Source organism: Cricetulus griseus (genome assembly GCF_003668045.3).
Source record: "Cricetulus griseus strain 17A/GY chromosome 1 unlocalized genomic scaffold, alternate assembly CriGri-PICRH-1.0 chr1_0, whole genome shotgun sequence".
Taxonomy (NCBI): Eukaryota; Metazoa; Chordata; class Mammalia; order Rodentia; family Cricetidae; genus Cricetulus; species Cricetulus griseus.
Genome location: NW_023276806.1, coordinates 233,889,028 through 233,956,640, shown reverse-complemented (window position 1 = coordinate 233,956,640; position 67,613 = coordinate 233,889,028). Strand labels below are relative to the sequence as shown.

The 67,613-nt window shown below is 49.9% G+C and overlaps 2 protein-coding genes across 6 annotated transcripts; one reads left to right on the top strand and one right to left on the bottom strand.

Moving 5' to 3' along the window:
- Positions 1-22,155: 22,155 nt before the first annotated feature.
- Brpf3 (bromodomain and PHD finger containing 3) lies at positions 22,156-56,822 on the bottom strand. 5 transcript variants are annotated; one of them, XM_027389055.2, is made up of 13 exons: positions 56,698-56,822; positions 51,385-52,855; positions 48,072-48,228; positions 45,775-45,906; positions 44,008-44,136; positions 43,462-43,774; positions 42,590-42,892; positions 40,138-40,644; positions 37,683-37,776; positions 32,074-32,171; positions 28,771-28,868; positions 25,052-25,206; positions 22,156-24,301 (listed from the first exon to the last, which is right to left on the bottom strand). In XM_027389055.2, exons 2-13 carry the CDS (start codon positions 52,827-52,829, stop codon positions 24,118-24,120), a joined length of 3,615 nt encoding a protein of 1,204 aa, XP_027244856.1. In that variant the 5' UTR covers positions 52,830-52,855; positions 56,698-56,822; the 3' UTR covers positions 22,156-24,117. The 5 variants fall into 5 exon arrangements, with proteins under 5 accessions (XP_027244856.1, XP_027244857.1, XP_027244858.1 ...); XM_027389056.2 differs by lacking the exon at positions 56,698-56,822 and adding an exon at positions 56,237-56,256; XM_027389057.2 differs by lacking the exon at positions 56,698-56,822 and adding an exon at positions 56,036-56,189.
- On the top strand, positions 56,780-60,723 carry LOC118239460 (basic proline-rich protein-like). Its single transcript, XM_035450615.1, has 2 exons — positions 56,780-57,561; positions 60,499-60,723. The coding sequence occupies exon 1, from the start codon at positions 56,810-56,812 to the stop codon at positions 57,491-57,493; it is 684 nt and encodes a 227-aa protein (XP_035306506.1). The 5' UTR covers positions 56,780-56,809; the 3' UTR covers positions 57,494-57,561; positions 60,499-60,723.
- Positions 60,724-67,613: the final 6,890 nt, after the last annotated feature.

The following is a 67,613-nucleotide window of genomic DNA, read 5'->3' as shown; positions in this document are numbered from 1 at the left end:
TGAAAGCAAGCCCACATTTCCCAGCCTCCTTTGCTAGCAGGCAAGGCTATGTGACTAAGTTCTGACCCATAGATGAAGGCTAAGGAGATATGTGTCACCCCCAAGTCCCACTCCAGAGTGAAGGGGTGTGCCTGGCTCCTCTTCTGACTAGATGCAGTGTGGACATGGCCATGGCAGGAGATGACACCTGCGTGTACCTTGATGGTGCTTTTGGACTCTTGGGAACGGGCTTGGGGTTTATTGAGAATGCCACACAGACCTTCGGGGACTTAGAACCCGAGCTGTAGAGCAGGCCTCTTGTGCCACCTCCAATCAGTACAGTTCTCCCAACATCCTCCTGGGTTTCCAGATGGCTCAAGAGCTCTGACTCCAAGAGGGCACCATGCCAACAGGGAGGCTGAGTCTCTTCCACTCTCTCACAGAAAGATGACATCTGGGACCAGAGTGGAGCGGGATGGAGAGTGAGTGGATCTTGGGGTTACACCAGCTTTGGCCTGAAGCCTTTTCCCTTCTTGCTAAACTCCACGTAGAAAAGCCACATGAAAGCGAGCCCTGGAGTGAGTCCCCCAACTGCAGGGACTTCTGCAGCTCCTGTTCTCGGGGCTGGCAAACTGCTGTGACCCTGATCAGCATTCCATGGGGATTCTCGGCTCTGCTGTCACCTATCTGAGAGCAGGCCAGGGGCAGCAAGAACTGAGTGCCTGGTCATGCTGTGCTGGGGATCGAACTCACCTCCTGCCTGTGGGGTAAGCAGTCTACTGCCTGAGCCGCATCTCCAGCCCTAAAAGCCTTCAACAGTAACAAAGCAATGTGAGGGCTGAGGCCATGCCCTTGGCCATTGCTGCAATTAAATAGCGAGGATTTGGGGGTTTGTAACATCATCCTATATAAGGAGCTCAATCTTCCATGTTAAAACTCTTCTTTAAATGGACAGGAATGTTCACAGATGTGCTCTTCACCATAGTCAAAGTAAAAACAATCCATATGGCCGTCATCAAGTGAATGGCTAAGTAGAAATGCTAGCTATATCTACTCAGTAGAATACTATGCAACCATTAAAACACACACACACACCACACACACACACCACACACACACCACAGACACACACACACCACACACACACACCACACACACACACCACACACACACACCACACACACATACACAACACACACACACCAACACAACCACACCACACACACACACCACAACACACACACCACACACCACACACACACCACACACACACCACACACACACACACACACACACACAGCACACATACAGCACACACACACCACACACACACACACACACACACACACACACACCACACACACACACACACACACACACAACTGGTCATGTCACACCATGCTGAGGGAAAGACGCTGGATGTAAATTAGTACATACATTTGCATGTCTCCTTTCATGTTAAATGTGAACAATCATATTATGTTAAATGTGCTCATTTGAAGACATGAAAGTGGTAACAGCGATCTCTGGGGTCTTGGGGGAACAGAGGGATTGAGGAGAAGCTTCCTTTGGGGGGTAATTAAATGTTCTGACATTGACTGTGGGGCTTGTCGAATAACTGATTAACCAAACAAATGTTCAGTGCAGTGAGCTGCACAGTAAGTAAACTACATGTCAATAAAGCTGAAGGCTTTGTTTGTTATTGGTGTGGGGAAGGTAAAAGGAGAAAAAACAAACAAACAAACAAACAAACAAACAAAAAACCTGCTGGAGGCTTTGGGCCACACAGGCAGCTTCTCAAAGCGGGGTGGCCTGAGTCTGGGCTAAAGAAAAGTGCCTTAGCCCTGAACAGCCTTCTGTATTGTGGCTCACAGATGGGGAGAGAGAGAGAGAGAGAGAGAGAGATGAGACGAGAAGAGAGAAGAGAGAGAGAGAGAGAGAGAGAGAGAGAGAGAGAGAGGTGTGAATACAGCCTGTGCTACTGCAGGGATTTTTTTTTTTTTTTTGAGACTGATGTAACAGGGTACCAGACCTTAGCACAACTGACTTTATGATATTAGTATCATTCATGCTGTCAAACTCCATACTTAGAGCAACCATCGGCCAAAACTAAAACAAAAGCCTAATCCATCAAAGTCCAGAGTTCTGGGAAAAATCTTTAAATGCACTAGCCTTGCTTTTTAGCTTCTGCTTTCTGGCTAACTGTTCTTGTTAACTGAAGTATTTCAACCCAGGACATGGTTTTTGTGCTTAGAAGCTGACCCTGAGAAAGGCCCAGGGCTACACTGGGATCCCAAACACCCAGTGTAGTCCCCAGCTAGCTTCTGTTATTGGCCTAAACCCATGTCCGAGCAGTCTTCTCTGGTGAACACCCCACAACAGTCCCCCAAAGCCAGGCTGGCTTCAAATGCACTAGGGAGCAGAGGCTACCCTTGAGCTCCCGATGCTCCTGCCTCCAATCCTGGGACTATAGGTGTGCCACACCATGCCAAGCTTTTCTCTTACTTTTTCTTTGCAGAAACTGGGTCAGAACACCAACACGCCTTTCTTCCTTTTACAAAGTTGGCGGGGGAGGGTCACTGGACTCCTCCTCGGGGTCTCTCCTTCTACCGCGTCCTTCTGGAGGTAGAACTCTGGTCATCAGGGCACACCTTACCGCCTGAGTCACCTCTCCAGCCCATCTCATCTTTCTTACTGTGGTTTTGACCCATGTCAGTCATAGGTCACCTCAGTCCACGTGCTCAGTAACTCGGGGGACACCAGCTGGGTGGCCCCTGCTTGGGCCTCCCCCTCAGCCGACTTTCCTCAGCTTGACTGTTCCCGCCTGAAAGGCCCCTGTGAAGTGAAGCTGTGATGTCAGGTGGCCTGTGACACCCATCTTCTGGACACACAGGTTCCTCCACTTTGTCACTCTGTCCTGCCCAGCCTGTCTCTGCTGGCCTGCTCCCACTCACCTCGGAAGCACCGGCTGCTCCCTCAGGCAGTCCTGACTGGAAGAGCTGGCCTCACTGTCTTTCTAGGACCCAGGTGCCATTTCCTTTCATGTTAGAACTACAAAGAGGAAAGCCAGGCGTGGTGAAACTGTGGTCTCAGAACTTGGAGGTGCAGACAGGAGGAACATGAGTTCAAGGCTAGCCTTGGCTACATGGAGGCCAGACTGGAGAGTGAGAAAGACAGAAAAGAAGCTCAGACAGTAGGAGGGAGGCTGGCCACGGCCTTTCGGGTGGAGATTTCTCTCTGTTGTAGCAGCTGGAGGGGCTGGGGCTGCCAGACCACTAAATCTTTATACTTTGATAAGAAAAAGAAATTATTTGCAGGGAGAGTGGGGGCTGGAGAGAGCAATGCCTGCTCTTCCAGAGGACCCAGGTTCAATTCCCAGCACCCACATGGTGGCTCACTATTGTGTGGAACTCCTGTTCCAGGGGATCCAACACCCTCACGCAGACACACTCACGCAGGCAAAACACCAATGTACATAAAATACAAATAAACTTTTAAAAATAAATTTTTGGGGGGTTGGCGAGATGGGATTCCATGAGTGAAGGTGCTTGGGGCTAAGCCTGAAGACCTGAGTTTGATCCCTGGAACCCACGTGGCTGTCCTCTGACCTCCACAGGATGCCATGGTGCACCTCCAACCCCCTACCTCCCGCCACACACCCACACGCCACACACCCACGCATGCACACACACACACACACACACACACACACACACACACACACACATAAAGGGATGAATAAATGAAATTTAAAATACACTATAAAGAAACTATTTTCAAAATACAGGGAATTCGGCTCTGTGAGAATATGCCCCACTTCTGGCCACATCAGAAAATCTGGAACCCCACTGGTTGTCATGGAGACTGCCTCTCCTCAAATAAACTGAATCGTGAATGGTGATGTCATCTCCGATGACAACCAGGCAGGGTGTTAAGTGCTTTTGCGATCTCTTCATACAGGGTGAGGCAAACCCCCATCATAGGGTGGACCTCTGCAACCCCACTTTCCCTGTCATGAAGCGGTGTCTGGTCAGAGAAGCCCTGGATGGAAGCAACTATGAGGAGAGAAGTGTGGCTGGGCTTAAGAATTTGCTTTAAAAAAAAAAAAAAAAAAAAAAAAAAAAAAAAAAGGCAGGGCACCAATGGGCTGGCTCAGCAGGTAAGGGCGCTTGCTGCCAAGCCTGATGGCCCAAGTTTGATCCCCAAGACTGTGGGGAGCAGAGGAAGCACTAAGGGAATAGAGCACTAAATGTGTGCTGTTGGCCTGGGAACCGCCATGTCAAGGACCCAATGCCTCAGCCTCACAGGAGATGCAAAGCCTTCTCTAGTCTGTTTGTGGATGTCACTAGTGTGTGCAAAAAATGTCCACCATGGCCTTCTCCCCCTGGCATTTCCAGCCTGAAGACTGCCTCCTTGCAGAGACACAATTAACCTAACTTGCCTCTCTGCCCCTCTGTATATAACAACATGCCTCCTGGTTTATCTGTATGTAATAACCCACCTCCTGGTTTATCTATCTGTATGTAATAACCTGTCTCCTAGTTTATCTGTATGTAATAACCCTGCCTCCTGATTTATCTATCTGTATGTAATAACCTGTCTCCTGGTTTATCTGTATGTAATAACCCGCCTCCTGGTTCATCTGTATGCAATTACCCTGCCTCCTGGTTTATCTGTATGCAATTACCCTGGCTCCATGTTCAACTTTATATAACAAACACTCTGAGCTTCCAAGGTGCTGCTGTTTCTGCATCAGAAAGCCAGCCACCACCACCCTAGCCTCTTCTGTCTTTGAATGTCTGTCATTTCTTCATTCCCTTGATGCCCCTAGTTAGGGCTCCAAGGCCCAAGCTATTAAGGACATGGCATAGGACCTACATGACATAGGAGAGAACCGACCCCTGAGAGCTGTCCTCTGACCACATGCCCAGCCTGGCACTTGGGCACGTGCACATGGACACACACTCATTTAGGCAGGCACATATATGCTACGCACAATAAATAAATGTAATAAAAGTAATTTCAAGCTAGATGGTGGTGGCGCACGCCTTTAATCCCAGCACTTGGGAGGCAGAGGCAGGCGGATCTCTGTGAGTTTGAACCCAGCTTAGTTTAAAGAGTGAGTTCCAGAACAGCCAGGGCTACACAGAGAAACCCTGTCTCAGAAAACAAACAAACAAAAAAAGTAATTTCAAAAAGCGACAGGTCTCCAGTTGTATACACAGAGTGATCACACATAAAATACGAGATAATAAATGCACTTTTATAGCTACTAAGGATGCCTGCCAAATCCCTGAGATCAAGAGCAGCAGGGAAAACACTCAGACCCTCCGATGTCACTGCTGAGTCACCGGGAAATGCCGTGGGAAAGGGAATCCCCTCCCAGCAGTAAAAACCATAGGAACCTTAGAAATAAATCTAGTACAGGAGGCTGAGGCAGGAGAATCACCATGAGCTCCAGGCTAGCCTGGTCTACAGGGTGAGACAAAGTCAAAACAAAGCTCTTAAATCAATAAAGCTGATAAATGACACTGGGTGTCTTTATTGCAGGGCATAATGAGCACAGAGATGGGTTGTATTTATCAAGGGAAGGTATAGTTTTAGATGAAATCTCCTCTTTTCATGTTGGATTGAGGAAAGAGGTTGAGAATAACTGAGGCACAGTTTGAAGGAAAAAGGAGGAGGAGGGGAGAGGAAGGGAGGAGGAGGAGGAGGAGGAGGAGGAGGAGGAGAGAAGGGAGAAGGAGAAGAGAGAAGAGGAGGAGGAGGAGGAGGAGGAGGAGAGGAGGAGGAGGGGAGGAGAAGGAGGAGAGGAGGAAGAGGAGGAGGAGGAGGAGGAGGAGGAGGAGGAGGAGGGAAGCAACTCCATGGGCAACAGACAGGCACATGGAGCACAGACATACATGCAGGCCAAACTCTCACACACATAAAAATAAAAATAAATACATCACTTTAAAAGATGTCTTGAAAATGCAGGCCATGTTGGCACATGTGTGAGCGCGTGTGTGTGTGTGTGTGTGTGTGTGTGTGTGTGTGTATGCTTGAAATTCATGACTGGAGAGGCAGAGGCAGGAGGATTCCTGGTACTCCTTGGCCAGGCAGTCTAGGCTAATTGGTGAGTTCCAGGCCACTGAGAGACTAACTCAGTGGAGGAAGACAATGTTTCTGAGTGTAGCACCCAAGGCTGTTCTCTGGCCTCCACATGTGGGAGCAGACAGACAGACAGACAGACTCTCTCTCTCTCTCTCTCTCTCTCTCTCTCTCTCTCTCTCTCTCTCTCTGTCTCTCTCTCCTGTATGTTTCTAGGGATTAGACTATACAGTCACTCAAGCGAATCCTCTAGCACGGCACGTAAGAGCCCATGACAGGCTCATCTTGAGCCTAGAAGGGCTTGCAGGCATTATGGGCATGCCAGACACAGCCAGCCTGCTCACTGCGGCACTGCTGACAACCGCAGGACTTGGGGAGTCCGTCAGCAAAGCAATGAGCAGGGGTCTGGCATCCATGGCACATGGGGTCTGGCGTCCATGGCACATGGGGACTGGGGTCCAGGCCCCCACTGAGCTTCCGATAACGGGTCAGCACCCTAATCACTCACTTGTCCTTCTGCACATAAAATGCTCTTCTTTCTTTACAAAATTTTGTTTTTGGTGCTTTGCTCGTTTTGTTTTAATACATGGTCTCTCTACATTGGCCAAGCTGGTCCTAGAACTCTACATAGATCTGCCTGCCTCTGCCTCCCATGTGCTAGGATTAAAGCTGGGTGCCATTATGCCCAGGCCCAGGATATTTTCTAGACCATCCTCTCACAGCATCAGGAGGTCTGTGTAAAAGCTCTCCTCCCCTCATTGTTAACCCTCAGTCACAGAGACAGCACCCACAGGAGCAGCACACACTGGCACACATCCACGGGAGCAGCGTCTGCGGGAACAGCATTCCACCACGGGAGCAGCGTCTGCGGGAACAGCATGCCACCACAGGAGCAGCGTCTGCAGGAACAGCATGCCACCACAGGAGCAGCGTCTGCAGGAACAGCATGCCACCATGGGAGCAGCGTCCAGGGGAGTCCACTCTACTCAGCAGTGACATGGTTTAAAGCATTAAAGTGCCCACTCTGGCCAGACTAGGTTCAGGTTGCACCTTCCCAAGCACTGTTTGTATTACTTCAGGCAAGCTGTCTAAGTGTCCTGTGACTCAGTTTCCTCCTTTGTGTCTTGAGAGATAATAGTTTTCACCTCAGCAGGGGTTGTGAGGTCTGGATGAGTTAATATGTTAACACTCAGAATGGAGTCTGGTACAAAGGACATTCTGCTTATCAGGAAATCACAGAGCTGAGCTGGATTGGTGGGCACGCCTGACCCCCGCTTACACCCTGCCTTGATCCCTCACAGAGGCTTCTTCACTACCTCCTTCCATTCCCGGTGGCCTCAGGCTGGCTAAGCAGACTTCTTATTTCCCCAACTGAATAAACTGAATTGATTCTATAGTCTCGCCATAAACTCACTGGGATGATATCTTTCGAGAACATGCTATAAAGGCAGCAGGGACTGAGGCTGGCTTGTGGCTCACTGAATAGAGTGCTTGCCTAGCATGTGCAAAACCCTGGGTTCAATTCCCAGCACTACAAAATGGGCATGGTAATGCATGCCTGTAACCCCTGGGGGAGAAGGCAGGGATCAGCAGAAGTTAGGGTCATCCTCGGCTGCACAGAGTCCAAGGCCAGCCTGTGCTACGTAATACCCGGTCTAAAATAAACCAAAGGGAGGGGGGTATGGAGACCAGTTAAAAAAACAAACGGGGCCGCCTCCTCCCAGGGAGCACTGTCTCCAGGGCAGGGAGTCTGCAACGCTTGGAGAACCCAACTCTGACCCCAGGCCCCTTTCTGAAGGTCTGACATCCTCCTCCCTAGGTGGGAAGGCATTGAGAGTATACCCACAGGGGGCCCCGTGCCTAAGATCTTTGCTCTTCTCTTTGCCCCGGCTTGGGGAGGAAGAGAGTGGATGGGGACTGGCTGCAGATGGGTAAGACTTTTAACTCTATTTTCCCACTGTTTCTTACAAACTCTTAGAAAGAAAGAAGCGCCTTGTACACACGGGGCTTAGTGAGCTATGCCCTCAGAGCCCCTCCCCTCCCCTCCTGGGCAGAGGCCCAGGCAGCAGGGCACTGGGTGCTGCCTCCCCAGAAGTCTAATGCTGACACCAGCTGGTCTCATCAGCTCTACCTTCCAGCACATTCTAAACCCAGTCTCTCACCCTTACACTCATCCCCTACCTGGTTTCTATCTCCAACCCAAGCTGCCCAGCAGCTGGGGATGATTGAAATCCCCAGGCTAGATAGCTGGCAGTTTCCAGCATTTCCAGGCCCCAATCACCAAGCAGTTCACTCCTGTCAGCACAGTTGCTCCCTTGACAACCCCAGGTCAGGGCATCACGGTGATTACGTTGATGGAGGAAACAGAGGCGTAGGATGCTCAGCAACTGGCTATTTTCCTACAGAATGGAGCGCCAGGGCTAGGACTCACACATGTGAGCACCAAGTGGAGCTGGCCACTGAAGTCTCAGGTCACCTGACCGCTCAACCGCTGCCTCTGACCTCCCCTCACTGGGTTCACCTCAGATCCATCACCCCGACGCCCAGAAAGGTTTTTTCTCTCATGTCACTTTACTTTAGGCAACCCCCACTTGGACGCCACCTCCTCAGCATGGCCTCCCTGAACATCTTTTGAACACAGTCCCCTTTTTTCCTTTCACCCCCAGCCGGCTGCTTTGTTCACAGACCCCTGTCCCTTCCCATCACGACAGGAGAGACATCCCTATCTTTCCTTTGTAAAATGTCCTAGAAGTTCAGCTCCACAAGGGCCTGCATCTCAGCCTGGCACTGAGCAGACAGGGGCGGTCCAGCCAGTGCGCTACACTGGTGACCCTGTTGCTCATAGCAGCATAGCACTGAAGCCCCTGACAAAAGCAGGGCAGAGGTGAAACTGCGTCCGGCTTCTGTCCCTGGCTTCTCCAGCCGCTCTTCAAACCTCAGGACTTTCATCTTTCTGGTGGGAATCCCTCCACACTAGGAAGATGAGAAGAACTGCCCTCCCCTGGGTGTTTGCGTTTTAAAACAAGCCTCACCCATGGCAGGACTGAGGGAGGAGAAGGAGGAATGTGTGTGTGAGAGTGTGTGCGCGTGTGAGTACGTGTATGTGTGTGTGAGTCTGTTTGAGAGTGTGAGTGTGAGTGTGAGTGTGTGAGTGTGTTCTGGCTTGGGGCACAGGGCAGCTCACAGGTGAGGGCACCCTGGAAGGTCTCTGCTCACCACTGGGTTCTCTGGTATGCCTCGAGGCCGACCACAATCTACTGAACATCTCATGTCCTATCTGATAGACCTGGCTTTGTCTCCCAAAGCCATTCCAAGGTCGGAAAGTTCTGTTCAGAGGAGTCCCTCCAGCAGCCCCCGTCAGAGGCCCCAGACTTACCCATTTCAATCCCACAGGTGACCAAGGCTGCGATCACTGCGCCAGCTGAAGTCCCTGCAAAGCGATGGGCTGTGTCCAGCATCCTCGGGGCCAGGTCTCGCAGAGCATCCACGACCCCAGCCTGGTAGTAGGAAAGGAACCCGCTCCCAGAGAAGGAGATGGAATGAGGGGTGTCTGGGTCCCCCTTGAACACCTGCTCTTCCATCTTCGGGTCCTCTGGCCTCCCAGAGGGGGAGGCACCCGCACTGGTCTGCCTTGGCTCAGTGTCTCCTTCCCTGCCAGCCGAGAACCTGGAATGAGGCGACTCCACTGGCCCAGCCAGGCACCCACGGGTGGTTCGCCTGGCCACTGCCTGGGCCTGTTTAGCTTGGCTATGAGGCACCCTGAAAGACTGATAAGGGACTCCGGGCCTGAGTAAAAGGTACAGGGCCCTCAGAGTTATGAACAGGGTCCTGGTCCTACAGACCCCATGCTGGCTTCAACGCCTAATTAACTCATGTCGGGCACAGGTTCCTCAGCTCTCTCCACCCATCCTGAGTGCAACAGGAGGGGTGCCTTCCCTGCTCCCTACGGAGGCGGAGGCGGTGCCTCTCAGCCCTCAGCATCCAGTTGCAAAATCTCTGCCAGGGCCTCGCCCTGTGCCTCTCTCACTGACAGGCTGCTGCCGAGACAGAGTTACAAGCCAAACCCCCCGGGGGCCCCTGTGTCCCCCTAAACCCCGACTTTCAAAGGGGAGGAGTAACTTCCACCTGTGCCCCACCCCCCTCCCCAGACTGGAAATATTCTTACATAAGCGCCTCTCTGTTTATACTTACGTTAGGATTGGCTCTGGGCAAAACTGTAGCAGAGGAGAAGTTTGGCTCTGGGGGTTTGCCCTAGTTTGCTTTCTATTGCTGTGATAACACCATGACCTAAAGCAACTGCGGCTGGCGAGGGGCGGGGGGCGTATTTCAGTTTCCAGCTTATGGAGCATTGTGAAGGAAAGTCATCGCGTCTGACTGAAACAGACAGCGTGGAGAGCTGCTGACTGGCTTGCTTCCTATGTAACCCATGACCAAGCTCCCAGGGGTGGGACTCTGCACAGTGGGCTGGGCTCCCTCTTCCCCACGTGTGTCAAGTTGAGGAAATACAAAGCAGCCATGTAGGTGCTGGGACCTGAATCCGGGTCCTCCCGGAGAGCATCAAGCACTGAGCCATCTCTCCAGTCAGTGTGTCCTCTCTTAAGTGTATAGGAAGTGTAAGAACAATACACCTGGATGACCCTGACCCTGACCCCGCCCCCTAACAACGGGGCACTCACCCGCCATGCATTGCAACCTGTGAGGTGCAAAACCCCAGTGTGCATACCAACCTCCCCTTTAAAAGGTCCTGCCGCCCATCCCTCTCTCTCTTCCTTTTGGCTCCTCTTGGGTTGGCTGACTACCCATCCCCCTCTCCCCCCTTTTCTGGTAAATAAACTCCACGTGGGTTGTTTATCCATTGTTCCTTTCTTTATATCAGCAGCTGCAGCTTAAACAAAAGAATAACAGGAAGGAGGGGAGCAGAAAGCTGGGTCATCCCAAGATGATCACATAGATAAGCAGGTTGGGGGGGGGTCATGGGGTCCACCATGGACAGAGAGATGGTGTGAGAGGTGGGCAGGAGGCTGGAAATGGCTGCTTAGTATTTTGTCAACTTGACACCCAGTGTCTGAGGGTTAGCCTCCATCAGATTGGCCTGTGAGCAAGTCCTTGGGGCATTTTCTTGGTTAATGATTGATGTGAGAGGGGCTTGGGGGCCAGGATTAGCTCTAGGGCTACCCAGCCTGTCTCCTGGGAAGGGGCAATTTTCCTCACAGCCCCAAAATGGCGCTGCAGATCACTAAGGCAACAAAAGCTTCCCCTACTCCCCTTCTCCCTCCTCCCTCATCCTCCTCCTCATCTCCCTCCTTCCCCTCCTCCTCATCTCCATCCTCCCCATCCTCCTCCTCATCTCCCTCCTCCCCATCCTCCTCATCTCCCTCCTCCCCCAGCCTCCTCCTCATCTCCCTCCTCCCCCATCCTCCTCATCTCCCTCCTCCCCATCCTCCTCCTCATCTCCCTCCTCCCCCTCCCTCCTCATCTCCCTCCTCCCCATCCTCCTCATCTCCGTCCTCCCCATCCTCCTCCTCATCTCCCTCCTCCCCATCCTCCTCATCTCCCTCCTCCCCCAGCCTCCTCCTCATCTCCCTCCTCCCCCATCCTCCTCATCTCCCTCCTCCCCATCCTCCTCCTCATCTCCCTCCTTTCTCCTCATCTCCCTCCTCCCCCCTCCTCCTCCTCATCCCCCTCCTCCCCATCCTCCTCCCCATCTCCCTCCTCCCCAGCCTCTCTGGAGGTGGTGACATCAGGTCTTCCCTGGTCCTAGGAGCTCCATCATCCAAGCTGGAATGACACAGGAAGGGTAATGTCCACTAAGGAGGGAGTGGTCTGGTGTCTGATCTTAAACAGATGTCTTCAGACATCCAATTGTCAGATTTGGGGGGCAGCTTTGATTAGGTGTGTGCGCTCACATGCATTGGAGGATGCAACCACTGGAACAAGCTAGAGAGGCTGGGGTGGGGGTGTGACGGGACAGAGTCAATGACTTTTGGCAAAGGGGATAAGGAGAATTGCCCTCCCCCCAACTTCCCCAAACCAGACACTAACAGGTTTCCTGGGAGTCTGACAGGCAAATGTGAAATAACCAGAGACCCATCCAAGACACAGTAATTAACAACTAAATTGTGCAAGGCTAGATGGCCTCCGGGGGAGCTAAGAGGGAGGGGAGCAGTGTGAGCCGGAGTCAGAGAAGCTGGAGATGGTGTGGGGAGACGGGGAGGATGCAGGGCAGGGGACAGCTATGGCTTCCTTGGGAAGGGAGGCCTGATGGGCTCAGAGGCACAGGAGGGGGTCTTGGAATCACACCGACCAGTTGACTCTCAGCTCTGCTATTTACACAGTGTGATCCACACAAAGCATTTGCTATTTTCCCTGTTTGCAAAACAAGCAGTGATTGCCCGGCTGAAGGGAGTTATAAAGGCCACAGATAATGGCTGTGAGTGCCTGGCAGGTGGCATTCCTGTCATTATGAGAAGGCAATAAAGTCCAAGGCAGATGTAGCCTGGAGTCTGAGGAAGAGAGAGCCAAGGGCAGAAGCGAAACACGTGACCTCGTGTGGACGAGAAACACGTGACCTGACCTCCGTGTGCACCAGGAAGCACGTGACCTGGGGCGCGCACAGCAGGGCTTGGAGGGCCCTGCAGCTGGCGAGCTGCGGAAGGGAGGTGAGGTCAAGGCTGGTGATCCAGGCAGACAGGGTGGCCAGGCTGAGTGACAACTAGTCAGCAAAGCTATTGCCACAGAGAGCCCTGGGCGTGGGACCGGTTGGATGAGCGAAGTGATTCACAGGTAGACAATGCCTGGTTCTCAGCTTGAGGGTAGGGAGAGGCAGGGTACCTTTGGCAAACCAAGAAACTGGGGCACAGCTGAGAAAACTGGATGAAGGAAGACTTGTTCATTTTAATATCTGGGGGCTAGAAAGACAGCTCAGCAGTTTAAAAAAAAAAATCACTGGCTTCTCTCGCAGAGGACCTGGGTTTGAGTTCCAGCACCAACATGGGCACTTAAACCGGCTGCAACTCCAGTTTCAAGGGATCTGGTGGCCTCTTCTGGCCTCTAGGGGTACTGCATGCACATCTTACAAGCCATACATGCCGGCAAAACAGCCATACTCATAAAATAAAAGTGAATTAAAAATAAAATATTTTTAGCTGGGTGGTAGTGGCACAGGCCTGTTAATCCCATCACTTTGGAGGCAGAGGCAGGTGAATCTCTGAGTTCGAGGCCAGCTTGGTCTACAGAGCAAGTTCCAAGACAGGACTGCACAGAGAAACCCTGTCTTGGGGGGGGAAAGTTTTTTTTTAACTGGACATGGTGGTGCAACGCCTTTAGTGCCAGCATCAGGAGACAGAAGCAAACAGATCTCTAGGAGTTTGAGGCCAGCCTGATCTACAAGCAGGTTCCAAGACAGCCTGGACTGTGACAAGGGAAACCCTGTCATGAAAAACAAAACAAAAGCTACGTTTATTTACTTATTCATTTTGTGTAGGGTGGGGACACACATGCCACCTTGCCTTCGAAGGTCTGAGGACAACCTGAAGGCGCTGGTCCTTCCCTTCCACCATGTGGGTTCCAGGATTGAACTCAGGTTCTCAGGCTTGATGGAAAATGTGTTTACCCTCTGAGCCATCTCGATGGCTCTCAAAAAGCCGGTAATTTAAAGCTGGGTATAACAGAACACACCTCTAATCCCAGCACTCAGAAGGCAGAGGCAATCAGAGTTCTGTGAGTTCCAGGATAACCTCATCTATAGAGCATGGTCCAGGATAGTCAAGGCTACATAATGAAACCCTATCTCAAAAAAAATTTTTTACATAATTTTAAACAATTTTTTATTTTAGATTTTGAAATTTTTATGTGTGTGAGCATCTCACCTGAGTGTAGTTTGTGCACTATATGTGTGTCTGCTGGCTGTGGCGGTGGGAAAAAGGCATCAGATCCCTAGCACTGGAGTTATGGTGGTTGTGAGCCACCACAAGGATGCTGGGAACTGAACATCCGTCCTCTGAAAGACTAGCACATGAACTATTCTTAACCAATGAACCGTCTCTCCACCCCCACTCCCACCCCCACCCCCACCCCACCCCAATTTTTGGTTTTAAAACAAATATACCTGCCTCTCAAAATCTGAAAGGCCCTAGGTTCAATATGCAATACCACACACGGTATTCTAACGGCAAACGCCCTGTGCCTCTAAGATGGCTCAGCTGGAGACATCTTCAACACCATAGTTCCAGTTTACATTTGGGGAGAGTCTTATAAGAACAACACCATGGGGTCAGGGCACTGAAGAGATGGCTTGGGGGTCTCTTGATCTTGCAGAGAAGTTGGGTTTGGCTCCCAGCGCAAACTCGGCAGCTCACAATCATCTGAACTCCCGCTCCAAGGGATCTGCCGCCCTCTTCTGGCTTCTGTGAGCAGCAGGCACACATGTGGTGCACAGATGTCCCCACAGACAAAACACCACACACATAATAAAAATGCAAATAAAAGAAAAAGATCACAAGGGCAGAGAGCCATTGTCGTGAAGAGTAGACTTGATCGTTATAAGGCTGGAGTGTTGGGATCGTCTTCCTTTCCCACAGGCCTCAAAGCTGCCACCCAAGGCACTGAGCTGGCAAGGGACAGCTGGCTTTTTATGAGAGAGGACCTCCTGCCATCTCTGAAGCATTCAACTAGATAGTCCTGCCAGGAGAGCCTGAGCCACAGAAGGCCACAGGCACCTCGTGAAGCCAGGGGTGGTGGCTTCTGCCTGCTGGCTTCTGAGAAACAGATGAGCTCAGACAACTGCAGGGGTGATCCCTCCAGACCCTAGCCTCTGTCTTCTCAGCTTTCTGGTCTTTGCAAGCAAACAAACAACCCTTGGCGTATCTGTGTGTGGAATTACCCTCCCTCGCCTAGCTGCCTTTAGGCTGCCACTGGGAGGCAGTGTGGTCACAGGGGTTTAGACCAGCATGGAGTCAGAGGTCCTGGGTTTCTTCCATGGCATAGGAGGCCTATAAAGGCCAAAAATACAACCAAAGGCAAACCAGGGCATCACAAGCCTCAGCCGCTCATCTTGGCAGTGGGAGTGAGCTCTCTGCATCCCTGGCATCTGAGGGCACCATAAAGAGGTGTTTCATTTGGTTTTCCTGAAACAAGGCTTCATCCACTCCAGGCTGGCCTCAAACTTGCTATGTAGCAAAGGTTGACCTTGAATTTCGGACCCTCTGGCCTCTGCCTCCCCAGTGCTGGGATTAGAGGACTGCACCATTGGCTGCACTGGGTCTCTGTCCGAGACATGGTGCTGAGGGAGACCTGGGCCACACACGCGACAGGTAAACACTGCCAGCCAAATACATCTGAGTCCCCTCAAGAAGAAATGAAAAGGTGTAGGAAAGAGCATGCCCAGCTCACCCAGGTGAACACCTGCTGCCCTACTGTGTGCCGGGCACAGAGGGGACTGCCACATGCCCCTTCCCCAAAAGCATCCAGAAGCAGGACCTGAATGGGCAGCCAGGGTGTGAGGGAGGAAGGGCCCTGGGAAGAACCCAACAGGATTCAGGACATTAGGACTGACGGAGAGAACTCATTAAGGTGGAAAAAGGACAAATAATCAAAACTGGTGGAGAGAGGGAGGGAAATGGTGCACAGGGCTCTAGAATCAGACTTCAAGTCCCAGCCCTGCCTCTTACAAGCTGTGTGACTTTGACCAAGTTGCTCACCCTCTTTGAGGTATAAAAGAGGGATGATGCTGTAACCTTTCTGGCAGTGAGAACCGCTCTCAGGAAAAGCAAAGCAGTGGAGAAAAAAATTTATCTTGTCTACTGCCAGAGAATCAAGTATCAGTTATTTTTTTCAAAGAGGAAGAAGCCGTACCAGGGGACATGACAGGAAATGGATAGGTCTTCGTCAGGGTGTCTATTGCTGTGAAGAGACACCATGACCACAGCAACTCTTTTTTTTTTTTTTAAAGATTTATTTATTATGTATTCAGTTTTCTGTTCTGCCGGCATGTATCCCTGCAGGCCAGAAGAGGACACCAGATCTCATTACAGATGGCTGTGAGCCACCATGTGGTTGCTGGGAATTGAACTCTGGAAGAGCAGCCAGCGCTCTTAAGCTCTGAGCCATCTCTCCAGCCCCCACCACGGAAACTCTTATAAAGGAAAAAACATTTAATTAGGGCAGCTTATAGTGTAAGAGATTTAGTCCAGCCAGGCGTTGGTGGCGCACGCCTTTAATCCCAGCACTCAGGAGACAGAGGCAGGCGGATCTCTGTGAGTTCGAGACCAGCCTGGTCTCCAGAGTGAGTGCCAGGATAAGCACCAAAACTACACAGAGAAACCCTGTCTCGGAAAGAGAGAGAGAGAGAGAGAGAGAGAGAGAGAGAGAGAGAGAGAGAGAGAGAGAGAGATTTAGTCCATTGTCACCATGGTATGACATGGTGGCATGCAGGCAGACATGGTGCTGGAAATGGAACAGAGATTCTGATATTTGATAGGCAGGCAACAGGAAGTGGTCTGTCTCACTGTGCATGGCTTGAGCATATAAGAGACCTCAAAGCCCGCCCCCTAGAGCCGCTTCCTTTAGGGATCATTTTCTTTCAAACCACCACAAGGGGACACAAACTGACTTCCCTTTCCATTTCCATATCCCAGAGGTACCTGGGCCCCCACTTCAAACAGCCTGCTGTCCGCAGCGGTCTTTGCTGGGCTGCCCAAAGTTGCTTGCTTCAGAACTGACTGTAAAGTACCACTGAGTACTGACTGCCACCATGGCACCCATCACTCAACAGCTAGTGAGTGCAAACTGTCATGGAGTGGATCCTTCTCCAGCCAGGGTGGGGAGGAAGCACCGCTCATCTAGATGAGTCTGGAAAACAAGCATTGACGCACAGGAAACTCCTGGCAGGTATGGGAATGGTTACAACCACTGTGGGCAAACAGTGCATTCCCCAGGACGCTGCCTGGGCCCTCGGGAAATCCTTATGCAGACTCCAGAGACACCCTAGAGAAACAATTACAGCTGTTCCTACACCAGCTGCCCTCAGTCCACAGTGAGGAAGCAATTATGACGCCTCCCTAGAGTGGGCACAGGAGTGAACGCCACATGTCACAAGCAGACCACCGTAGCTGGACATGGTGGCACATGCCTGCAATCCCAGAATGTGGGAGGCGGAGGCGGGAGGATCAGGAGTTCAAAGCTAGCCTTGGACCACAAGAGATCCAGTCTCAAAAGAAAAAGTGTGGGAGATAAGGTTTGGGTGTGGGATTAGCAGAAGGCTGGGTGAGTAAGTAAATCATGAGTGTTGCAGGTGTGAAGACCCGAGTTCCAATCCCGGAAGCCCACGTGTTCCCCTCCTTAGATCACACCTCAGCTCTATTTCCAGGAGAGTCTGCATAACCCTTAACAGCACACCACAGGTGTGTCAGGTTCACCAAGGTTGTCATCTCCCTCCAAAAGCTCAGACACACAGATTTGGTCCAAAATTGAATTACCTGCTGAGAAACCATGCAAAGTGGCTCCTGTTTGCCAGTTTAAAGCCATGACTTTCTTATCCACGCCTACAGCCCTCAGTCTCCAGAGGGAGAGATTCTAGTTCCTAGTAACTCAAGCTTCCAACAGTACCACTCTACTTTCCGCGCCCTTCCTGCCACAGCATAACCCCTGTAACTGTCAGGACTCCCCATCCTTTTGCTGTCTTTGCCCCACAGTCCCAGCAATTGCCTGTCTTCTCTCCCTTCCCTTCTCCCTGCTCCCTGAGAGATAGCCACAGAAGACTACCCCAGCCTCTGGGGGTTCTCTCTCTTTTCTCTCCAATAAAAACCTTCCCCCTTAATCATAGAGGGCTCTTTTTTTTGTTTTGTTTTGTTTTTGTTTGTTTGTTTTGTTTTCTTTCGAGACAGGGTTTCTCTGTGTAGCTTTGGAGCCTATCCTGGCACTCGCTCTGGAGACCAGGCTGGCCTCGAACTCACAGAGTTCGCTTGCCTCTGCCTCCCAAGTGCTGGGATTAAAGGCGTGCGCCACCAACGCCCGGCTTAGAGGGCCCTTTTCAATGGTTTTTGTTGTTTGTTGGTTGGTTGGTTGGTTGGTTGGTTGGTTGGTTGGTTGGTTGGTTTTTCGAGACAAGGTTTCTGTGTAGCTTTGGAGCCTATCCTGGCACTCGTTCTGGAGACCAGGCTGGCCTCGAACTCACAGAGATCCACCTGCGTTTGTTTGTTTTTACAATGATTCCACCCCAGTCTAACCTGGTGAACTAATGACTTTTTTGTGGTTGGTTTTCTTGGTATCTTTGGAGGCTGTCCTGGAACTCGCTCTGTAGACCAGGCTGGCCTCAAACTCACAAAGATTCACCTGCCTCTGCTGGGATTAAAGGTGTGAGCAGCCACCTGGCCATTTCAGTTTCAGTTTCTTTCCTGAACTCCTCGAATACAAGGAATATAAGAGGCACGGGGAGCAGCCCAACCCAGGACAGCCCACATGCTCCCCTCCTTAGATCACACCTCAGCTCTAGTTCCAGGAGAGTCTGCAATCTTGTTTGCAGAATTTGGCTTCCACACAAAGCCTCACAAAGCCTCTGTCTCCCTGACCCTTATCATCTCTGATAACAGCCACCCTGGAGCTGACAGAGTCAGACACTTCAGTGTCTCTGTGCTTTCCTCATCCCGGGTGCCTCTGTGGACCAAGGCCAGCTGACAGCGAGTGGGCTCTTCCAATCAGTCCCCTTTTAATCTCCAAGCCAGTGACCTTGCTCTGTTGTTCCATCAGAGCCTGCTCTGTTCAATTGAAAGGGACATTAGGGACAGAATACAGTGGCTCAGTGGCAGAGCACATGCCTGGCTTATACAAGGTCCCGGGTCTCACCCAGCACTGCAATTTACAAATAAGTAGATAGACAGGAAAAGAGACCTATGACAGGATTGTTGGCCTTGTGATGTAAAAGTGTGGCCGGTGTGTGGCTCGCCTCTGACCTCCATTCATGGCACACACATGCCTGCAAAAACACCGACATGTACACACACACAAATCATTTAAAAGTTAGGTTCACTAAGATGGCTCAGTGGGTAAAGGTACCTGAGGACCTGAGGTTGATCCCCAGGACCCAAGGGGACCCACATGGTGGAATGAGAGAACCAACTCCCTAAGGTTGTCTGTCCTCTGACCAGCTACTACAAATAGTGGTTTGAATGAGAATCACCCCCTCATCCCCCCAGCCTACCCACCACCCCCCACTCCCACCCACAGGCTCAGATATTTGAATGCTTAGTCACCAGCTAGTTGAACTGATTGGGAAGAATTAGGAAATGTGGGGCTGCAGAGATGGCTCACAGATTAAGAGCACCGACTGCTCTTCCAGAGGTCCTGAGTTCAATTCCCAGCAACCACACGGTGGCTCTCAACCATCTGTAATGAGATCTGGTGCCCTCTTCTGGAGTGCAGATATACATGGAAGCAGAATGTTGTATACATAATAAATAAAATCTTAATAAAAAAAAAAGAATTAGGAAATGTGTCACTGGGAGTGGACTTTGAGGTTTTGAAAGGCTTGCTGCCTACGGATCAGTATGTGAGGCTCTGAGCTACTGCTCCAGTGCCATGCCTGTCTGCTTCCTGCCATGATCATGGGCTAATTCTCTGAAATTGTAAGCAAACACCCCCCACCACCGATTAAATACTTCTTTTTTCTTCCTGGAGACAGCGTTTCTCTGTGTAGCTTTGTAGACCAAGCTGGTCTCCAACTCACTGAGATTAAAGGCGTGTGCCACCACCGCCTGCCATGTTAATTATTTTTAATTATGTGCATGCATACATAGGCGGGCATGTGCCTGTGAGTTCAGTACCCTTGGAGGCCAGAAGAGGGCGATGGATTCCCAGGAGCTGGAGTTAGAGCGCATGTTCTCTCTCATATATGGAGGTTGCTCCCCACCCTCCCAAACCCTCCCCCAATCTCCAGAGACAGGGTTTCTCTGTGTAACCCTGGCTGTCCCGGAACTCACTCTGTAGACCAGGCTGCCCTCAAACTCACAGAGATCTGCCTACCTCTGCCTCCCAAGTGCTGAGACTAAAGGCATGGGCCGCCACCACTACCACCTGGCTATGAGTTTGAGGCTAGCCTAGTCTATAGAGTGAGTTCTAGGACAGCCAGGGCAACACAGAGAAATCCTTTCATAAAAAACAAAAACAACAAAATTTGGGGCTGGAGAGATGGCTCAGTGGTTAAGAGCACTGGCTGGTCTTCCAGGGGACCCACGTTCAATTCCCAGCATTCATGAGGCAACTCCTATCTGTCTGTAACTCTAGTTCCAGGGAATCCAACACCTTCACACAGACATACAAGCACATGAGAGAGATTCATGTGTTTCAATAATTCACAGAAGGCAGGTGTTGTGGCACACGCCTTTAATCCCGGCCCTTGGGAGGCAGAGACAGGCTGATCTCTGAGTTGGAGGAACTGTGTGCTAGAATAACCCCCCCATACACACTTCTTTTTTCTTTTTGGTTTTTCAAGACATGGTTTCTCTGTGTAGCACTGGCTGTCCTGGAACTCAGAGATCTGTCTGCTTCTGCCTCCCAAGCACTGGGATTTGTAGATGGAGTGTATCACTATGTCCAGCTATAAACCTCCCTTTTCTTAAACTGTTTGTCAGGCATTCTGTCGAAGCAATAAAAAAAGTAACTGACATACCCTCTGCATTTTACAGTTGCCTTTGTAATTCAAAATACACTCCATAAATATGGATTTTTAAACCCAGCTCTCAAGGCTTGAGCTAACTGCTTCCTTCTTCAGAAACTTCATTACTGGCCAACCAAACATATCTTCTTTCCGCACCCCCCCCCCTTCAGCCTCAGGCCCCTGGCACTGGCCTCAGAGCTGCCCGCAGTATCTCACCAGCCAGGGTGCCTTTGCGTTGTTCACAGAATACAGGGCTATCTGCAGCCTGGCAGCACTCCGTCCATGTTATACAAATCAGGCCCTGGTTAGGTGATGAAGAAAGAGCCGTGCCTTCAACCACATCAGAGGGCCCTGGCAAGAAAGACAAGAGGACACTTGCCCAGGCTCTTCAGAGGCAAGTTGCCCTGGGCGTCCCCCTCATGCCTGTACTTCAGGATGCCCTGTGACAGGCACTTGCAATTGCATGGGGAAGGTGGAGATGGAAGGGATCTGGGGCTTGACTGCCAGTCAGAAGCTGCAGCTTGTCTCATCAGATAGGGTAAGGAGCAGCTGAGGAGACACCTGACATCAGCCTCCAGCTGCAACACGCACCACACACAATGTCCCTTTCCAAACACCTCACAAATCACAGCCAGATCATCAAGTCCAGGAAGCTGCCAGACCCTTGCCCAGGCTCAGGTCCCACTTCTTAGCTGACTGACCTTGACCCTCTTTTAATCCTGCGGGTCTGAGTCCTCACTTCTGTAAAATGACCAGGCCAGTTGCAAGGATCCTTCCAGTTCTAAGCCAGTGACACCAATCTGTGTCCTAGCTGCCCATCTACAGAAGGGACAGCAAAGGAAGCTTGATCTTTCTAGTCTCCAGACTGGTGCCAGGATGCCAACGGAGACACTTCTCCGGTACAGCTTAAAAAGGACCTTGGCCAGAGAAGGAAACAGTGGAGGCGTGGCAACCCTCAGGACCATCCTCAGTCCTGAATCTGAGCTGGTCCTCACACCCATTCTCTCTTTTTTTGTTTGTTTGTTTGTTTGTTTTTGTTTTTCGAGACAGGGTTTCTCTGTATAGCTTTGGAGCCTATCCTGGCACTCGCTCTGGAGACCAGGCTGGCCTCGAACTCACAGAGATCCGCCTGCCTCTGCCTCCTGAGTGCTGGGATTAAAGGAGTGCACCACCAACACCCAGCCAACAAGCCCATTCTTAGGGCCGGGGCTGGAGAGATGGCTCAGAGGTTAAGAGCACTGGCTGCTCTTCCAGAGTTCTGAGTTTCAATTCCCAGCAACCACATGGTGGCTCACAGCCATCCACTATGAGATCTGGTGCCCTTTTCTGGTGTGCAGATAGACATGGAAGCAAAATGTTGTATACATAATAAATAAAATCTTTGAAAAAAAATAGCAGACCCCACCAAGGACACCAAATACACCACAACAAGACACTGCCTATTACAGCATTTATTTCTCAGAGAGAAAATAAGACGTCATATTATAGTAGGTAAAATTAACTCTCGTATTCTTTACAGGCATAGATTTTTCTGTTTATTACCTCTCTTATAGCCATCTGTTATAAACAATTCTAGAAGGCAAATAAAGTCACTTTCTACAATAAATAGAGCATCGTGTGCTTCACAGCGGACGCGACAGAGACACGAGGCCCCGTGCCACAGCAGGATCTGAGCTGCACCTGTTCTAAAAGAGCAGGTTTTCAAATGGGACTCAGACACTGAAAAATAGAGATAAAGTGTTGGGAGAAGGAGAGGGGGTGGGGAGAAAACCCCGAGATCTTACAACACAGGTTTAGACAAGGATCACAGAGTCCACAGCTGACCAACTACCTGGGGAGAGGGGGACGCATCGGCTCCTTTAACTAGACCACACTGTGTGGCTGCACAGTGGAGGGTTCCGATAATGGAGAGTATAGGCCTGAATAACTTACAACAGTATCTTACAGTTATATACACCATGTCCTGTCCCAGCTGTTGCTGCAATGTTTACTGGACAGAATCCCGCCCTCTCTATGAATTCTGTTGGTTCCCTTTTAAACTCTGGCTCATGTCCCAAATGTGTAAGAAGTTGGTGGTTGGTTGGCTGTATTTTAAAAAGTCTGAGTATGTAAAAATGGCAGTGATCTCCCCAGGGCCTTTGTTTTGCCCAAAACTCCCCTATGAAAAGTTTTAAAACAACTAAAAATAACATCAAGGTAGAAGTCAAAATGCCAATCAGCGGCCCGCAAACCCGCCCGCGGCTTTGGTGCTTAGGAAGTGAAAAGTAACGTCAAGAGCAGAAGCCTCTGAAAGTTGCGTTGGTTTGTCAGTCAGCATTCCTTATTCACAGTTTTTTTTTTTTCTTCCTTCCTTTTGGAGGTGAGGGAGTGAAGGTTGAAGACAGGGTATGAAAGAAAAAGGCTGTGTTCCCTGCTCTATGAAGCAGGAGCAACAGAGCCAGGGGAGGGTGCTGGAGGGCAGCCTATGCCCCCTGTGTGACACAGTAAGGCTTAAGTCTGCTGCAGGAAGAGAAAAGCCAACGAGAAGGGAGGAGGGACAAGCAGCATGCCAGTTGGAAGGCATGTGCCATCCTCAGCATCCATTGAGCCTTGTGCATGGACGGGGCCCTCCCTCAGCAAGACAGAGGGCAGGAAGCCCACTCCATCCACAGGGCACATGCATGCAGCTGGGCTGGGCATGTCAGCAGCACAAGTGGGAGTCTGCGAGTGAGGGAAAGATTCTTACACGTGGGATCGCTTCTACCTGTGGCTCAGGTGCCTGGCAGACATCTATCTAACATAGCAGCTGGCCAGGAAGGAAATGAGCATCAAAGAAAAAGATCAATTTGGTGACGTTGCTGTCAGTTTGGCACAAGGGAGAAAGGAGAGCGATGTTGGGGAGGAGAGGCTGGGCTGGGTGTGGAAAATGAGATTGGGTGTGGAAGGAGGAGGTGTGAGAGTAGGTGGTGTGGGGGGAGGGGAGGGAGCTCAGTGGGTTCCCGAGGGACCCTGGCACATCTCTGGGATCAGTATCAGAACCTTGCCTGCCCTGAGGTATGGTTAGCTGGGAGAGGCATGGAGGGAGCAGTTGGCCCCAGAAAAGCAGCCTAGGACCTCTTGCTCTGTGGGCCAGGTCCACCTCCCTGGCCGGCCAAGACTCTCAGCTGTTTCTACTTCAAAGTGGTTCTTCAGTGGAATATCCCCAGGGACCTCGGGTGGGAGTTTTTGGCACACAGCGGCCCTCCAGGGGAACCACATGATTGGTCAACACTGGGCCTTGCCCTTGGAGACCCAGTCCAGTCAGGGCCTGCCATGAGAAAGAAGCTGCCGGCCAGACACTTGGCAGGGGCAGACGAGGCTTCTTATGCCTCGGGGACAGAGGAGAGGCAAAGCAGGCAGATGCAGGCCCAGTTCCACTCTTACAGGTAGGTGGAAGCGACGAAGGAGTGGGGTCCCCGTACTCGGCTCAGGTGGATCATTGCACGGTCATAGGCCACTTGTACCGACTTTCGGATGCTGGTCTTGCGGCCTTCCAACATCTTGAGTTTGTCCACAGTATCCTCCACACCCAGAGGCAGAACTTTGTCCCTTGGAAGCCACTGCCTGAAACGCAAGCACAGCTGAGATTCAGCTGCAGGAGATCCTACAGAGGCTCCTTTGGACCCAGCTACCAGGTCAAGCAAGGTGGAGGGGAAAGCAGGCAGACTGCAGATAACTGCCAACGGTATTCCAGCAGGCAGGCTTAGTAACCCTGCAGGCCTAAGCCTTGCCCTAGGGCATCTGTTACCAGCAATTCTACCTCCTATTCACACAGAGCCAGGGGTGATGGCACTTTGTTAGCCACAAGCCACCAAGCCCCTCATAAAGGACACCACATTGTCCAGACTCCCTCAGGACTGGGACACACTTTCTCTTAGCTATGGGGAGTGCTCTATTCATTCGGCTTTCAGCTTAGTCTTCTCTTTCTGGTAACTAGCTACCATGAGAGCTGCCTACCCAAGGTCATGCCTGTTCCAAAAAACAGGTGGAATTTAGTGACTGTTGGCTTAAGGGTGCACTGAGATCCCCAATTCCCAACACCTCTCCCAAACTCTACAGAAAAAAGCTGAGGCCTCTACTCAAAGTGTGCTGTCAGTGGACTTTTCCTTCTGCCTGGGGCTGTGGCCCCTCTCCTATGGCTTTCCTCAATACCTGGTCAAAGAGGCCCACTCCAAACCTACTCTAAGCACTGTTAGCTAGTGTCATTAGGAACAGCTACCACAAGCAGCATGGGCCAGCTGAAGCCTCCTCTCCCTCCTCCTATGGGTAGAGCCGGCGCCCTGGCAGGGATCCTGCAGCGGCTGCACCACTTACCAGGTGCGCTTGTTGTCAAAGAAGAGGACAAGAAAGAGCTTCTCTCCAGCCTCGGCCTGCTTCTGCTCTCCCAGCTTCAGCACGTCCAGTGGAGGGACAGGGATGGGGACACCATTGTGCAGGAGGCCCTCCCGGGGCATCTTGGGATCGATGATCTGGAGGCAGAAAAGGAGACAGGCTCTGAGCAGGGGAGAATGGGAGAAGCTATAAAACCGACCATCAAGGCACTGAAAGCCTAAGCATCCAAGGGTTCAGTTACACAAATAACCAGGCTATGGAGGCACACGTTCCTTTGCACCCCAAAATAAAAGCCTTGTCTCTCTTCCTCCAGTCCACTGTCCCACCTTCTCCCCAGCCTTGTTCAAGCAATCTTCTGGATGAAAGGACTTGATCGACAAACTGAGTAGGGCTGAGCAGGCAATTCCATGTCCAAGCCAGACAAACCCTCTCCTCAGTGTGCAATTCACTCCAGTACTCAGGGCCTTGCCCCAGTGGGCACCCAGGCTGGGACTATGCAGAAAGCTCAACCTGTCAACAGGGGCAACACCTTTGATTCTGGGTAACTGCCTCTGGCTACCCACCACCTTCCCAAGGGACATGGGGTCAGATACCTCTGTGGTAAGATTGGAGAAGAGACAAAAGGACAGCTGAAAGGGTCAGCGTTTGAGGGAAAACCAAAGCCACTTGAGGAATCAATCTTCTAGGAGCAAGCTCCAGAAGGGGAGGGGCAGCTTATCCTGAGAGGGGCTCATCACAGTCAGCAGCTCTCCAGTGAGCAGGAGAGCATCACAGCACAGCAGCTCTCCAATAGGCATGAGAGCATCACAGCACAGCAGCTCTCCAGGGAGCAGGAGTACAGTTTTCCATGTCTGTGGAGCACTTTCTGTTCCCAGAGCTCACAATCATCCATGCACCATCTCACTTGAGTCTCTGACGGGTATCAGCAGACAGGGAAGTACCAGCACAGGAGGATGGGCGCTAAACCACACCTGGGACTGGAACCAGATGCTGGCAAAGGCAGTTAGGCCTGTGCTGCAGGCAGCCTCCAACACAGCCCCACTTCCAAAGCAGCTGGCTCAAAACCTCTGTGCGCTAAGATCAGAGAGACCTGGAAGCCAGCAGAGGAAGTAGTCCTTGCTAGAGACAGAACAACCTTCATTCCTATGTCCTGTCCCAGGGGACCTCCTCTCATAATAAAGTGTTCTCATACCTATGGGCACCTGCCAGCACCCCATGTCCCCCAAGACAAGCAGGCGAAAGCAGACGCTCTGGCCAAGAGTTTACCCTAAGGTACCAAGAGACAGATGAGCAGTAAGTGCACTGGCTGTTCTTCCAGAGGACCCAAGTTCAGCTCCTAGTACTCACAGGGTGGCTCAACCATCTGACCCTTCCTGACCTCCTCAGGTACCAGTCATGTACATGGTGCACACACATACATACAGGCAAAATACTCATACATACCCATTCATACATCTAAAATAAAAAAATGTAAAGACTCTAAGAACAACCGACCTCTAGACCACCCACCAGCTATGTAGTGGTCAAAACCATCTCCCAGCCTGTCACTCTTCCTGGAACTGAGCTGGAGACGTAATGAGAATAGCAGAACAGCCCTCAGCTTCCTTAACTACTGTGAGACAGGGTGACTCTGTTGTCTCCACCTGCACATGCTGGCTATCAAGAATGGACTGTGGAAGACCTGCTGGGGGCAAGAACAAGGAGGACAAACCAACACCTGAGGACAGCTTTCACACCCCCAAAAGATAATGGTCCACTGACTCAATGAACATGAGGCAGGTTTACAGACCACGGACATGAAGCTTGTGGGAAGTCAACATACCATAGAGTCAATGCGCACACACTACCACAACAGCAACACATGAATAAAGGGAACAACACAAATATTTAGTCAACATGCTAGAATGGGGTGGTTTGCATTGCCTTTTTCTTCTCTGTTTTTCCAAAACACCCCACACACATTTATTTTTAAAATATTAAAATACAGTATGGCATGCAGAACCTACATGCACAGGAAACGGGCTGCAAGGCATGCACCAAAATAAAAACACAGGTTGTGTTCAGGTGGTGAGTGATTCCTCTTCGTAGTCTTCCTCCCTTCCTTCCTTCCTTTCTTCTTCCCTTCCTTCCCTTCTTCCTTCCTTCCTTTCTTTCCTTTTTTTTTGAGACAAGGTCTCACTATATAACTCTAGCTGGCCTAGAACTATGTAGACCAGATTGGCCTCAAACTCAATGAAATCTACCTGCCTATGCTGGATTAATAGCATGTCCCACCATGTCCCAGTGTTTTCTAAAGACTAGTTTTGGATAGCACCCTTGCATTGTGAGATACAAAAACAACAATTAAGAAAAAAAAAAAAAAACACTCCAAACCTGCCAGCATTAATTACTTCCTTAATGACTAATCTGGGTCCTGTGGTCTCATTTTTACAAGGATTCTAGTTCAGTGTCTCTAGCTTTTAGATCAATGTGATTTTCCACACCTGCCATCTTAAGGGGGAACATGGTAGGCAAAACGAACCAATATGGCTGCAGGAAGCGGTATGACATCATTGAGACGGGGTTCCTCATCGGCTCAAACAGGATCAGAGTTCCTGCCTTATCTTAGGAAGCTGCTGTTAGGCTCAAGAGACAGAGAGGCAGGGTTGGGAAGAGCCCAAAGCTGTGCAAGTGAGAAGGTGCTGGGTAGTTCCCACCAGTGCTACAAACCCTAAGAAACGTCTGAGAATGCTGATCCCTCAGTCCAGTCTCAAGAAGGCTCATCTGGTGTTGTCGGTGGAGCTGCCTTTGTATAACTTACAATGTCCCAGGTGATTCTTACAAGACCCAACAGTCCCCCAAAGCCTGTGGCCATTTCCTCCCAACCTGGGAGAGCCTAGGTGGTAAACAGTTGTTAGCTACTACTGGTGGGAGCATAAACCAGAGCTAATTTCCAGCCAGACTTCTGTATAGATGCTGGCTCTAGTGGGCACTCCTAAAAATCAATTGCGATTGTGCACCAAGATAAAGCTAAGATGCTTACTGACAACAGTGAAGAAATAATATAAACGGGGAACTGGAAATGGTCAAAGTGTGGTGCATGAGAGCAACTGAAGGGTGGTGTCGCTGTTACCAGCGACGTGATGAGAGTTTTCACCACTGTGTGAGGTGGACATGGCCATGGTACGCTGTGAGTGAGAACGGTGGTACTGCCTCCTATGACAGGCTTACACTGAGCATAGTCCTGAGAGAACAGCACAGGGGACAATCTTCAATGCAGTGACTAAAAATGAAGGCTTTACATCACAGTGTGAGGTCTAGAATCAGATTCCAACCCTGTGGCTTATTAGCTGGCAGACAGTGGCTAGCAGACCCTGCTCTCTTCCGGCCCTGGTCTTTCAAGGATTTAGAACAGCAGATGTTTAGTAACACAGCTAAGCATTATTAGCAGCATTTCAGAACTACACTGAGCAAATGAACATTGCTACGAGAGCCCTGAGAACCTTGTCTCTGAATACCTGGAGCCTTCTGGGGGGGGGGCTTGCTGGTTTGCCCCAGGAAGGCTATGGTAAAGCCCCCCCACCCCTCTGCAGCTAAAGGTGCCCAGACTCCCATCACACTCTGCCGGCTTGATCCAATCAGATAATCCCCCAAGGTAAGGCAGGGGCCAAAGCCGCCAGGGGGAAAAGGGAACAGGAGGGTGTCGTCTGGGGCAGACTCACCAAGGCAGGGTAGGAGGGGTAGCCTCGGCACTTGGCCCACACCAGCTCCAGGGGCTCCAGGTCTCCGCGGTCTTCAAAGGGCATCAGGAGGCTTCTGCCTGGGGGTGGGGGAGGGGAGGAGACAGAGCCCAAAGGGGACTTGGCATGGTGCCCCACAGCCTGCCTGTGGCTTCCATCTAACTGGGGCAGCCCAGGACTGAACCAGCAGCAGCCCCTCCACCCTTCCTTTTCCTTAGGAGTTTTTAGGCTGGGTCAGATATCAGCAAATTAATCCTCTAAATGACCCAAGAGTAAATATTTTGTCCTTTTAGGAGCCATGGTGTCTCTGCAGCTGTAATTGAGTATGTGGACTCACCAACAAAACTAGTGTTTCTGACACTGAAATTTGAATTTTATGCAATTCCCATGTTATAAAATACCACCCTTCTCCTAATTTAAGTTGTAAAACCATTCCTACCTCATGAGCCACATAAAAGCAGGTGGCTATTTTACCAACCTCTGAACCTGAATTCTAAAATAGCTTCCCTGAGAAAATATAAGGGCTTCACCTCCAGGGCCTCTTAGAGAGAAGGGCCATGCCCCAGCTTGAGCAAACACTGCTATCTGCACCTGAGTGAGGGGCCCTCCATGGGGAAATTCCTGAGGACACCCCAGCGGAACCATCTGCTAAGCGTCTTTTCTGACTGGGTTACAAGGAGCCATCCAAGTACCTGGCCGCAACACAAACCAGCAAAGTCAAGTAGGTAGGTGGGTCTTTGGTGACCCTAGGTGTCCAGCCTGGGACAGGAGCTGCACCTCCTCAGCCTTACTAAGACTCTGAGCACCACAGAAGCCTCTCCTTCCCTACACCTGCAAACTGTCAACAGGGAGGTGACCGTTCACCCAGCTATGGAAAAGGGCTCAAATCTGAGAGGACAGATGTAAAATCCTTAACTAAGAGGAAGAAAGGTGCTGTCTCGATACCAGTGGGTAAAGAACATCAACAATGAACAGATAAAACCGAACACCGAGTGCAGCCATGCACCAGTGAAACCGCAGACCAGTCCAGCCCTTTTGCAATGCGATTCCGTGCAGTGTCCCAGGAGCCCTAAAATAAATGCTTGCACCATCTGCTCAGTAAGCTTCCTCTTTGGCAACTTACTATAAGAAAGGCAATAAAAGGATTTGGGGCAAAAAATTGTGCCTTCATTATATTGTGTATGCTGAAAGCTGGCGTTAACCCAGTGTCCACTAGGGCACACAAGTCGATCACAGAGCATTGGCGGCTGTTAGATAGATGGTTCCAGAGATAGTTCCAGCACAGAGAGCTCATGAGCCAACAAGGAAAAAATATCCCAGCAAAAACCGCTGAGTATAAGAGTGTGCGTATCAGATCTGCACTTGTTAAAATGTGCCTAAAAGAAACAGAAGCAACACAGATGTGGAGACAGCTGCGTTCAGATGGTGAAGCTATGGGAGTGCAATTCTTTTTAAATATCCTTTTGGCATCGTTTTTTTTTTTTTTTCTTTTTTTTTTTTAGTATGGGGGCTTAAAAGTAAGGGGGAAAAAAAGTCACCACCAGAAGCACAAAGTGTGTCAGGTCCACTTCCTGGCTTCAAGCTTAGACTCACAGACTCATCTGGACCTAGGCCCACCCGCCGTCTGAGAGCAGACAGTCACAAGGTAATGGAACTTAAAAGCATGCATCCGTCAACACACACCGGGAAAGGGGATCACACTAAAACAGAAGGAAGAGGCTGGACCAGGGAAAGAGCCCTGTGCATTAGAGGAAAACTTCAAAGACGGTCATCCAGAGTGCATGTGACAGACAACCATGAGTTAAGAAGCAGGCTGCCCTGGCCCTGCTCCATCTGGGAATCACCCCCAGCCTCACCCAGTTGGCCCTACCTCCTCCTCATTTCCATTACGCTAAATAGGCACGATCTACATAGCTAGACAGTTATGAATGACACATTATCACCAATGACAGCCAGGCAACACCAACCAAAACTGTAACTACACCCTCCCATCAACCTAACAGTTCCAAGGACGAAATGACCTCCGCACACAGGCTGCGCAACGCAGCCCTGATGATGAAGGCACTTTAAATGTCTGTCTGTGGAGCGCTACAGTAAAGCTGATGAAGAGTCCTCTGATACAACAGGCCACTGGGAAGCTGAGAGAAAGCAAAGGATTTCCAGGGTACACCATGAAGGAACGATGGGCCCTCCACACTTCTCTCCAACATACAAACAAGTTTCAGCTTGGATATACATTAAGTAGCTCTGAAAAACACAACAACGAAAGCCAGCAGCTGGCATTCCAGAGAGGAATGCAGGCTTTCATAAGAGCCTTCTGGGTTTCCGTTACCATGGGCATGTGTTAACTATTCAAATTGTGCTGGCAGGTTTGTTTTTGGTCTTGGTTTTTGTTGGTCAACTTAGACACAAGCTAGGGTCATCTGGGAAGAGGGTCTCTTGCTTGAGAAAATGCTTCTATCGCACTGCCCTGTGGGCAAGTCTGTGGGACATCTTGACTAACAATTGACATGGGAGGGTGCAGCCCACTGTGGTTGATGCCACCCCTGGGTATGTGGTCTTGGGCTGTGTAACAAAGCGGGCTAACAGATCATGGGAAGCAAGCCAGTATACAGCATTCCTCAATGGCCTCTGCTTCGGTTCTGGCCGATTTCCCTTCGTGATGGACTTCAAGCTGTAAAGAGAAGAAAACCTTCCCCTCAAGTTGCTTTGGGTCATGATCATCATCACCACAGCAATATAAACTCAAAATATGATACAAGCCAGGTGGTGGTGGCGCACACCTTTGATCCCAGCACTCGGGAGCAGAAGCAGGCGGATCTCTGGTCTACAAGAGCTAGTTCTAGGATAGGCTCCAAAGCCACAGAGAAACCCTGTTTCAAAAAACTAAAACAAACAAACAAACAAAAAACCCGATACAAACTGAAGATAGCCGGGCGTTGGTGGCGCACGCCTTTAATCCCAGCACTCGGGAGGCAGAGGCAGGCAGATCTCTGTAAGTTCGAGACCAGCCTGGTCTACAAGAGCTAGTTCCAAGACAGCCTCCAAAAGCCACAGAGAAACACTGTCTCGAAAAACAAAAACAAAAAACAAAAAAACTGAAGATAGTTTAAAAAAAAAGTTAGTGGCCCATGAGTGAAAGCCATCTCTCTAGCAGCATCTGTGTGTGTGGGCGCCTCAGCTACTGACAGCCAGCCAGATTGGGAACCCCTGTAGTGCAGCAGTTCAGATAGTCTGCCCCTCAGATCATCTGTTTCCCCAGCTTTGCCTCAATAGTCTCCTCACCTGAGCCACTGTGGTCTGAGTCTCCATTCACACCTTCCAGGAAGGGCACTCGAGACAGGGCTGGCTTCCCTCGGCTGCGTTTGGGCGGTGTCAGGCCACTGCACACAGAGCAGAAAGGTGAAGTGAGTGAGCAATTTAAATTGTGACAAACCTCCTCCTGCTTTCCATCTCTAAAGGCACGGAGCTCCAAAGCCAAAAGCAGTGTCTCCATTTCCTCTACAGGCCAATATTCACCTGTGGCACATGAGACCTAAAGTTTCTACCAGAAACCAGTCCATCCTTGTGGAGGGACTGCTTCCCCTACACAGAGGAGTATTTCATTCAGAGGGAAGGCCAAGGGCTGGGCGCACGCCTTTAATCCCAGAAGCAGAAGTGGGCAGATGTCTGCGAGTTCCAGGCCAGCTTGGTCTGCACTGCAAGGCTGTGTCTCAAAAGCCCCAAACCGTAAGAGCTCCAAGCATCTGAGCTCAGCCTCTCTGGGGACAGTCTGGCCACCAGGAGGCCCCTTCTCACATTTGTCCCAATCTGCTCCACAAGCTTCATCTTGAGAAACCAATTTATTTTTGAGGTCCAAAAATTTGCTTCCTTCCCAAAATGTTCTATAACAGGCATATCTTCTTTCCAGAATTAGCAAAGACATTTTTAAATTAAAAAAAAAAAATTCTCACTTCCAAATGGTTTGTGTGTGAAGTTTTTCTTGGACAGGGATATTTTTTGTTGTTGTTTTCTTTTTACCAACTAAAAAGGAGACCAATTTCTTTCTTTAAACAACGATACTCAGAGAAGCAAAGTCTGGTGGGTGAGATGGGTTAGTGGGTAAAGGCGCTTGCTGCCAAGCCTGAGTTTGATCCCCTAGACTCACATGGTGAAAGAGTGCTAACTTCTACACGTTGGTGCTCTGACCTCTGCAAACATGGTGTCACACATAAACACATACACAAATGAAATAAAATACTTCTTGAAAAGAAGTTAAATCCTGGGCATGATGGCACACACCTTTAATCCCAGCACTCAGGAGGTAGAGACAAGCTGATCTCTATGAGCCTGAGGCCAGCCTGGTCTACAAAGCAAGCTGTAGGCCTGCCAGGGATATACAGTGAGAGCTTGTCTTAAAAAAAAAAAAAAAAAAAAAGAAAGAAAGAAAGAGGAAGGAAGGAAGGAAGGAAGGAAGGAAGGAAGGAAGGAAGGAAGGAAAGGTAAACTTAGACAAGGAAAAGAAGTGACAACCAAAGTTGGACCAAGGCCACCAAGGCACTGGCATTTTAAAAATAGCTCATGCAATTTTAATGCACAATCTAGAGCTGGGAGCCTCTGGGAAAGAATTATGCAGCTAGGAACCCCCACCCCCATCAAACTTTAAAAACCACTATTGCTGCTGGGTCTGGTGCTATTTGCCTTTAATCCCAGTACTAGGGAGGCAGAGGCATCGATCTCTGATTTTTGAAGCTAGACAATCTACAGAGTGAGTTTCAAACCAGATGAGCTACATAGTAAGACTCTGTCTTACAAATAAATAAAAACATTGCTGACCTGTACTTTTTCAACCAGAAAAAAATGGTTAAAAGATGAGTTAATTGTAAGCAGATGTTTCTTTCTCAATCCCAGCCTCTAGTCCCAAATGACTGACACAGAGGCTTAATATTATATATAAATGCTCAGCTGATAGCTCAGGCTTGTTACTAGCTAACTCTTCCACTTAAATTACCCCCCCCTTTTTTTAATCTATGCTTTGTCACATGGCTCATGGCTTTTTACTTCATTTTTGTTTGTTTGTTTAGTTTTGGTTTTTCGAGACAGGGTTTCTCTGTGTAGCCTGTCCTGGAACTTGCTCTGTAGACCAGGCTGGCCTCGAATTTACTGAGATTCCCCCCTGCCTCTGCCTCCTGAAGTGCTGGGATTAAAAGCATGTGCCACCAACACCTGGTTTTACCTCATTTTCTACATGTCCTGCTTCCTCGGGAGCTGGTTTGCATCTTCATTAAGGTTTTTTTTTTTTTTTTTTTTTTTTTTTAAGAAAAAAAAAAAAGCCAAATGCTTAGAAAACTAGATGGGATAAGACACAGCAAGGGATGGGACTGGCTACAGTGTGGTACTCTATTTCACAAAGTCAGAACTGAATTTATGATAAGAATACTCAGATTAATCAAAACCATGACTCACAATCCCTAAGTAAACAAAGTTGGCACTTGTTTGGGAAACAATACCAGCAATACCCAATTCACAGGAAGGATCCAGCACACTTGCCCTACAAGGCCTGTCCATGGACTTCAGAGACTGAGATGTAGATGGAAACACTAGTGCCTTCACCAGAAGTCCAAGTTCACACCCTAAACCTAGAGAGATCTCAGGACACAGGAGAAAGAAAAGCAGGGCAAGGCAGCTGAGAGATAAGCAAAGGCCAGCTTGTCTCATCACCTCTGTGATCCTGACCAGTGACCACCCCAGTGGTGCTGTGGAAAAGCCACAAGTACACACACACACACGCGCACACACACACACACACACACACACACACACACCATGCACTCTGGGAATGGTTTCGTGTTTTCAAGTCTAGTACCACAGACCACTACTGTTGTACCAGGGTGCCAGTGCACACAGGAAAGGCATGGGAAACTAGGCTGCAGCAGAACAAGTTCTGTATGGTTCTGATGAGGTAGATGTACGTCACTAAGGCTTGCTTTGCAGGCTGCCCCAAAGACCAGGGCCAATGCAGGATAGCCAGTCTGCACTTGTGTATGTATAACTTCCATCTACCTTCTCTACAAGATAAGCTATGGGACTGAGCATACCTTAACAACAGTGACTCACACTATAGGTGTTCAATTACCAGCAGTTGGAGGAATGACCCACAAAGGAGGGTACAGCTGGGTGTGGTGGGGCATAAATGTCATCCTAGCACTTGGAAGGTGGAGCTAGGGGGGATCAGGAGTCCAAGGGCCCTTCTCAGTCACAGTGAGTTCACGTCTAGGGTACGAGACTGTCACGGGGTTTCAATGAATGAAAATGTGTTCAGGAGACCACTGGAAATGACCAGCCACGGAGCAAATGGACAAGAGGGGCTGGGGATGGGTTAGTGATCAGCGCACACCTCTAACCCCAGCCCTCAGGAGGCAGAGGCAGAGGCGAGCAGAACTCCCTGAGCTTGCTTGAGGTCAGCCTGGTCCACACAGTGAGTTCCGGGATAGCCAGAGCTAAGTTGAAAGACCCTGTTTCAAACAAAAACAGACCAGAACACAACAACAAAAAGGTAACATGGCTTCCATATAATAAATAAAGCTTCCTTTATATTCTCCCTAGCAGACTGGAGAAGAGGCAGGCTGGGATGGCTAGAGAGAACACTGCAGTCAGAACCCTTGAATCTCCAATTTCACTTACTTTAATTTCTTTTAAAGTAAGTGTGTGTGTGTGTGTGTGTGTGTGTGTGTGTAGATCAGAGGGCAGCCTATGCGACTGGCTCTCTATTTCTACTGTGTGACCCTGGTGACTGAACTCACACCATCAGGCTTGGCAGCCATGCCTTTACCGGTGAGGTCCCAGTCTCTCAGTTTAAGCTCTAGAAGCAGATTGAAAGAGGAAATGTTTTTCAGGGGCAGCTCCTCTATCAAGCAGAAGCTCTGGAGAAAGCAGGTAGTGGCAGCTGGCTGGAGTTCATCACAAAAGCAAACATTACCTGAACCAGCTGGCTAGCCAGGCCTACTTCTTGTGACTCATAGCTGAGAAGTGTGCCCTTCATAAGGTTAAACACTATCCTTTCCACCTCAGCCAAGGGCTGGTAGGGGACCCATGGTTGACCTCACTTCTACCACCTCCAGTAAACCAAACTTCCAGGCACTTACATATTTGCTTAGCTTTAGTGTTTGTTTTTGTTTTTTTTTTTTTTTTTTTTTTTGAGACAGGGTTTCTCTGTGAAACAGTCCTGGCACTCACTCTGTAAACACAGAGATCCACCTGCCTCTGCCTCCCGAGTGCTGGGATAAAAGACATGCATCACCTCCACCAGCCTTGTTTTTGTTTTTTAAGCAGGGCTTGGTATACAGCCCAGGCTGGTCTTGAGCTCTTGATTCTCTTATCTCAGTTGCCTAAGTGTTGGGGTTATGAGTATGGGCCACCATGCCTGGCTGAAGTACCTGTCTTTGAAGGTACCTGAGAGCAAGCGAGAAGCATGTTCTAACATTTTGAAATCTGCCTTGGTAAACTGTCTCTACAGCATAGGGCCAATGTGTAACTGGAGGCCCACATAGCACCAGGAAGCTCAGCAGGTACATGCCAGTGAAGGCTGCTTTGGAAGCCTTCAGACACAGACCAGCTTTCCAGTGGACTCTCTTAGCAGTCACCTCTCCCTGTGGCACCAAGGTCCTCTCATCCAAGCACCCCTCTCTAACCAGAGTCTTGAACAGAAAACACAGGACAATGAGCACAGTAAACTCTTAGACTTGGGAGAAACGAAGGCTTTGTCTCAGAAATTCTCCCTTCAGGTTCAACAACAACAGAAGCCCATCCCTTTTTAAAAGGGACAGGTAACCTGTAGCCTTTGGAAAAGGGGCCTTTAAAACTTCATACTTGCCATCTCTACACAGTATCTCTGAAGAGGCTACTGCTATGCATGCTGGGTGTGTGTGTGTGTGTGTGTGTGTGTGTGTGTGTGTGTGTGTGTGTGTGTACAAGGGTTGAGGGTTGGAGGCTAGCTTGAGCTACTTAGTTCAGTCCTATTTCAAAAAACCAAAGGCTAAATCCAGACATAGTGGTATATATGCCTGTAATCTCAGCACTCAGGAGACAGAGGCAATAAAAGTGCTCAGAATTCTAGTCCAGCCAAGACTATACAGCAAAATCCTGTATCAAGAGACAAAACAGGGGCTAGAGAGATGGCTCAGAGGTTAAGAGCACCAACTGCTCTTCCAGAGATCCTGAGTTCAATTCCCAGCAACCACATGGTGGCTCAGAACCATCCATTATGAGATCTGGTGCCCTCTTCTGGTGTGCAGATATACCTGGAAGCAGAATGTTGTATACATAATAAATAAATAAAATCTTGAGAAAAAAAAAAAAGAGAGAGAGAGAGACAAAACAAGGCGGGGTGTTGGTGGCGCACGCCTTTAATCCCAGCACTCAAGAGGCAGAGTCAGGTGAGTTCGAGCCAGCCTGGTCTATACAGCAACTAGGACAAGCTCCAAAACAATACAGACAAACCCTGTCTCAAAAAAAACAAAAACAAAAAAGGCTTGGGTTGTAGCTTACTAATAGAGCACTTGCCCAGCATCACAGAACAGAAGCTCAGACAAACCTAAGAGACCAACCCTATGAAACCCTAAGAGGCTTAGTCAAAACCTTGTCCGCCACAAACTGGGTTATCCATGTGTGTATGTACCCAGGTGTGTGTGTCTCAAATGGTAGCTTCACTGGGCAACAGGGGATGGAGCCCCACAAACTCATCAACACTACTCTTCTATTAGAGCAGATCTGACAATCAGGGTTCCCAGGTACAGACCAGAGCCTGAGGAAAGGGTGGTAAGAACAAAATAAGGAAGCCCAGCCTGACACTGAATGGAGAATTAAGAAAAAGGTGGTCTCGAGGCTGCCCAAGCTTTGTGGGTAAACATCCTTACCTGCCAGCTTCAAACGCCAGTCCTCCACTGAGACCCAAACTACATTCCGAGTCAGACCCGCTTTCGGTGTGTTTTCCAAAGCCGTTAGTCACGCCTGCCAAGGACACACAGAGTGAGCCCTGAGTGCCGAACCTCCCTTCCCTGACACATGCCTCGGTGTCGGAACCTGCCTCAGAGGAGTGGAGCAGGTGGGAGGCTGTTCCTCCCGTGAGGACTGCATCTTAGGTGGCAGAGGGACCCTCACAGAGAATGTTAACTAGTGAGCAGACTGTATTACCTGAGCAGCACACACCTGCCTACAAAGGTAAGACTTCTCCACCTGGGCAAGCTCACAGGCCCCTGGACCTGCTCTAATTTTAACCTCAGTTAGCAGGGAGTTCCTCTGGCTGGAGGAGCCACCCGCCTCTGCTGATAAACACTCACAAGCCCTCCCCGTCCCCGCTGGCAATTCCTCCTTTGGGGATGACGGCAGGAGAAGCTAAGGCAGGATAAGGGCTCAGTGTCAACCACACCTAGAGATATCTCACAGAGCTGGTGAGAGGTGGAAGAGGGCAGACAGCCCAGATCTTCACAGAATGGAGCATCAGAACCCTGGCTCCAGGCTGAGCTTGGCCCCTGCCTTTTGTGAAGTATCGGATGCTGTTTGGTATGGATCCTTTTTCGTCAAGGCACCCCGGGTAGAGGGGACTGTTTCATGGTCCTGGGATCACCTTACCGTGAAGGCTCCCTTTTTTTATTTATTGAATTCTAACTGCAGAGTCCTACAGCTCTGACCGTTGAACCACGACTGAAGATGGATCAGGCCTTATTTGGGAACTGTGACAGACACCTTGGCCAGAAAACTGTGAGGCCAGCCACACTTATGAGAGCAGGTGCCAAGATGCAGCTTTCCTAACCTGGCAAGGCACAGTGAGTCGCAGAACCCCACTGTGCCTTGCCTGTAAAGGATCAATGCCTGCTTTCTGAGCTCCAAAGACGGTTGTAAACACAAGTGTTCCAACGGCCAGCATGTGGGGGCTAGGAAAGGGACACTGTTGTAGCATCCCCAAGCAGCAGGGCTCCACGTTGATGGGCCTGATGTCCCTACCAGCAAAGGCTTTCATTTTAGAGTAGTGTTCTCCACACTGTTTGGCTGAGACACACAGCTGAAAAGATGACAATAGCTATTACTGTTGGCTGCTATCTGCTGTGTTCCTAAATCTGCTCCAGCCTTAGCCCTCCACATCAGTAAGTGCAAGCAGGCTCAGGGAGAGCACCTCCCTCCAGGCCACACAGCCAATTGGAAGTTGGATCCGAACTTCAAGCTCTTGCTCTAATATCCTAAACATCTAGCCTACCATGGAGAGAGGCATGGCCTACAGGAAGGGAAGGTAGCACTGGAAAAAGGGAAGAGAGAAAAAAGAAAAAGCAAGTGCTGGCCACACAACTCAGATACCACACAAAGGATGAGTGATAGGAGGAGCAAAGTGAAGAGCAGACATCCCACCCCACCAGGACCACATCTGCACCTTCTTGGTGCCTGAGGCTACAGTGAACACCCACTCAACTGTCCTTGAGAGGACGTCTTCCTCCTTGGGGTCACATGCTCTGAAGGTCCTGGGCCCTTCCACAATAGCTACCCTCACCCTCAGGGCCAGCTCAGGTCCACCTTCAAGAGAATTTTTCCTAACTCTAGGTCAAGTTCCCCCAATGGCTCTGGCAGTGTTACCCAACACCCAATCCCACACTTTGGGCTCTGTGATTTCTCAGCTACTTAGAGGAGCTGGGACTGGGCCTGACTTATTGCCCTCTCCCCACTGGGGAACAGCTCATGCTGGGCATGCAGTCAGGACTCCAGTGATCCAGCACCTGTGATCTGTTCTTTGACTTCCCCTCCCATCCACCTCATGGCTGCAGCTGGCTGGCTCCTTTGTGCTCTGTGGACACGCCAGTAGGTTCACACCTCCATGACATCTGCTCATCTGTCCTTCTGAAAATATTCTTCCCCTAGATACAAACAGCTCATACCTTCAGCTCCTTCAAATCTTGGCTCAAATGCCCCCTCCCCCTGGGCTCTGTCTCATGCCACCCAGCACTCTCTGCCCTCTTCTCTGATGGTCTGACATGTTTTCTTAATTGTCTCCAAACAAAAGCCCTCGTTTGCCTTTAATCTATTTCTTCTGTAAGAGTTTTTCGTGTTTCGTTCACTAATTTTCCTCCAGTGCCTAAGACAGTGTCTGATAAAAGTATCCCAAGAGCAAACTGAGGTGACAGTAGGACCCATTTTAACACATTAAGTTGTACATTCCCCTCAAGGCCGGTGACAGTCCGATATCAACCCAACCCTCTGAAACAACTGCTCTAAAATGTTTTCTCACAGAGGCCCCTGGAGACAGCTGACAGGGGAAGATGCCCCTGGCAAGACAGAGCAGAAAAGTGGATTGGAAACAGCAAAAGAAGTCACAGGCAGGATCACCTGTCTCTTCCTCCTGCTGAGGGGACCTCTCCCCTTCACTGTCACTACAGCTCCCGCTCCTTGGCCGCTTCCTAGAACAGTGCTCATCTTCCGTGCTGGCTGGAGAAGCAGGAGAGCCCACGGTACCACTGTCCTCGCCATCCTCCAGGGTGCCGTCTGGACTCCTGGGCAGCTTGACCCCATTCCTGGCCTTCTTGAAGAGGACTGATGTACGGCGGCCCACCCCACCGAGAGGGGTGCCAGGAGGGCTGTCAGGGTTTATGAGAGACAGTCTATCAACGCCATTATCACTGAGCAAACATTGCAAGGGCTCACTTCCCAGCTGCAGAGCTGGTTTCTCCAAGAGCTCCTCCTCTTCCACCTTCCGGGACTTTAGGGACCGGCTTGAAGGCTTACTGTCACTGATGGGTTTCAGGGTGGGGGGATCTGAAGGGGACTCCTGTTCAGACAAGGACGGTGCAGGCCCAGTAGGTTCCAGGGTTGGTGGGGCAGGCAATTTGGAATCATCTGTTAGAGAAAAAGAGAACCTGCTTGAACATTCTAGCAACAGTCTGCTCCTACAAGCCGGATACTGACTCTGAGAGGCAAAGAACAAAAGCATGAGCTGTTTCATGGTTTTGACACCTCTTAGGCCTCAGATCTAAGCAAAAGCTAAAAGGAGGGGTAAGCTTTGTTCACACTTAGTAGTTCTCAATCCTCGATCTGTGTTAGAATAAACTAGGAAGTTGTCTAAGAATTTTAAGCCTAGATTATATTACAGAACAAATGAAGGCAAATCATACAGGAAGACGGGCATCCTGTAACGAGCTTACAAAGTGTGCCTAATAGTGTGTGTTGCAAATGTCACTCACACCCGAGGAAGCCACCTGCTTAGTCAGTAATCGGGTGAGGCTTTAGCTGTACAGACTGGAGGGTTACGATTCTCACCAGACAGCAGTGTTTCCCACCTGTCCTCAGTGCCGTTTGTGAAGACACACAGCAGGCAGAAATGGTGTCTGCAGATGTAGGGACTCATACCAGGGCATTAAGTCAGCGGTTCCCAAACAATCTGCTCCACTTGGAGCTTTACTCCCGAGCATAGGCCAGTCCTCCCCTTGTGAACCTCTTTGTCTTTATCTTGAAACCCTCATGGTGATGCTAAGGCAACTGGTCACTGTGCATGAGTCAAGGGGCAGAATTCAGATGACCTGCTGACTGCCCTAGGAAAATTATGAAGAGCCTTCTGATGTCCTATGTGGCTTCTCAATCATGTCCCCGACCTACAATAAAACAGGCCAGTCTCTTCAACTTAAGCCTTACCAAGTAGAGGTAACTCCCATGTTTAGACTATGTGAGTGGCAGGCCTCCCCAACCCTGAGGCTCAGGGCAAGGGCACCAATGAGATAACTCTGTCTTCACCAAAGGGAAGGCATGGGAAGCAGCTCAGCTCATAAATGGCTCCAGGGCTTTTGAGAATCACATCCTTAAATTACTAAGGTAGGGGACAGTTTAGACAGGTGGCTCTCATAACATGGCTGCAAATGTCACTTTACACTTGAGAAAGCCACCTGCTTAAATCAATTAGGCCTTTTACAGTCTCACACCTCTGACTAGGATGGTCTACAGCCTTGGCCAGCTGGGATCAAAATCAAGAGTCAAGCTGGGCGGTGGGGGTGCACACCTTTTTTCCTAGCACCTGGGAGGCAGAGGCAGGCAGATCTTTGTGAGTTTGAGGCCAGCCTGGTCTATAGAGTGAGTTCCAGGACAGCCAGGGCTACACAAAGAAAAAGGAAAAGAAAAAGAAAAAGAGGGTTGGGGGCGCTGGGAAGATGGAGAGAGTCAGCAGTTAAAAGCACTGACTGCCTGTCCAGAAGATTCAGGTTCAATTCCCAGCACCTACATGGCAGCTCACAATTGCCTGAGGATCTGACACCCTCACGCAGGCATACATGCAGGAAAATAACAATACACACAAAGTTTGAAAGAGTCCAGGCCAGAAGAAGGGTTTTTACTTCCCTTCCCTTATCCTCTCACATTCGTCTAACTTGTTCTCATAGCAACTCCAGAGAGGTAGAGTAAGCTATTCAGTTGCGATGTACAGTGCCACTATAGCAAATGCAAAATTGCCTCATACTTAGTGAGTGCGAAGCTTCTGGACTCCAGCACTCTAATCGATATGACCCTCCCTCAACCCTGCACCTAACTGTTCTAGAACCCCTGGGTCTCCTGGGAGCCCAGACCAATACAAGAGACAAAATCTACTCTGATAAATAAATTTTGTTCTCTATTGATTGCTACATATTTATAATAGTATCCCAAAGGTGATATGAAGGGAGACCCTTGCCAAGGGCTTTGCTTACCTGCAGGGTCAGACCTATCTATACTGGGGGAGGATACTCTCAAGAGATGTTAGCCTCTTACTCCTCCTGACTACCCTACCCACCCCAGCGCCCTGCCTGTGACCTTCTCTCACCTCTGTCCCCATCGTCTTCTGGCTCCTCCTGCAGGGCCTGCTCCAGCACAGCTGTGTCCCCCCGAGGTCCTGCTGCCAGCTCCCCATTGGACACTGTTTTGTTCAGTGACAGGAGCTGTGGTGGTGCTGGTTGTGCTAGCTTCTGTCGGAGGGCATTGATTTCCCTGCGTAGCATTCGGACACGACGGGTGCGGGCCCCACTGGACCGCATAGCGCTCACCAGATCCAGTTTCTCCAGCAGCTCCTTCAGCTGCACCTCTGGGGACAAATGGGCCCGGTTCTCTGGGATGAGGATGTTGTCCACTGCCAGGGAAAAGGAAGGACAGAAGAGGCTGAAGCATATGACCCTCGCAGGGCCAGAGAAATCTGGAATGCCCAGGTCAGTGACTTCCAGCAGTGTCAGTGTGGGGCTTGGCCCTACAACACTGCTATCTAGAAATGATAGTCAGGTGTGGGAAACAACTACAGGAAGCAATCTGGTTGCAGCTATGGCCATACAGCAGGCATGCAGCAGCTTAGTAGTCCCTGGTCTGGGTGACTATGCACCAAGCAGGAACAGGCAGGGTAGTGTGGTGCTCACGGCAGTCTACCTTCTGGCCCTCCCACTCCATGCTCCAGTGCCACACTTCTCCAGGAGGTGATGCCTGGAGAGGCCTTGGCTTTCTGGACAGACAGCCTTTCCTGCCACTCAGCAGGTACTCGGTGCACCAGCTGAAGCCTCAGAATTACTCCAGCCGCACACTGAGCACACCCATTGGCTCCCAATGGTTGCTTCACACCTCCAAGGCCCACCCTGATCCAGGGCTTTCTGGGCCCTGTCCTTGTGCCTCTCTTCCTGGTCCTTCTCCTCCCTACCCATCCAAGCTTCTCACCATCCTCCCAGGAGAATCGGTAAAAGTCTTCCAATTTGGGTGACTCGGGCAAGTGGGTGCCCCTCTCGGGATCATAGCCGATGTTCTCTGCCTGCCGACGAGCATGCCGCAGGATGGCCCCTCCCAGGTCCCGCAGGCGGACAGCTGCTCGGTGGAAAATTGTGTCTTTAGCATTATACTTCATGCAGTTGGCAACTATAAGGTTAAAGTCTTCCTCAAACTCCTCCAAGGTGTGGTACAGGTGAGATTCCAGCTTCCGCCTCATAGTAGAAAAATCCATTGGCTTGGATATGAATTCCAGGTAATCTGGAACCTAAACATATAAAACCTGTACAATTACAACAACTATTTATGGGCCACACAGGCGCACCCAACTTTCTGCTGTGGCCATGCCAGGCTCACTGAGAACCTCAGGGCGTGGTCTACCCAGACACCTGCCAGACACCACCCTGCCCTCAGTTCCGGATGCCCTGTGGCCCAACCCCTTCCTTGGCCTACTCAGAGGCTATTTCCAGGAGAGGCTTGATGCTTGGAGGGGCAACTTGCCTCGCTCAGGCTGACAGGTTCAGCAAAGATGTGTGCAGGGTCCTTCTCCTGAAGCAGGTCCAGGGTTGTCCTCAGCAGAACCGTGAACGGCATCAGCTCCAGCTCCATGGCAGCCTGCTGCACCCTGACCTGTAATGAAAGTAGGAGTGGCTAGAGTGCCTCAATGAAGAGGCACTGAGTCTTTAACCCAACTGTCATCAATCGTGTGCAACAGATCTTCACAAGGTTTTGAGACAGGGTTTCTCAAAACAAAACAAAAGAACCATACCAAAACTTACAGATGTAATAACAACTATTCATTATAATAATTAACACTTTATAACCCATGCCAGGTCCCAAGTAATGGTCTAAGCATTTTTAAAAGATTTACTTTGCCAGGCGGTGGTGGTGTACGCCTTTAATCCCAGCACTTGGGAGGCAGAGGCAGGAAGATCTGTGAGTTCCAGGCCAGCCTGGTCTACAGAGCTAGCTCCAGGACAGCTTCCAAAGCCACAGAGAAACCCTGTCTTAAAAACCAAAAAAAAAAAAAAAATTTACTTTTTTTTAGTTATGTGCATGTGTTATAGGGGTTGGGGGGGCAGTCTAGGCATTTTATGTGACACTGAGAGCTCTCCCTGAGAACATTTGTGTGGGCTCAGGGTGAACAGGGAGTCCAGGCTCGCCACTCAAGCAATGCCTGCAATAGCACCCTGTGCAATGTTATTTACATGTGTGCCCTAACGTGAAACACAGCAATGCCATGGGTGGGACAGACAAGCTCCTTCCTGCCTCTTGTCCACGTCAACATAAGCCTGCCTACTCAACCAGAGCCAGGAAGACAATCTAAGCCATAGGACCAAGCCTGGGGAAAATCATACTTTGACCTGTGGAGATCTTGAGAGTTCCTCTCTGGCCACACATGCATCACCCAGGATGCAGCATGGAACTCAAACTGTTGACTGAGGAGAGAAAGAAGGAACAGTTTTAACCCAGACCTTGAAAGCATGCAAGTGACAGCTGTTATTCTTGGACTAGAGAGAACAGTTTGGGCTTGTCATTCATTCAATTAATAATATTTGCTCTGTGCCATGTGTGGAGCACTCCAGCAGACACTCCAGCAGGGCAGAGTATCGGTACTACCGTTAATAACAGCAGCTACCACCTTGCCAGCCCTGACTATATGCCAGGCACTATTCTCAACTTTTACATACATGAACTCATCTCTACAATGCCAGCTCTGCTGTTATTTCTAAAATGAAGATGAGGAAGTGGAGGTATTCAGAGATTAAGCAATTTGTTTCATGCTATAGAAATAGAAAGAAACAGAGCCAGGCTTTAGACCCAGTCTGACAACGCACCTCCTGCCCCTAAACCACACGCTATACCACCGACCTTATCATTCCCTGTGGTCAGTGACTTATAGAATGTTCTTGGACTGAGGCTAGAAATCTCAAATGACTCCAAATCCATAAATGGCCCCGGGAGAGTCTCAGGCTGGAGGTTGTCATCTTGAAAAGCTCCGAAGCTTTTCAAAACATTTGGGTCAATCTCCCTCCAAAAACCCCTGAATCAGGAACTCCAGTCACGGACTCAGGTGTGAGGGACTAAGCAGGCTTAGGCTCCAGCCCCAAGGAGCTGAGCCACAAAACAGAGATGCCACCCACTAGAAGCACTCCACCCAATACCAAGTGGCCAGACCACAGAGCCCACAGTGCTCAGCACCAGTGGGAAAAAAGAATGCTGGCACCAGAGAAGGGCCACAGACAGACGGGGCTGGGCTCTGCTCACCTGCTCCCGCTTGAGCTTCTCCCTTTTGCGAATGAGCTCGATCAGCAGCCGTGCCCGCTCCAGGTCATGCCGGAGTTTCTGCCAGTACTTCAGCTCTTCCTTCACGGCACTTGTCTTCTCATCCTGCTCACGCTGAGCAAGGCAAGAACATGGGGGCTGGGACCTCCTTCCTTCCCACGGTCCCTGCTTTGGCCTCGGAGGGCTTCAACATTTTAGAAATCCCGCCTTTTCCAGACCCAAGGTTGCTGAGAGCCCTTCCCCCAACACCACCCAGGGCCTTTCCTCAAAGCTTCCTGGTGCTGCACAAGAACAAACACTAGGGCCAGGCGTTGGTGGCACATGCCTTTAATCCCAGCACTCAGGAGGCAGAGGCAGGTATCTGAGTTCGAGGCCAGCCTGGTCTCCAGAGCGAGTGCCAGGATAGGCTCCAAAGCTACAGAGAGAAACCCTGTCTCAAAAAACCAAAAAAAAAAAAAAAAAAAAGAACAAACACCGATAGTCACCTAGGACTGCTTCCCCAGCCCCAGAGACATGGTTGCTCAGCTATGGCCCTAAGAGCTGAAAAGAATTTCAGGAGAAAACTAGCAAGATGGGGATTGAAAGAATCTCACCCTGGAGCTTTGCCTTGGCTAGAAAACAAAGTGAAGTTCTCACTAGTTGCTTAAGGTTTGAAAATACTTTGGTAACACAGCAAAAATCAGTGACTCCAGGGCTGGAGAAATGGCTCAGGGGTTAAGACCTGCAGAGGACGTGGCTTACAACAACCTCCTGTAACTCCAGTAACTCCAGCTCCTGAGGAATCTGCCTCTAGTCTCTACACTCACCTGCATTACTATACAAACACATGTGCATGCAAACACACCCTCCCATACTAAAAAGTAAAAGAAGAAAATCAGTGAATCCAGTCCTGGAAGAGGTCACCATTGCTGAAACATAAGAATGTAATAACTTAAAGCAAACAAAAACTGGTAACATAAACTGAAATCTATGGACACAATGATTGATCCATAGTGTCAAATGTAAGACAATGGTCAAGGTGAGAATCAGAACAAAGACTGGGGATGTGGGGTAATTTGTTAATGCTGCAGAGATTTCGGAGAACCAGAGGTGCAAGAGACCAGATAGCAGGAGGAGGAATGGGGGATGGGGGAGGGTGCATGTCTTTAATCCCAGCACTGGGGAGGCAGAGGCAGGGGGATCTCTGTGAGTTGGAGGCCAACCTGGTCTGAGGGAGTTCCAGGATGGACTCAAAGTTACACTGAGAAACCCTGCCTCAAAACAACAACAACAACAAAAACCCAAACAAACAAATAAATAGGATTATTTACTCAGCCTGCTTAAATTCGACCTGCCTTTAAGAGAATGATATAACCAACCTTACTGGCCTTGGACTTCCTGTGCAAGCAGCTATTACAACCTAAGCTTAGCTTTCATCTTGTTATGTTCTCTCCCATGCGTACGTGTGTGTGTGTGTGTGTGTGTGTGTGTGTGTGTGTGTGTGTGTGTGTGTGTGTGTACACTTGCATGAGAGTGCGTGAGTATTGTGATAATCGTTTGCTGAAAGCAGTCAACAGATTAGAAGCAACAAATATCCACCATAAATTTTGGAAACAACATGTGTATATAGCTTGTTAAGGTTTCTTTGCAGTATTGAGTATCTCTGGGTCAGCTGGGGTAAAATGACTTCTTCCTTGTAAAACTGTCAAACTTTCTGCAAGGAGTTTGGGCTGGAGAGACAGTGCAGCAGTTAAGAGTTCTGGCTGCTCTTGCAGAGGACCAGGGTTCAGTTCCCAAAAAGCAAGTGGTGACTAATAACCATTTATAACTTCAGTCCCAGGTCATCCAACACCTGCTTCTGGTCTTTGTGGGCAACAGACACCCACAGAGTACACAGACGTCCATGCAGGGAAAACACCCTTGCACATAAAATAAATCTAAAAAACACACAAAATCCACAATCCCTCATTCGGATCCCATGTCATGTTTTCTGCCCTATCCAAATACAGGAAAGCACTATAGACAGGCTGGACAGACGGAAGACACAGAGAGAAGTGTGGAACTGAAGTTTGGTCAAATCAATCCGACTGAGGAACTGCTTCTCTCAAGCTCATTAGTACATGAACCAGTGCAAAGCGTCTCGTCTCCCTCCAGAGGAGCTGGCCTTGTCAGGTCTGAGGGGATTCCCTACAGGCCAAGGCTACTGGGAAGGTTCAGGGAGGAGGAGTCCCACCCACCTGGACACCATCCCTTCTCCTCTCCTCCTCCCCTAGGAGCCTCCGCCATCGCACTGTACCCACCTGCTCCGCGTTTCTCTGGGACTGTGAGTGCGAGTGCAGGCGCCTGATGAGGGGAGCGCCATTCCGAGCCTGCCGCTTCAACAGCCAGTAGTTGTGAAGCCTCTGCATGAACTGGGTTTTCTTCTGAAAGGACAGACCACTACAGATCTTGTTCAACCTTGAGTAGGGGCACAGGGGGGTGAGAGACAGGTCAGTGGGAAGCTCAGGCTACACATAGCTGAACATCCTACCCAGATCTCAGCTCACTTCTGAACCTCAGAGAAGATGACAGAATAGTGACCCAAAGTCTCACCTCAGGGGAGAGCTGAGAAAAGACATCAGAGTTAAAGCAGCTCAGACTGAGTCGTGCTTCACTTGCTTTTCCATCCTGCCCTGCAGTCCCACACTGTCAAGGGAGCTCTCTCAGAGAAGCCCTGTGCCTGGGACTGAGAGACAGGCCTGTGCTCCTGAACCCATAGCCTCCTCTTGATGAACACAACAAGAAGAAAACAGGAATTTGAGTAAGCTGTGTGCCATGTGGCCAGTTTCCTGCCTTTTGTGGCTGAGGATCTCACTGGACCCTAGGGTAGGCCACAACCAAACTCAAAGAAAGTATGCCAGGTTACTGCTTTCTGTACCCATATGTAACCCCTCAGAGTAATCTGACCTCTGAGGGTGTGTGTGTGTGTGTGTGTGTGTGTGTGTGTGTGTGTGTGTGAGAGAGAGAGAGAGAGAGAGAGAGAGAGAGAGAGAGAGAGAGGGGAGTCTCGCTACAGTACCCTGGTCCTTACGATCCTCCTGCCTCAGCCTCCCAAGTAACTGGGATTATAGGCATGTACCCAGCTGATCTTTATTTTTCATTTAAAAAAATCTTAGCATCCTAAAACTTAGCATCCTAACCAAATGTAAAGAGGAGAAAACGACAACAAAAATCTAAACATATAAGAGGATATAAGCTCAGCTGGGCGTTGGTGGCGCATGCCTTTAATCCCAGCACTCGGGAAGCAGAGGCAGGTGGATCTCTGTGAGTTCGAGACCAGCCTGGTCTACACGAGCTAGTTCCAGGACAGCCTCCAAAGCCACAGAGAAACCCTGTCTCAAAAAACCAAAAAAAAAAAAAAAAAAAAAAAAAAAAAAGAGGATATAAGCTCTAAAATTGCAGCCAGCGAAGTCTTAGGATCTGGGTTTAAACTTGTAACACTTGTGGGCGGAGCAGGAGAGGCTCCGGTGAACACCTTCCAGAGCACCGAATAAAGCATGGATAGACAAACGTTCCTAATGCAGCTAAGGTGGTGGCCCTGGCTGGGATCTGAACCCATGATCCCTTCACTGCTACAGTACACAACCACAGTAAGCAAGGCCCCCGTGCTCTTTCTTATACTTTCCTCTGCTTTATCTCCTCGCCCCACTCCACAGAAAGAGAACCAAGTATAGCTAATCGAAGTGAAACTTAAGAGATGGGCGTGTTAGAGGGGTACTGCCCATCAATGCCATCTCCATCTCCAGTCAGGTGTTCTTACCCAAAAGCCAAGCTTACCTAGGCCTTTCCCCAAAGGACAGACCCCCACCAACACCCATGCCAAGCACACCTTCCCACCTGCAAGCCAGCCCCCTCCCCCTGCCTCTTGGCCACGGTGGGGTGAACAGCATTTGAGCAGATAGAGGAGGAATACCAGTAACATAGCAGCAGCCACCATTTATTGAGCGCTTACTATCTGCCAGGCACTGTGCTAAGTATCTGACTCATATGGCCTCATTTATTTCTCACAACTCTGCTCACAGAACCAGGCTTAGTGCAATTAAGCAACTTTCCAAAGGTCACACAAAGTATTAAATGGTGTGTTTGTTCTTAGCCAGTAGAGCGGCTCCTCAGACAGCAGCTATAACAACCAAAAGCTAGCCCCAGGGCACAGATACCCTACAGATGGGGACTAAGTGCTGACCCAGTTACCTCAATAAAGAGACAACCAAGGCCAGCTCTGTGTCTAGAAGACACACTCAGGAGGTGCTGAAGTTCTCGACAGAGCCTCCCTATCCTCATCTTGTTCTGGTTATCTCCCCAGGGCAGCAAGCCTGGTAGCCTCCTGTCCCCTCATACAACGGACTTCCTACAACCTGCCAGGACTGCTTTATCTCTAACCTTCTCATCTAGACTCAGGCAGAAGACAGCCCAGCACTCACAGCCCAGTCTCTGCCCCTTTCCACCTAGCCCCACCCCTTAGAACAGGATGTGGCATGTAGTAAGTGCTCAATAAATACCTCATTGAATGAATCAACAAAGGAGCGAACAACGTTACCTCCTGTGGCTGTGGTTTCTTCATCTGGGAATATGGGAGAAGGTGCAAGGACTACATTAGATGAATAGATGAATAGTCTCCAAGATTCCTTCCTTCCTTCCTTCCTTCCTTCCTTCTCTAATGGGATATGCTTTTCCTTTTTTTTTTTTTTTTTTTTTTTTTTTTTTTGGTCAGGGTCTCCCTGTGTAGCCCTTGCTGGCCTAGAACTTACTATGTAGAACAGGCTGGACTGGAACTCCCAGAGATTCACCTGACTCTGCCTCCCCAGTGCTGGGATTAAAGTTGTGTATCAACACACCCAGCTACCATGGTATATGTTTTAAAGGGATCACCTTGAGGTGGCCTCTGCTGGAAAATATTCCCTGCTAAGCTCCCAACCCTCCAGCAGACCCAGCTACCACACTGAGAGTTTAACGCAGGCACAGTGAACTGTCTGCAGACTCTCAGGGAGGTCCAGGTGGCTTGGTTATAAAGCTGAACTTTCCCCTGAATCTAAAGCTTCTCAAGGAGGACCGCCCTCCCATGTCCCTTGTAAATAAAAAGTCCCCATCTTTCCCAGGACAGAGCATTTTGGAAGGCAGGTATCGAACCCTTAACACAGGCGCTCCCCATTTTGGAAGAGTTCTGTTCCCACAAGGGTTTTGTGAGGCCTATGTGAGAGCCCTTGGGGTTGTCACAAAGATGAGGTGACGCGAGGGACACAGCCTGCATGTACAAAGACCAGAAATGATAACCACCTAGAAATCGATGGAGAGCCTAACAGTGGAGGATTACCCTGTTCACAATGCCATTTAGTGTCACTGCGAAAACTGCCAGCTCGGTGGATACATGTCACCCAAGTATCTAAGTGACTTATGCCACTGTGAACCAGAGGAAACACATTACTCAGAGGGCACAAAACAGGACCTGGTTCTAAAGGACAAGCTTGAATTTGGGGGCCCAGAGGTCAGATATCCATCAACCATATTTGGAGAAGACCTGTCCTAGGGTGAAGACCAAACCAAGAGTCCCTCAAGAGCCCTCCTGATGAGGCTCACCTGTAAGAGGGTATCTGTGGGACAGTGACCATGGGGGCCGTGGTGGAGGGCGTCTCTCGGCCAGCTTCCTCTGGTTCCTTCTTGATCTTCTGCTTTAAACTCATCTTGCTCTTCTTGGACACCCCCTTATGGGGGCTGCCCACCCCACCTTGGCCTTCCTGATCTTCCTCCTCTGCTTCTTCCTCTTCCTCCTCCCTACCATCCTCTTTCAGGCCATCCTCATCCCCCGCCTCGATGAGGCTTCTGGGTGAGTCACCCTTTCTCCTGGCAGGGGCCACACTCGGAGAGTGGGCCTCACAGTAGGCAGTCTTCCGTACAGTAAAGATGGTGCCGTTGAGGCTCGTTTCTCTCATGGGCTCAATCTTCATGAAGAGTCCAGCCCGCTGCGCGCATGTCACGTGGAAGGCGGTGTAGCAGTTCACCTTATGGCACTGGATAGCTGCACCCAGCCCTTTCTGCTTGCAGATATAACAGGTTAGCTTCCAACGGGCAGGTGGAATGTTGTCAATGCCCTCAATAGGCTCCAGGAACACGGTATTAGCAAAGCAGACTTCAGGGATCCAGATGGCACAGACTACATGGGCCCAGTGGCCATCACTGGTCTGTTTGAAGGCCCCACCTTTATTGGGGCAAAGAACACAATCCACTGGCCGAGAGGGAGACTGCAGGCAGCAGCGGCATAACCACTGTCCCTCTGGGATGTAGGGGACACCATAGCACTCCTGGTGCACAGCTAAGTTGCAGATGTCACAGAAGAGGATGACATTGCTATTGTGGCATTCGTCATCCAGGCATACACAGCAGAAGGCGTCTTCATCAATTAGTGATTGCTGTGCCCCACTGCTGCGACTTTCCAAGTACGACTCCTTCTCAAGCCGGTCCACCAGCAGCTCAAAGGTATCTGCCGACACCGAACTGTGCCCGTCTGCTCGACGCTTCTCGTTTACCATGTCTAGCCAGGCAAGGTCTTCCTCATCCATGTCGTATTCTACCTCAGCATCCTGGTCTTCTGGAGGCTTCTCAATGTAGCGGTAATAAGCAGCAGGCAATGGGGGTGCTTCCGGCTGGCTACCTGTATCCACCACGCGGAAGCTGGGCTGTGGGAGGTGGGAGGAAGTGCCAGACGCGTGCTTGGAACAGGACTCCTTCTTCTTGCCTTTAGATGAGGATTTCTTGGACTTGGCAGGGAATTGAGGCTGCTCACTATTTTCCTTGTTACTGTTGCACTCGGTGATATCCTGAGCAGTGAGCTCATCTTCGGTGATGATCTTGAGTGGGTCATAAATGCTGATACGATGGAGGCGGCCGTCGATGTCCACCTCGACAATCCTCTGGGCTTGGGCATATGTCAAGGTCTCTCGTGTGGGTGAGCACTTAAGACTGTATGGGGATGGGGATCTCCGGCCCTCGGCGCTCTGCCGTGACTTTCGACGAGGCTTCCTCATGGCAACTGGAAACCGCAAACACAAGCCTGAAGAGAGAGTCACAAAAGTGTAAACTGGATATTCATTGCTATATGCACTCATTCACCCTTCTATCAAGTGGACACCACGTGATCTGGCTGTTCCCTCCATACAACGGCCCTCTAAAGCACCCAAGAGGCACCTTCTTTTAGTCTTTTCACAAACATCAATTAACAGTGAAATTTTTTTTTTCTGATTACTTTAAAATTGCAAATCCCAGCTAGGCAGTGGTGGCACTGAGGAGGCACAGGCTGGCCTCCTCCAATACTGGAGGAGTTGCAGACCTCCTTTGCATGACCTTTAGGTGGGTGCTGGGGATCAAACTCAGGTCTTCATGATTACACAGTAAGCCCGTCCCCAGCCCTGAAATTCAACACCATGATCTCTTCCTCAAGGAGGCCTACCCAACTAAAAGGAAAGACACAGACGGGTCCTTATAATATGACACACGATGATATCTAGTATTGTAATGATACATGCAATGCTGTGAGACAGTTGATTATGGGAAAAGATGGTGGTAAAGGGTTCCCAAAACAAGATACTCAATTAGAAGGATTGCTTGAGCCCAGGAGCTCAAAGCCAGCAACAAAGCAAGGCCATGTCTTGTTTGTTTGTTTGAGACAGGATTTCTCTACATAACCCTGGCTGTCCTGAAATTCAGGATGTAGGCTACTGCGCCCAGCTAAGATCATGTTTGTGTTTTGTTTTGTTTTGGAAAAGGGAGGCAAAACAATAATTGTGACAATGAGACTACCATCTACTTTCTAACAACAACAAAACACAAGAGTCCCAGCACTCAGGAGGCAGAGGCAGGCGGATCTCTGTGAGTTTGAGGCCAGTCTGGTCTACAGAGTGAGTTCCAGGACAACCAGGGCTATATAGTGAGACCCTGTCTCTAAATAAATAAATATTTAAAATAAAATCATAGGTCTAAGGCCTTTCCCAAGACATCTTACCATAGTTAGAAACCTTCTCTCTAGACCCTGTGAAGAGTAAAGACATCTGAAATGTTTCAAATCATAGTACCCAGGGTACTTCCTGAAGAAGGCAGCACCTAATGCTTAGGGCATTTCCAACCACAAACCTTGCAAAATCTGGGAATGGTTCTAAGAAATCTTTTAAATTTTAAGAAGCCTTTGGAGATTTTCATTGGACTCAAGGACAAGCTGATTGGGGTAGTATCTGAGATGAATTCTCAATGTACTATTACCTCAGAAATCTCTATCCCTTGATATTTACATCCGATCCACCCTTGGGTAGCAGAGAAAGCCTTAGGCTTCCCACAGCATTCTCTGGATGTAGGGAACTATGCCAAGCCCCTAAGGAGTAGTTACAGGCAGTTACCAAGGCCATCATTGGTAGGAACAACAGGAAGACTTTTGAGATACAACAATGACAGTTCAGCATACTTTCACACACTACAATGGCCTTTTCTTTTTACCATTTCTCATGGCTACCTCAGGAGGTTGTGCAGACATTATCATTTCCATGTCAGGCATGAAGAAACAGAAGCTCAGAAAACTGTGACTCAGCCAAAGCTGACTTGACTCCTGATCACCTGTGTTCGAGCTGGGAGGTTATGAACACCAGTGAGACCCTGGGATCTCTACAAAGACGTTCTGCACCAATCTGGGTTTTAATCTTAGTCCCCTGTAACCTGGACAAAGTTTTTAATGTCCCCGTGTCTCCACACTTCATCAATAAATCACGGGCAGTGCTGGGTACATTGGTATTCTTTTAATCCCAGCACTTGGGAGGGAGAAGCAGGCCAGTATCTGTGAACTTTGAGGTCAGCCACATCTACACAGTTTTTCAGACCAGCCACAGCACATAGTGAGACTCTCCCTTAAAAAGTAAATATATAAGGGCTGGGAAGAGAGCTCAGCAGTTAAGAGGACCTAGGTTTGATTTCTAGCACACACATTGTGGATCACAACTCTTTAACTCCAGTTCCAGGGTATTGGTATCTGGACTCCCAGGGAAACCAGAAATATATCAGCCAAAATATGCATACACATAAAAATGAAAACAAAAAATAAATAAATAAAAATAGATAAAAGCAGCCAAGCGTTGGTGGCGCATGCCTTTAAACCCAGCACTCGGGAGGCAGAGGTGGGTGGATCTCTGTGAGTTCGAGGCCAGCCTGGTCTTCAAAGAGTGTTCCAGGACAGTCTCCAAACCTTCAGAGAAACCCTGTATCGAAACCCCCCCTCAAAAAAAAGATAAAAGCATGAACAAAAACATATTTGTTGTTTGAGATAGGGTTTCTATGTGTAGCTCTGGCTGTGTTGGAACTCACTCTGTAGACTGGGCTGGCCTTGAATTCAGAGATCTGCCTGTCTCTGCTTCTACAGTGCTGGGATTAAAGTGTTTGCCACCACTGTCTAGGCAAATGTTTTCTTAAGAACGATCAATAAATTATCGCTGACAACCATAGTGATAAGGCCTTTAAATTCCAAGGTGTGACTTAAACTAAGCTGTCTGAGGAGCAATATGTGGCAGGTATACAAAACCATTTGGAACCAAAGGAAAACAGAACAATGACAGCAACTCTGTTCAGGTTCCCGAAGCCCTGGGGCCACTAGATCATTTACAAATGTCAAGGGAGCACAGGGCATTGGTGGTGCACGCCTTCAACCCCAGCACTCGGGAGGCAGAGGCAGGAGGATCTCAGTGAGTTTGAGGCCAGCCTGGTCTACAGAGTGAGTTCCAGGACAGCCTCCAAAGCTACACAGAGAAATCCTGTCTCTGAAGGGGGGGGGGGTCAAGGTCTCCGAAGCAGCCCCAGCCCTGAACAAACACGACGTATTCCCCAACCCTCCAAAGGCAGGGAGCCTCCGGGGAGGGAACAGGTACTTCAGTATCAATTTTGAAGAGTCTACAGTGCCCCTCTCTACCCATCTGCAGCCTCAGAAATCGTCTCTCAACCCGCCCCCAAGTTCCAGTCCCGACCCCCCCACACACACTCGGGGCTCCCGCTGTCACCAGGAGCAAACAGCGAGGCAGGGCTGCGGCTGAGGAAAGCCAAGAGTTTCGCCTACAAGGAGCTAACATCCAGACCGCGTTATTTTTGGCGGGAGTTTCCTCACGTCCGCAAGTCTTTTCCTACACACGTCCCTGGTACCCCCAACACCCCGTCGAGCCACGTCCTCCGCTGCCCGAGCCCCGACTCGACTCGCCCACCTCACCCTGACCCCCCGAACCAGGGGTTTCAACAATTGGACCGAACCCGCCCTGCACGCCACACGGGAGGCTCAGGAGGCCGGGTGAGACCCCGGACAAGCTCCCCGCCCCTTCAGAGGGGCGCCCCTTCGGCGGGAGTCTTCAGGGCCCCGACCCCCGGAGGGGAGAGGGAGAACATCTCCCCGGACACCTCAGGGGAAGCGCACCACAGGCTGACGCCGAGTCCGACCCTCGCAGGGAAGGCGAGCGCCAGCCGACGAGGGGGCGGGGGCAGAGATGCGAGCACTCATTGGCCGCCCGACCTGCCCGTCAAGGGGGAACCCGGGCGCCGAGAGCGGCCCCCGAAAGGCGGAACTCTCGCCCGGCCCGGCCAATAGGAGAGCACGGGGAGGGCGGGGCTTAGCCGCCCGGCTGCCAGGACCGGGGAAGAAACAAGATGGCGGGTGCGGGAGGGGGTCCTCGCTTTGCAGCTCCCCCTCGCGCGCCTTCCCCGGCTCCGTCGCCGCCCTCGCTCCGCGGGGTGTGGGGGGGGGTGGCTCGCGCGTCGCCCCCGCGCCCCACCGGGACGCCCCCCTGTGCTGCCCCGGCTGCCCCCCCTGCGCGCCGCGCTCGCCCCCGCCGCCCCGCTCGCTCCGGCCCCGCCGCCGCCGCCGCCGCCCCGTTTTACCTCAGCCGCCGGCCGGGCCCCTGGTTTCTGGGGCCCCGTGGGCGCGGGCGGGCGGGCGAGCGGGCGAGCGGGCGAGCGGGCGGGCCACCGAGCAGGTCCGCGCGCGGGCCCGATGGCTGAGGGAGCGCGGCCTCCGCCTCCTCCGCCGCCGCCGCCGCCGGCCCCGGCCCCGGCCCTCCGCTCCGTCTCCCCCGGCCCGGCCGCCGCTCCCGGGGGGAGGGGGAATGGAGCCGCCGCCGCCGCCGCCACCGCTGCCGCCACGGAGCCCGGCCGAGGGGAGGGAGGGAGGGATCAGCCCCCAGGCAGGATCCGCCCCTCGGCCTCCCCCCGCCACCTCCACCCCTTCCCTCGCTCCCTCCCCGGCTCGAGCCGCCGCACGCGAAGCGGGAGCGCGAAAGCGCGGGGAGCCCGACCGGAGCCGGTGCCCCCGCCCGAGCCCGGCGCGGTGCTGGCGGCTGCGCGGGGAGACGGAGCGCGGAGCCACCTTCCCCGGCTCGGGCGGGCGAGCGGGGCCGAGCGCAGGCTGTCCGGCTCGCCGCCGCGCTTCACCCCCGGCCTGCCCCGCAGCGGTTCGCGCTCTGAATTCGGGGAGCCCTGGCCTCCCCCACCCCGGTCAGAGCGTGGAGGCCCCGCCGCCCCCCCCCCAGGTGGAGCCCCCTGCGCCCTCCCCGCCCCCCCAGAGTGTCACCAGGCGACCACCGAGGAGGTCCCGGCGGTGTGTGGCTTCCACCGGCGCAGGTGGCCGCGCGGATCCCACAAAGTCGTCCCTCCCCAGGCCCCCGGGACAAAGGTCTAGCGGTGTCCACCCCTCCCCTCCCCCAGTGAGGACAGCCCGGGGAAGACCCGCGTCTGTTGTGTGTCCAGGTGAGCCTCCTGTTCCTCACACGGCTGCTGCAACAGACCCGACTCTTCCATCTGTGTGGCTTGTTGTTGTTGGTTTTGTTTTTGTTTTTTCAAGCAAACATAAAAGTTTGACAGTCTGCTTAAGCGAGCTTCCTAGTTCCGTGTGACACTCTAGGCATGGGAAATACTTTTCTCCCCGATTCTGATTCGTCCAGGAGTCGGTTAATTGAATGCACTACGCGGCTTTCTAAAAGACGCCTGCCTGACAAATAGCAACTTCAGACTTGGAGGTGTACCCAAACTGGCTTTTGTTCCAATAAAAGAAAAATAAGTAGGAGAAAAGGGTCCCTTTGCCAACCCCCTTGTGCCTATAAATTTGAAAGCTTACCTCTCATGACGGAGGTCTTAAACACCGATACTTAATGGTGCTTATACAGGGTATATGGATAAGCTGCCACCGAGTATGAAGATGAATGACATATTTTGAAAGCGTTGCCTCCGCTCGCTCGCACGGTTGAAGAGACTTTCACAATTGCTTGCTTGGCTCTGATACCCAGGGCACGGGTGATACCGTTGGAAGGATAGAGAATAAACTCTTAGGGTCCAAAGATGGAAGTATAGGTGTTCAGCACCCTAAGTAAATGATTCAGAGTTTACCAGCCCAGTAAACCAAGGCAGTTAGTTTTCGTTACAGGGGTCCTTTCTCGATAGATGGGTACTGCAAAAATAGCCAATTTTTAAGAAGGGAAGGGCATGGCTTGGGCTGAGCAAGAGCAGAGCAGTGTTTTAAAGTTCTGAAGCTGAGGTGCTGTGAATTAGTTGAGTGTTCTAAAGCTTGGGGGAATCCTCATGGGGGTGTGTGTGGAAAGATTAATTGTGGAGGGGAAAGCCCTGGGGGAAGAGAATTTTGCAATTACTTTAGGTTTTCAAAAAACCTCGAGGAACAGAAACAGGAATTTCATGTCTTGTTCTTCTACAATCTGAAATATAAACATATAAGAAGCGTTTCTTTCTCATCTTCCATGCCTGTGTATGTCCTGCACTTGTTTCTTGAACGACATCCCTGAGCTTATTTATCAAGACCTCCTTTGCAGGATTGGGAGGGATCGTTTCCCCCTAAAATGAACAAATAAATACCTAAGAAGCTATCCCAGTTTGCACATGCAGTGATTTAAGTGCTGTCGAAAACACACAGCAGCCTAATCATGCAATCTCCGGCCTTCCCTTGTTCATTTCCATAAGACCTCACTCACCCCATGTTTAAAGTGGTGACATTACAGTCGCCCTTATTTGCCTTTGACATGGGAAATTGGTTTCCTGTAGCATAACCTCACACATAACCAGTTCTCTGGGGTGTAATCTCAGATGTAACATGCAACAATTATGTCATTAAAAACAAATTTGGATCAGACATCCCAGAGGCACTAAATTTAATTCCCTTTAATCTTTAGCTATTTTAAAGAATTTGAACTCATCAGTCCCTGGCCTGTCCATTAAACAGTGCCGCAGTTAAGTTCAACAAAGCAAACAAGGACTCTGCCTTCGACTCTCAAGTGTTTGTTTTTGTTTTAATTTTTCTTTTGTATTAAAACTATTGTGAGCCCAACACACACACCTTTAATCCTAGCACTCGGGAGGCAGAACTCTGTGAGTCGAAGGCCATCTTGGTCTACATAGCAAGTTCAAGGCTCTCTCACTGTGAGAGAGCCTGTCTCAACTAAACAAAGCAAAAAACTTGATTTTGAAGAACGTGTAATTACATACATACACCCCAAAATCAAGCAGGCCTGCAGCTCGCTGAGATGGTGGACTTCTCGAAGGCTAGAATCGTCATTCTGAAGCTGTGGCGCAGTATAGTGGACTTGACACTTGTAACCATCACGTATTTAATTTATATTTAATTCATGTATCCCCACAGGAAAGAGATAAATGAGAGCTGAAACTAGAAAAACAGTTCTCTGTGGTCGCCTTTATGACACCTGTCTTTTGTCTTCATTGTCCTTCCTCGTCACCTAAGGTCTCTCATTCTCCTTTCTGCATGTCATCCTGTTCACACATGTACCCTTGTTTACATATGAACATAGATGCTAAAGGCTCGGATCAGAATACTAGGGAAAGCAAATGCTTTTTTTCCTTTTGAGACTCTGTTGAGCTCCCCTAATATATATTCTAAGTCCATTCTACAGTTTTACTTCATGTTTGGAATTTTTTTTTTATTTGTATTTATGTAGCACACTCATACCACAGTGCCCAGGGTGGAGGCCGGAGAGCAACATGTAGGAGGAGCTGGTTATCTCCTACAGTGTGAGTTCTAAGGGTTTAAGTCTTCAGGCCTTGATAGCAAGTTCCTTTACTCACTGAGCCATCTCAGCACCCCACTTATACGTGTTTTTAAGAATCAAAGCAGGGCCTGGAGAGATGGCTCAGAGGTTAAGAGCACTGACTGCTCTTCCAGAGGATCAATTCCCAGCATCCACATGGCAGCTCACAACTGTCTGTAATTCCAGTTTCAGGGGATCTGACACCTCCATACCAAGCAAATACAACGAAGTTAAATAAATTACTAAAAAAAGGATCAAAGCAGGCCAAGCAGTGGTAGTGACTTTAACCCCAGCACTGGGGAGGCAGAGGCAGGTGGATCTCTATGAGTTCAAGGTCAGCTTGGTCTACAGATCGAGTTCCAGGTTGGCCAGAGTTACACAGAGAAACCCTGTCTACAATAATAATAGTATTATTAGCTTTGGGCAACTCTGTCCTTGCAGGGTACAGGAGTGTTCCATTAGCTTTTTCAACTGGCCATCATAGAGTAAGACCAGAGTCAACAGCAGCCGAGTCGGCTAAGACACCCCCCCACACTGTGAAACAGCAACCTTCTTTCTTCCTAATGGACAAGATTAGCCAGTATCTGTCACCCTCGTCAACACTGGGACCCTTTCTCACCATTATCTTGTGATACAGGATTCAACAATGGGGCTGGAGAGAAGGCTCAGCAGTTAGGAGCAATGATTGCTCTTCCCGAGGACATGACTTCAGTCTCACCACTCCTGTTGGGTGCCTCAAAACTGCCTGAAACTCCAGTTCCAGAAGGGGGTGGGATCGCACACCCCTGTCTAGCTACTATGTGCATGTGTGTGTGCACAAACCTTCATATATATGTAAATAAAAACAAAAATAAAGCCTGTCGATGGTGGTGACATGCTTAATCCCAGCACTCAGGAGGCAGAGGCAGGCAGATCTCTGTGAGTTCAAGGTCAGCCTGGTCTGCCAGAACGAGTTCCAGGACAGCCAAAGCTACACAGAGAAACCCTGTCTTGAAAAACAACAACAACAAAAAAACCCTCTTAAAAAAATAAAAACTAAGCCGGGCGTTGGTGGCGCACGCCTTTAATCCCAGCACTCAAGAGGCAGAGGCAGGCGGATCTCTGTGAGTTCAAGGCCAGCCTGGTCTCCAGAGTGCCGGTATAGGCTCCAAAGCTACAGAGAAACCCTGTCTGGAAAAACAAAAAATAAAATAAAATTTAAAATTTAAAAAAAAAAAACTCAAAATAGCCAGTAGGGAAAACACTGCACCGTCTTTTTCTAGAGGCAGGCAGCCCTCCCTGCTTCCCAAGCTAATGAGCCCCAAGTGATGGAGATGAGAGCACTCATTGGTGAGTAAGTCATTAGGCTTAATCATGAAAGGTGATGTCCCTCTTCTGTCCCTTTGTCTCCATACCTATCTACTCTAATTACAGAAGCAGCTGCCACCATGTAGTCATTGCTTTGTGACTCAGAGCACTTAATGTACCCTGAATGCCAGCACCCCAGCCTCACTAGGTGTTGTCCCGGCCACCTGTCGGAAGCCCAGCTCTCCTTACTAGGGTTTTCTGCGGTGCTCTGAGGCCAGTTGTTGGACTGGAATGGAGTGGGTATGAGTAACTCATTCCTACTACCTGTTGTGTTTTCAGGAATGGCTACAGTCTGGTAGGCAGCTTCATTGCTAAGTGGCTCAGACAAGGCATAGAGGGTAGTGTGGGCACCATGGCTTGAGTGTCCCCAGGACCTAGACACAAGGCTAGAACAAGTTTCCTTATAAAAATAATCACGTGTCGTAATCAGCCAGGCCGTGGATTTGCTTCAACAGTGGGGACCTCAGCTGTGGTCTGTGAGGCCTGCCACAGACTCCATATGGAGGTCCCAGGGGCTACCCATCCGAGGACTATCACTAGACCAGCAGGGCTATACAGACTGAGGACTCGCTGCAGGCAAGTCCTGTCACTTGGCTCTACTGTCCCAACTTCATCCGGGGATCACAGGATGCTTTTGCTACCAGAAAAAATCCACCTCAGATATCCCCAAATGTCATAAAAGCTACAACACTGGGGGCTGGAGAGATGTCTCAGCAGTTAGGGGCACTGGCTGCTCTTCCAGAGGACCTTGGTTCCTAGCCGCCACACCAGCTGGTTTACAACTGCCTGTGACTCCAGCTCCAGAAGGATTCAAAGCCCCTGGCCTCCAGGGGGACACCTGCACTCACACCCATGTGCTCACACATACTCATAACTTAAAATAATAAAAATACATCTTTGAGGGAGGCTGTAGGCATGGCTCGGTAGTTAAGAGCACTGGCTGCTCTTCCAGTAGACCTGAGTGAGATTCTCAGCACCTATGTGCCGGCTCACAACCATTTGTAAATCAAGTTCTAGACAGTGACTCTCAACCTGTGGGTCGCAACCCCTTTGTGGGGTCGAATGACCCCTTCACAGGGGTCAAATGTCAGATATTTACATTATGATTCATAACAGTAGAAAAAGTACAGTTATGAAGTAGCAACAAAAATAATTTTATGATTGGGTCAGCACAACATGAGGACTGTGTTAAAGGGTTGCAGCATTAGGAAGGCTGAGAACCACTGTACTAGAGAATCCAACGCCAGCTTCTGTCCTACAAGGGCATTGCATGCACACGGTGCAGACAGACATGCAAGCAAAAACATTGACACTCATAAAATTAAAATGAAATGTTAAAAAAAATGATCTCTTTAAAGCTACAATATTGTGAATTGGAAAGATAGAAGAATGAATTGCACATTGATTATCATGAAGAGGTCAGTACTGTCAAAAGGGTGGTTCTTTTCTTTAAGATTGGTTTTTATTTACATGTATGTATATGTCATTCAAATGGGTGTAGGAAACCATATGGGCCAGAAGAAGTCAACTGGTTCCCCTGGGACTGGAGTTACAGGCAGTTGTGAGCTGCCAGGTGTGTACTGGGAATCGAACCCAGGGCCTCTACAGTAACAGCAGTGTTCTTAACTGCTGAGCCATCTCTCTAGCTATATCCAAGTATTTCTTTACGCTGCTCTCCCTTCCCTCTGTTGGATGGCCTTCCTCTCAGGCTCGCCTCCCTCAGTCACAAATGACTGTGACAAAGTCACTGATGACGATGACTTCAGTCATTTAGAGTCACAGACATCATAATGTCTACAGGAAGAAGTTCCTCCCTCCACCCAACTCCCTGGATGAGTGTGAGTAGCTTTAAGACTGCAATGACATCGCCTAGAAGCCTCTGCAAGAATTCCCTTTAAGATCCTCCTGTCTGGAACTGATGATGTGTTCTTCCCTAAGCCAGTCACTGACAAGAAAAGAAAACCATGGTTAGGTGGAGACAGTTTCTCGTGTTTGTCCACTCGACACACTCTAGGGAGAACCTCAGTTGAGGAATTGCCCCCATCAGATTGACTTTTCAGCATGTCTGTACTCAAAAAAATTTTAACATGAAATTATTTTTATGTTTATTTTTATTTTATGCATATAGCTAGTTTGCCTGTATGTGTGGCTGTATACTACGTGCAAGTCTGGGACTTACAGAGGACCAGAAGAGGGCATCAGATCCTCTGGAACCGGAGTTTCAGGCTGTTGTGAGCCACCACGTGGGTGCTGGGAACTGAACCCAGGTCCTCTGGAAGAACAGCCAGTGCTCTTAAACCACGGGGCTGTCTCTCCAGCCCCTCACTCATTTTCTTCATTAATAATTGATGTGGGAAGACCCAGCTCATTGTGGGCAGTGCCAGTCTTGGGCAGATGGTCCTGGGGAGTATAAGAAAGCAAGCCATGGCAAACAAGTCAGTAAGTAGCATTCCTCCACAGTCTCTGCTTCAGCTCCTGCCTTGAGTTCCTGCCCTGGCTTCCCTCCATGATGGACGGGCACTTGACAGTGTAAGACAGAGTCAACACTTTCTTCCCCAAGTTGCTTCTGTTCGGGTAGTTGTAACAGCAACAGAGAAGCAACTCAGACAGTCATCATTCGAGATGGGGCCTCGCTAGAAGACGTCACGCCACACAACACTTAGTGTTTTCATTGTGTTTTGTGTCTTTAATCTTCGTTCATTTGCAGTTCATGTCTTCCAGATTCGAGGCCCTAAAAATAACATTGACTACAGAAAGCCAGCCTTTGACCATGTCCTTACACAAGGGCAGGATCACCCCCAGTCCCTGTCCCTGGACATCATACATCCCACCTCTCCTTAGCACGAACCCCAAGGACAGAACCCATCTGGCTGATACCACTTTCCATCTGGAAGTAGCCAGAGCAGTTGTCACCCCATACCCCAGTGAACTGGGCCCAAATCCCTGAGGAAGAAATATTATGGCAAAAACAAGTGTCTGAGTTAAAAATCTTTTAAGACATTAGAGTGAAAGAATAAATAATGTCAGGAATGGTGGTGCCCACTTTTAATCCCAACACTTGGGAGGCCAAGGCAGGCCAGCCTGGTCTACGTAGTGAGTTTGAGGCCAACCCAGGGACACAGTGAGAAATAAGAAAAAGTCTTGCAGTGGTTTGGGGTGTGAGATGGCTGGCTAAGAGGAAAAGAAGGGGAAATGCAACTTAGATGATGGGATCTGAAGACAGCCCCGAGTAGATCCTGAGACACAAGGAGAGCTCACAAGAGGCTGTGACTGCTTACATGGAGGGGGTGTATCTAAACTCGACTTCTGGCATCCCTTTCCAAGAGAAGGCAGAGTCTTCAACTGGTTGATCTTCCCAGAAAGCCTGTTTTACTTTTCATTTTGAGTACTTTCAGGGACATAGGACTTAATGCTGGACACATGCATTAAGTAATAATATTAATTATTAATAATTACATAAGTAATTTATTGGAATTTGACAGATTGCATCCTTCCCCCTTGTGGATTTATTTTGTTACTTTGTATGTATGTATGAGTGTTTCATACCATATGTGTTCATGTATGTGGTCTATAAATGTACCTAGTGCCTTCGGAGTTCAGAAGAGGTCATCAGATTCCCTGAAACTGGAGTTACAAACAGTTGTGAGCTGCCAGGTAGGTGCTGGGAATTGAACCCGGGTCTTCTGCAAGAGCAGCCAGTGCTCTTAACCCCTGAGCCATCTTCCGACCCAAGATTGCCCCCTTTGAACTGATCAAAGCTCTCAGAATTACTTTACATTTTTGGTCATACTTTCCTGTTGGGTGTTTAAGACCATGGAAATAATCACAGATTCATGTTTTTTTAACCTTTAATAAAATCTTTTAAATTTTCCTTTAATTTTAGTTCATTTCATGTGAACGGACATTTTGCCTGCATGTACGTCTGAGCAGCACATGAGTGCCAGAGAGAGGGTGTCAGGTCCCGACTGCATTACAGATGGTTGTAAAGTTCCATGTGGGTACAGGCAATTGAACCCATGTCCTCAGGAAGAGCAACCAGGCGCTCTTAACTGCTGAGTCATCTCTTCAGCACCAAGGAAGTTACATTCCAACAAGTCTGCTGAGATTAGAGAGCTCTTAATGACCTTGAACAGTAAATTATCTTGTAAGCAAGAAAGCCAATAAACAGAGAGCCAAGGTGTTGAGCCCAGCACTGCAGGTTTTGCTGCACCCTGCACTGTTCTAATGGTCCACCTGCAAGGGGTGAGGCTTTCCATCTTCTGCCTTCAGCTTGTCCCTGGTCTCATTGCCGCCCCATGGCTCCAGATTCACTTTCTTTAACAGTGGCTGGCAGATCCTTCAGGTGATGTCAGTTAACGCTGCTTCTTCGAGGTCGAGAAGAAGCTCTGCAATCGCCATACTCTGGGCTTTGAATGAGTGAGGTTATTAAGCATGTCCCAAGCAAAAGCAAAATTGAGTAGCGGTTAGAGACACATCATCAAAGCAGGCGTTTGCCGAATCGGCAGGGATGACTGGAGTGGCCAGATTAAGAGAGCAAGCAAAGTGACAGGGGCTCACAAACATCCAAGAGATGGGCCGAGAACACACAGTCGCACTGGCCTTGGCGGTTCCGAGCTGTGAGTGTGCTTTGCCGCCACAAGTATTTTTTATATGGTGGGGTAAGCCACAGTAACCTCTTTGGGAAACAGAAGGACCTTTATAAAAGCTTTTTTTTTTTTTTTTTGAAAAGACTTTATTTGGGCTGGAGATGATTTAGCAGCTAAGAGCACTTGCTGCTCTTACAGAGGACCCAGGTTCAGATCCCAGCACCCACATCAGGTGACTCTCAACCACCAGGAGAGTCTCTAGCTCCAGGAGATGCAATGTCCACTTCTGGTTTCTGAGGGTACCTGTTCACAAGCTGCGCGCGCGCACGCGCGCGCGCGCACACACACACACACACACACACACACACACACACACACACACACACAGAGAGAGAGAGAGAGAGAGCTGGGGGGAGGGATAAAAATGAAAAGAATTACTAAACTATTCTATTTGTATTTTATGTGTATGAGTATTTGCCTACACATGTTTCTGTGTACATGCATGCAGTTACCATGGAGACCAGGAGACAGAATCAGTTTCTGGAGTTATGGATGGCTGTGAGCCTTCATGCAGGTGCTGGGAACCAAACCCAGGTCCTCTAAAGAGCAGCCTGTGCTCTTCACCACCAAGCCATCTCTCTAGCCCCTAAGATGACTTACTTTTTAGCTGTCGAAAGTTTTTGTTTGGTTTTTGGTTTTTTGAGACAGGGTTTCTCCGTGTAGCTCTGGCTGTACTAGAATTCACTCTGTAGACCAGGCTGGCCTCACAAAGATCTGCTTGCCTCTGTCTTCTGAGTGGTGGGTTAAAGGTGTGTGCTAATATACCAGCTTTAAAAAGTAAATCCTTAAAAACCTAAGTAAAACTTTTAAATTCTGCTGTAATCACAGATTCATGGTATGTGGCAAAGATCATATGAAAAAGTCCTGGGTATCCTTTACTCAGTCCGTTCTTTTCCCAGTGGTTGTAGCTGGATTGTAACCTTATATCAGGGATTTAGCGTTAGGCCCATGTGAGGAGGGACAATAGCCATACCCTGTTGGCATCACAACGACGAGGTGAAGGAAGGTTGATTTAGGTCGCAAAGAAAAGGCAGGAGCCTGCAGTGAGCAGCCCCAGTTGACACTCAGGCCCAGCCAAGAGTGAAAACAGCTGCTCACCCACCCTCCCCTGCTCCAGGGCCTCCCCCTGGAACCTCCACAGTGACTGTGACCATGAACTCCTTGGACATTCTGTTCTAACGGTGGCATTGAGCCTCAGCTACCTTCTGGGGTTGGGGGTCCCCAGCTTCTTCCTTCATTGAACCAGTTGGAGACAAAAACCTCAAGGCTCAGATCCCACGGCAAAGCACAGGAAGGGCGGGAGGAGCATACCCAAGGGAATGTCACAGACTGTGAGGACACACACAGATGCCAAGAGCAGGGGAGAACCCTCCTTCCCAGACTGCAGTTGCAGGGCTGCTGGGGTCCCTCTCCCTGTGGTGACAGTTGTGTCAGCCCCAGCTCTGCACAGCGGGCATCGCGCACACTGGCTTGACTCTGCTACAGCAGCTCCTCCAGGGCTTCATCAGAACCCGACAAAGACAGTTTCCACCCACCCAATGCCAAGCAGGGGACAATGCCTGCCCTGGGACAACCTGAACCCTGAGGTCCATCCGGGCAGAGGAGCAGTAAGTGACGCTGCAAGGACAGCTAGCTTTCAGTGGTACGAGAGGGAGGATAGAGCTGTTGTTAGGGGACTGTCCCTGGCTTGGAGTGAGGCTTGCTTCTCTTTGCTTGTTTTCTGAGTCACCCTCCACCCAGGGCAAAGCTCAGCTCACCC

What these genes read in the sequence shown, in the direction of transcription:
- Brpf3 (XM_027389055.2), bottom strand. Translation starts at nt 52,829, where the DNA reads ATGAGGAAGCCTCGTCGAAAGTCACGGCAGAGCGCCGAGGGCCGGAGA. An exon ending in CTGGCGTTTGAAGCTGGCAG is followed by an intron (nt 32,172 to 37,682) that starts GTAAGGATGTTT and finishes CTCTGTGTGCAG; the next exon opens with TGGCCTGACACCGCCCAAAC. An exon ending in ACCCCTCCTACCCTGCCTTG is followed by an intron (nt 25,207 to 28,770) that starts GTGAGTCTGCCC and finishes TTCTGCCTCCAG; the next exon opens with ATCATCGATCCCAAGATGCC.
- LOC118239460 (XM_035450615.1), top strand. Translation starts at nt 56,810, where the DNA reads ATGGCTGAGGGAGCGCGGCCTCCGCCTCCTCCGCCGCCGCCGCCGCCG.